At 41.8% G+C, this 60,948-nt stretch overlaps 2 protein-coding genes and 1 non-coding gene across 8 annotated transcripts in view; all 3 read right to left on the bottom strand.

The window, feature by feature from the left end:
• Positions 1 to 4,187: 4,187 nt before the first annotated feature.
• On the bottom strand, positions 4,188 to 20,985 carry MLNR (motilin receptor). The gene is made up of 7 exons (XM_060193366.1): positions 20,124 to 20,985; positions 18,803 to 19,137; positions 18,279 to 18,363; positions 17,316 to 17,380; positions 12,940 to 13,023; positions 4,581 to 4,682; positions 4,188 to 4,277 (listed from the first exon to the last, which is right to left on the bottom strand). Exons 1-7 carry the CDS (start codon positions 20,983 to 20,985, stop codon positions 4,188 to 4,190), a joined length of 1,623 nt encoding a protein of 540 aa, XP_060049349.1.
• Positions 20,986 to 40,158: 19,173 nt separating this feature from the next.
• LOC132539638 (U6 spliceosomal RNA) lies at positions 40,159 to 40,266 on the bottom strand. Its single transcript, XR_009550973.1, has one exon. It is a non-coding gene; the product is annotated as a U6 spliceosomal RNA (small nuclear RNA).
• Positions 40,267 to 49,685: 9,419 nt separating this feature from the next.
• The window catches only part of FNDC3A (fibronectin type III domain containing 3A), a 135,760-nt gene continuing 124,497 nt past the window's right edge, over positions 49,686 to 60,948 (bottom strand). For all 6 annotated transcript variants that reach the window (XM_060194856.1, XM_060194855.1, XM_060194861.1 and 3 more), the window contains 3 exons: positions 59,847 to 60,013; positions 57,500 to 57,627; positions 49,686 to 52,304 (listed from right to left, as the gene is read on the bottom strand). In XM_060194856.1, the coding sequence (XP_060050839.1) occupies positions 51,990 to 52,304; positions 57,500 to 57,627; positions 59,847 to 60,013 (610 nt within the window). In that variant the 3' untranslated portion in view covers positions 49,686 to 51,989. The remainder of the gene's footprint in view (positions 52,305 to 57,499; positions 57,628 to 59,846; positions 60,014 to 60,948) is intronic.

Below are 60,948 nucleotides of genomic sequence, written 5' to 3'. Positions count from 1 at the left end.
TGGTAGCCTAGGGAGCCTAGGGTCGGGAGAAAGAGATAACCTCGAGGTCAAAAAGACCTCCTCCCCTTCCCTGCACCTGGGGACCATAGATAACTACTGTTGTAAAACTGACATTGTGTAGCTGAACCCTGTCACATAGTCTGTAATCTGAAATGTATATATATCCTAGTAGGACTTGGGTACGGGGTCGATTACCAGAGAGCTGGTGTGGCAGCCCCTCGGTAACTTGACCCTAGCTGGCTAGAATAAAGGCTCATTGCTTTTACATCACCCCAGTCTCTTGGTGCTTCCTTAGATTTGCAGTCCAACATTATTATCCTCAAAGATTGACCACTCCTTGGTAGATTAGTGACAGGGACATTAGTGGGGGACATTCTACTTATTAAGCACATTAAGACATGGCCACTGAGGAAAGATAGAAATAGGTTGTGTGTATGGATTGACCTGCCAACAGAGGAGCAATTACAAAAGCCAGACCTTTCACCTTCTGTACCCCCAAAAAGAATTTTGCTCCATAACCCCAGAGGGGGAGAGATGTTAGGGGAAGATGGGCCAGAGGGGCTCTGAACTCCAGTTCCATCCGGACCCAGAGAGTGATGAAGAAAAAAGGAAAGATATTCAGAAGTAGTAATAGGTGTAGGAAAGGAAGAGCAGGCAGGACCATAAAAAGTGGGGGAAATATAGACAAACAGATATAGAAATAATAGTCAATCCATATCTGTTACCTTGGGAGAACCACTGAAGCTTCCAATGGAGGGAATGAGGACACAGAACTCTGGTGGTGGGAATGGTGTGGAATTGTGCTCCTGTTATTTGGTAGTTAAAAAAAATAATTCATTATTTATTTTTTATTGCCACCAGGGTTATTACGGGATCTCGATGGCTGCAGTAGGAATCCACATCTCCTGATGGCTATTTTTTCCTTTTTTTTTTTTTTAACCTTTCTATTTTATTTTTATTTGACAGGACAGATAGAGACATTGAAAGGGGCAGGGGAGATACAGAGGGAGAGAGAAAGACACTTGCAAACCTGCTTCTCTGCTACTGAAGTGCCCACCCTGCAGGTTGGGGAGTGAAGATTCTCAAACCTGGATTATTGTGCATGGTGATAATGTGTACCACTGCCCAGCCCCCTTATTTTGTAATTTTGTAAATAAATAATAATAGTAATACATTAAGAGCCAAGACAGTGGCTATGAGAAAGATAGGGGGAAGTGACATATGGCTCTGAAAAAGGAGAAGTACCTATCTTCCCCTCCCCTCTCAATTTCTGTTTCTACCCAATGATAAATAAATACAATTTTAAAAAAGTGTACCAGATGATGCTGAAAAGTTTTACACAAAGATTGGACTAATCTTTGTAACTCTATCTCCCTAGTAATTCATGTGTTGTCAAACAAAATAGTTTTTCTCTATTTGTCACAAAAGGGTATCTTTTTGTTGTTTTTTTTTACTTTTACTTAGGTTGAACGTTTGTTGATTGGCTATTTGATGAGCATTTAAGTTGCTTCCACTTTTTGGCTACTATGAATAATGCAGCTATGAACATAGGGGTGCATATGTCCCTTTGAATTAGTGTTTGAGTGTCTATTGGATAAATGCTTACATTGTACCAACCACGACAGTTCTGTGAAATCCATTCCCTCACCCCACCCCCACACAGTAACCACATTGATTCTCACAAATCTTACAGTTTGGCCACTTTAAAAAAATATATTTTATTTATTAATGAAAAATATAGGAGAGGATAGAAAAAGAACCAGCCATCTCTCTGGTACATGGGGGTTGAACTTTGGACCTCATGCTTGAGAGTCCAGTACTTTATCCACTCACTGTGCCACCTCCTGGACCACTAGTTTGGCCACATTTTATTTGCATGTTACGTGTTTCAGTTACTTGTATTCCACATATAAGCAAAAATATTCACTCCAGATAATTTCTAAATGTTTGTTTGAGAGAGAGGGAGAGAGAAGGAGAAGGCGTAGGAGAGAGGAGGAATAGGAGGAGGAGGAGAGGAGGCGGAGGAGAGGGAAAAGGAAAGGAGGAAGAGGAGGAGGGAACCGGAGCATCCCTTTGGCATATACAATACTGGGCTTGGAACTCAGAGCCTCACACTTGATAGTCTAACACTTTATCCCTTGGCCACCAGATAATTTTTTCATCTGCTTATTGGTTTACAGTGTAACTGGGTGTAGCACTGCCTGCTCCCCCCCCACCATAGATCAAATTTTCATATGTCCATGAATCTGTTTCTAGGTTCTGTTTTATTGCATTATTATACTCCCCCAAATCATTATTTTCTTCAAGAATACTTTAGCTATTCTTTTTAAATATGTATTTTATTTATTTATTTAGTATTGCAGGTGGGGAGCCGGGGTTTTGAACCGAGATCCTTAAGCCGGTCCTTGCTCTTCGTGCCATGTACTTAACCCGCTACACTACCACCTGGCCTCCTACTTTAACTATTCTTTTTTTAAAATTAATTTATTTATTTAAGAAAGGAGACATTAACAAAATAATAGGATGGGGGCTACTTTAACTATTCTTGACCTTCTATTCATCTATATAGACTCTAGACTTTCACAGTTATCAAGTAAGTCCAGAAGAATATTGATCAGAAAGACTGAATTTATAGATCAATTTGATATATATGTATATAATTTCCTTTTTTTTACATTTTAGTCAATTTATTTATTTTCCCTTTTGTTGCCCTTTTTATTGTTGTTGTAGTTATTATTGCTATTGATGTATTCATTGTTGGATAGGTCAGAGAGAAATGGAGAAGGGGAAGACAGAGAGGGGGAGAGAAAGATAGACACCTGCAGACCTGCTTCACTGCTTGTGAAGTGACTCCCCTACAGGTGGGGAGCCAGGGGGCTTGAACCAGGATCATTTTGCTGGTCCTTGTGCTTAGCGCCACCTGCGCATAACACGCTGTTACCGACCGACTCCCTTTAAATAAAATTTTATTGCTTTACAATACTATAAAAACTGAGCATAGGAGAAATAGCTCATGTGGATAGTGCATTTCTTTACCATGTGCACGACCCAGGTTATCAAGCTTGACCTCTTACACTCTCTCCCTTCTCTGCCTCTGTTTCTACCCTTAAAAAAATGGAGCTTTACACGTCTTTAAGTTTGAAGATTCTCTGGATCACTCTGCACATGCCACCCAAATTCCAGTGCCATCACACTATTTTTAAAAAGTTTCTTTTAAAAATAATTTTATTGGTTTATTAGGTAGAGATAGAAAGAAATTGAAAGAGGAGGAGATAAAGAGGGAGAAAGCTATCTGCAGCACTGTTCTACCGATTGTGAAGTTTCCCCCATGCAGCTGGGTGCCGAGGCTTGAACCCAGATCCTTGAGTATTATAACACATGCTCTCAACTGTGGGCACCATGGCCAGGGCCACCTCCCCCCTTTCCTGTGTCACTATTAAAATGATCACCTCAGCTCAACTCTTCTCTTTCCCCTCAGGTTACCACCATATATTTTACAAAGTATAGGAGTTTGAGGGCCTGGCAGTGAGTGGCACACCTGGTTAAGTGCACATAGGATTAAGTGCAAGGACCAGTGAAATGATCTGGGTTTGAGTCCCAGGCTTCCCATCTGCAAGTGGAAGTTTCACAAGCTATCTGCAGGTGTCTATCTGTCTTCCCATTCTCCTCAATTTCTCTGTCATATCCCCCCCCCCCCAAAAAAAAAAGGTCAGCAGGAGTGGTGGATTTGTAATGCCAGTACCCAGCACCAGCAGCTCGAGGCAAAAACAAGCAGGTCTTAATTTTTTTATCTTTATTTATTGGATAGAGACAGTCAGAAATTGAGAGGGTAGGGGGAGATAGAGAGGGAGAGAGACAGAGAGACCTGCAGCCCTGCTTCACCACTTGCAAATCCCCCTGCAGGTGGGGGACAGGTGCTCGAACTAGAGTCCTTGTACATTGTAACATGTGCTCAGCTAGGTGCACCACCACCCGAGCCTGAGATGCAAATCTTTTTTAATTAGTCTTTTCCACATGAACTTGCAGCACATTATCCAAGTGAGCTATTTCTCCAGCTCTCCAGTCTTTTTTTTTTTTAATATACCATTTTTAATGGGTATAGGGTGATATCTCTTTGTAGTTTTGATTTCCATTTTGCTACTAATAAGAGAAACTGAGTATTTTTTTTTAATAAGTCTAATGTCATTTCAGGCAAGGATGTGTCCATAAACATAGCTCTGGATCCAGAAATTAAGACTTTCTAAACAGTTTTTGGAACTGTTTAGTTCCTGGCTACACTGAAACCCAAAGGAAGCAAAGAGAAGCCTGAAACACAATCCACATGTCCTTTCTGTGACATTGGCTTTGTTACAGAGGGAGGTGCTGCCTAAGAGAAATGACTTCTCAGACTTTCCATATATTGTCCCAAATGTTATCCTCAGAAAAGTAAACTTGGTGCCACTTAGATTAATGTGCTACAAAACAAAACTATCCAGAAACTCTGAAGCGTCTATGCTCTTGCCAGGTGGGAAGGACTGGCAAGCCCATTTCCTGTTTTGTGCTGGGGTCTGTCCCCCTAGGGGTAGGGTGGGCAGATTTACCTGGTACCACAGTCTATATCCAACCCCCTTCTGGGACCCCATTAGTGTGGTGCCCTCTGACTGGGTTTGAGTTTCTGAGTTAGGAATTCCTAAAGAAATTGCCTAGTTAGACACATTAGAAACGAGCAGAGGGGATGCATCCCGTTGAGCATACACATTACCATGTTCAAGGATTCAGATTCAAGCCCCTGCTCCCCACCTGCAGGAGGGAAGCTGCATGAATGGTGAAGCAGTGCTGCAAGTGTTGCTCTCTCTCCCTCTCTCCTTCCCCTCTCAATTTCTCTGTGTGTGTGTGGGGGGGGGGGGAGAGTATGAACTCAAGAGGCAGCCAGGCAGTTGGAACTTTATACCATTTTGAGCTAAAGAAAGGGATCCAGGCAGCAGCTTCAAAATGGGGGAGGAAGACAATTCACAAGAATAGCAAAGGCAGGATAAACAAATGTTTGTCCTGCCATACAGAGACCTATACCAAAGGGGAAAACATTTTTTCTGGTATTATGTCTCTTTCAGCTATAAGCTCTATTTCTTATTTCTTTTAGGCCATTGAGGGAGAGATTTCTGAAAAGGAAGAAAGGCTTTTTTTTTTTTTTCTTTTTGAGACTGCTGAGTTTTGATTGCCTTCAATCCAAAATAGTCCACATGGCAACAGGGGATGGTTTGTTCTTAACACCTTCAATTTCTTTTTTTAATTTTTAAAAATTTTAAAAAAATATTTATTTTCCCTTTTGTTGCCCTTTTTTATTGTTGTAGTTATCGTCATTGTTGTTATTGGTATCGTCGTGATAGGACAGAGAGAAATGGAGAGAGGAGGGGGAGAGAAAAATAGACACCTGCAGACCTGCTTCACTGCCTGCGAAGCGACTCCTCTGTAGGTGGGGAGCCGGGGTCTCGAACACCCTCAATTACCTGGTTAACTTTACTAGGTAAAGTAACTTACCTCAGAAAAGCTGGTTAACTTTATTCAGGCTTATTAAATAATTTGGTGTTTAATTTTCCAGTTATATTATAAAACTATTTTTTTTATCAGTTACTACATAGTGACCTCTCCTCTTACAGGTATTTAAGTTGTCATTGTTTCAGTTGGTTGTATGTTTTCACTTGAAAAAAAAAAATCTATGGCCAGAAACTGGTATTCCTCAAGAGTATTAAATGAAAGTACCATTTGACAAATTCTTGATTTTATCCTAGCAGCATCTTATAGACAATGCATTGAAAAAACAAGTAATCATTATTTTATCATTTTCTTTTAAATTTAATTTTACTACTGTTAATTATTATTGGATAGAGATAGAAAGGAGAGGGGAATAGAGAAGGAAAGAGACAGACATCTACTGCCCTGCATCACCTCTGGTGAGGCTTCCCCATGCAAGTGGGGACCAGGGGCTTGAACCCAGGACCTTGCGCACTGTAATGTGTGTGCTTAACCAGGTGCACCATCACCTGATCCCTGTTTTATAATTTTTATTAGTGTGGGATAACTTGTCTCATTGGCCTTATAAGAAAAAAGCCATAGGGGGGCCAGATGGTGGCACACTTGGTTGAGCGCACGTTACTATGCGCAAGGACACTGGTTTGAGCCCCTAGCCCCCACCTCCAGGGGCAAAGCTTTGCAAGTGGTGAAGCAGTGTCACACCCTCTCTATCACCTCCTTCTCTCTTGTTTTCTGGCTTTTTGTATCCAATAAATAAAGATAATTAAAAAAATTAAAAAGAAAAAGCCATAGGAAAAAAGGAAAAAAACAAAGACGAGTCTACAACCACATCACCCTGAGTGCACTCTAGCTGGCAGTACTCAGAAGTTAAGCAGGGTCAGGCCTCGTTACTACTTGGAGGAAAGAACCACATGACACTCAGTATTGCTTGCTGTAAAGATTGTTGTTGGGAACATGGCTTTCTGGCTTACAGGATGCTACCTTGGAATATGTTCAGCATAAATCCTTGAGTTTCCTATAAATCAGAAACTTCCTGGGAGTCGGGCTGTAGCGCAGCGGGTTAAGCGCAGGTGGCGCAAAGCACAAGGACTGGCATAAGGATCCCGGTTCGAGCCCCGGCTCCCCACCTGCAGGGGAGTCACTTCACAGGCGGTGAAGCAGGTCTGCAGGTGTCTGTCTTTCTCTCCTCCTCTCTGTCTTCCCCTCCTCTCTCCATTTCTCTCTGTCCTATCCAACAACGACGACAACAATAATAATAACTACAACAATAAAACAACAAGGGCAACAAAAGGGAATAAATAAAATAAAATAAAATATTAAAAAAAAAAATTCAGAAACTTCCTGATCAGACACCTGGTATGAATTGTATGTTCTCACTTTCTCACTGCTATAATCTATTTTACCTACATCAAATTTTACATAATTTCTATTTTATCTACACGTTATTTTTGTATTATTTTGAGACATTTTAGTAACTGGCTTAGGAATTCTTTTAGCCATTCACATATATTTAAATAAAGACAACGTAGGGGGGGACGTGGTGCACTGAGTTAAGCGCACATACTACCGAGTGCAAGAACCTGTGTAAGAATCCCGGTTTGAGTCACCATCTCCCAACCTGCAGGGGGGCCACTTCACAAGTGGTGAAGCAGGTCTGCAGGTGTTGGTCTCTTTCCCTTTCTATCTCTCCTTTCCCTCTCACTTTCTTTCTGTCCTATCCAATGAAAATGAATAACTGGCCGCCAGGAGCAGTGGATTCATAGTTCAGGCAGCAAGCCCCAGCGATAACCCTGGCGGCAAAAAAAGAAACGTTGCTAAGGCTTCATTCTTCTGGGTTGACATAGATATATATAGTGCCGTGGTGATCAGGATTGAACCTGGGTCTCTTGTATTTATTTAACAACCCTATTCTAATCTCTGTGTTCTATTTAGTATTTGACACTGTGACCCCCCCATCCTTGAAATTTTCTCTTTTTTAATTGTATCATTATCACCCTCCAACCCCAACCCCCCATTTTCTTCATTTCTTCTACTTGGTTCAGTAACTTTTTAAAAATATTTATTTATTTTTCCTTTTGTTGCCTTTGTTTTTTTTTTGTTGTTGTTGTAATTATTATTATTGTTGTTATTGATGTCGTCGTTGTTGGATAAGACAGAGAGAAATGGAGAGGGGGAGAGAGGGGGAGATAAAGATAGACACCTGCAGACCTGCTTCACCACCTGTGAAGTGACTCTCCTGCAGGTGGGGAGCCGGGGCTCAAACCGGGATCCTTATGCCAGTCCTTGAGCTTTGTGCCATGTGTGCTTAACCCACTGCACTACTGCCCGACTCCTGGTTCAGTAACTTCTATAAGCACCAACATCATTAGCTTATGTCTTTAAACCTCTGTAAGCATCTCCTTGACAAAATCATCTATTTTTTTTCCCACTTAAAATCAGTGGTTTTCAAAGTGGGATCTCAGACTAGTAACAGTATTGTGTAGAATCTAGACAGAAATACATATTTTCAGGCCCAAACCCAAATATAAAGAATCAGAAGTTCTGGGAAGACCTGGCAAACTGTGATTATAAGCCCTTCAGGTGACCAGGAAGAGACTCAATGAAGAGAATGTGAGGCACTGGGTCCATTCCCTGATACTACATATACCAGAGCAGAAACAGTGCTCTCTTCTCTTGATGATTAAACAAGTATTTATAAAATCAGTCCTTGAGGCATTTCTGATGCAAGCTCAATCTTGCAAACATCTTGATTCCCTGTCATCATAATTAGACCTGGTTTTACCCAAAATTTCTACTAGTATTTCAAACAGGAATATCACACTCACACATACACACACACACACACACACACACACACGCAGCTCTTGGATATATATATATTTACCTTACTATTAGGTAGTTTACCTTACTGTTGGGGATTTAGCTCAAGAAGTCTGGAAAATGCAACAGTAGACCATTTCCTGTTGAATGGCTTCATTTGAAACAAAGTAGTCAAAATAAATTTATTATAATTCCCTATTAACCATTTGTACTTTTGACAGCACATTTTTTTCAAATAACACTAATGTTCTCCTAGTTATATAGGTTTAAAATATTGGAATTCTAACTTTCGCTTCTCCCATATCCCTTTATACAGTCATGATAGTGTTGAAAGAACAGAGTCCTGAAATGACTTTCAAGCAAGGATGGGGAACCTTTTTTCTACCAAGGAACATTTGGATATTTATAACACACTTACAGGCCCTAAAAAGCTATCATTTTAAGATTAGCACTTAATGTTGTTATGAAAGAAGCTCCTAGATTTATTGAGTTTTGAGTCCCACCAATAGTTGTATTGGCAGGATGAGATCAAAATTGATTTCCTGAGGTTGGTCATCCCCCACTCCTGCTTTTTAAGGGTTAACTAAGCAACTGCTATTGCTAATCACAGTCAGGCCTCAGCAGGGGGTTGTGGAGACTAGACCAGCTACATAAAGACAGAAGTCCCAGCTATCAAGCAGGCAGCTCCAGGGTTATTCACAGAAAGCCAGGGTCAGGGAACCAGGGATAGATTCCAAGGCTCCAAGAAGACCACCCTCCACTCAGAGGGAATTGAGGAAAAACGTGAGGAACTAAAACCTAGGCATTAAAGTAAAGGAAATACAGAACATGTTGTTGAAGAGCCTGGTTACTAAAATGGGTGGTCAGAGCCAGGGCTTAACCTGATGTGCAGGTGGCAAAACCGCTGGTGGGTAGGGAGAGGTGAAGGTTGCTGAAGGACTGAGGTTATTGAGTCACAGTAATGAAGTTCTGCTGAAACATAAATGACTGTCATATGGAACTGTGGTTAATATTCGGGGGTGCCAGCAGGCCAGGCAGCTTCGCGGCGGTGAACAGAGACTCGAGGACACACAGCTGAGCTGAGAAGCTGCAGTTTAATCTTTATTCACAAGTGGGCAAATCACCACACCACGTGCTTCCCCATCATTCTCCTCCAGCGGCTGCTCCTGGGACTCTGGCCCTCCTTAGCATAGGGGGCGGGGAGAAAGAGTGGCACGAAACTAGCAGGGGCCAAACCAAATCTCTCAGAGGTAGGGGGAAGGGGACCAAACAAATACGAAGAATACCAACATATTCCCCCTTCTTTTTTTTTTTTAACTAAATGACCACAGTATCAGGGGTGTGGGGTGAACAGAAACCTATATTGTACAGGCATTTTCAAAAAAAGAAACTGGCACAAACATGGAGAAACATATAAGTGAGTAACAAGAACCAGTGTGCTGCCAAGGGAAGGCCTGAGGGGGGCATTTTTGCCTCTGTGGGCAAAACTTTATCAGCTAAAAAAAACATTTCCTCCCTCTGGGGGCTTCTTTTGCCTCTGGGGGCTGTTACTTGCCTCGATGGGCATTTCTAGCATGGGGGGAGGGTGAGGCCTAGAGTCTCAAGGCAGCTGGCTACAGTCAGTCTTTGAGAAACCCAGCAGCATAAAGGGAAGCTCCTAGTTTTGTGCAAAGTGTCCGAGGTGTACCAGTGAGTCTGATAGAAGTGTGAGTCCAAAGCAGATGTCCACCCAAGAATTGCCAAGGGGTGAATTGTTGTATGTCTGTCTCGATGGGGAATGTCAGCCATCGGAATTCTGCTTTTCTGTAGAGAAATTGACAGCTGCAATTCACTTACTTATGAAACAAAACTTGTAGCAGGTTAGAAGTTTACCACAATTGATAACTCTATTACAATTGGAAGTCCCTTCCAGCACGAATACAAGGCTATTTAAAGTTCAAACAATAAAATGTGGAAAGGCAGACATGAACCATAGAAAGAAAAAAGCCTCAGGCATGAGAATTATTAGCATAACCATAGCACAATCTAACGTTTATAATTGAGAAGGAATTTGAGACTTTTACATATCAACAACGTCTTTTTAACCTTTTGTTATACCCATTGAAGATGGAGACACACCCTAGGTGTGCGCAGGTTTTTTTTTAGACCAACTTAGTTAAAATATATTGATTGTTAACTAATTTTTACCTCAGACTCTAAATGTAAGTTAATTTTATCTTTATGAGAATTACGTTGAAAACCTTTTTCATTTAACTTTGTCTGGTAAGAATACAACCTTAAAGTTATATTCTTAACCTTAAAGTTAATGTTACCAAACTTTAAACACACACATACACATGGTCTTCAATACACAAGGAGAGAAACTTTTGTTACGAAGACATGTCATTTCAAACACGAATTCAGATCTATACTGTCTTAGCTGTTCGGGGAGTGCGTTGTCCAGCAGTGGCCTCTTGGGCAACTTCAGCTTTAGGAATTGTAGGTTGCGATCTCTGCACGAATCTCTGCGTATTCTAGCTCGTCTGCCTTCAGACCCAAGCTGAGGATCTCAGGGGGCCCAGTTTCAGCAGGGAGCCCAGAGTCTCCGGGTGGTCCGGGATCTGCCCAGACTTCATAGCAGGAGGGCAGGCGGGCCAGCCGTGCAGAAGGTGCGGGCCGAGGTGCCCTGGGGTGGTGCCTGTCCGCCATGTCTGCTGCCCTGCTCCCGCGGCCGAGCAGCGTGGGGGGGGAGTCTGTGCCTAATGCCGCGCTAAGTGGTGGAAAGCCTGCATGCAGGCTGGCGTTGGGCTCTTGCGGGCTGGCGTTGGGTGGAAACCACAGAGTGGTCCAGAGATAAATGTTCCAGAAACAGCGAAACAGTCTTGTGAAGAAAGGGCAGAGGCCTTTGGCGATCTCTTCACAAGCAGAAGAGAAGGCCATAGTGCATAGGTAGCCAAATTGTCTTCAGTTATCTGAGAGATGAGCAGGTCCAGTCCACGTGGGGCGCCATATGTCATTAATATTCGTGGGCACCAGCAGGCCGGGCAGCTTTGCGTCGGTGAACAGAGACTCGAGGACACAGGGCTGAGCTGAGAAGCTGCAGTTTAATCTTTATTCACGAGTGGGCAAATCACCACACCATGTGCTTCCCCATCATTCTCCTCCAGCGGCTGCTCCTGGGACTCTGGCCCTCCTTAGCATAGGGGGCGGGGAGAAAGAGGGGCATGAAACTAGCAGGGGCCAAACCAAATCTCTCAGAGGTAGGGGGAAGGGGACCAAACCAACATGAAGAATACCAACATGAAACCACAACCCAAGTTCACTTGTATTAGCTTTGTTTTCTATCTTTGCACCTTTTTATCCTGATGTGGGGGGGGGGGGGGGATGGAGTGAAAAAGGAATTGATTTCTGTAAAGGAGATCCGATTGGTGGCTCCTGATCTTCTCTACATGTTAGAATCACATGGGCAGCTTTAAGAACTGGATCCAAGACTGGATCCAAGACTCAGCCATTGGGATGCAGTTTGTCTCTATCAAACCTGTATAAAGTTTTAAATGCAGATGTGTTGATTCCAAAGTTTTGGGGGAGAGTCTGAAAAAACTTTTCAGGGTTGTAAAGATAGCATAATACATATACAATGCTTAAAGTTCTGAGGTCCCAGGTTCAGTCCCAGACACCACCATAAGCCAGAGCTGAGCAGTATTCTCTCTGGCAAAAGGGCGGGGGGGGGGGGTGCAAATCTTGATTTAAAAGGTGATGCTAATGCTATTGTGTGAATCACATTTTTTTTTTTTTTTTGCCTCCAGGGTTATTGCTGGGGCTTGGTGTTGGCACTGGGAATCCACTGCTCCTGGAGGCCATTATTTTTCCACTGTTGTTGCTGTTATTGTTGTTGCTGCTGAATAGGACAGAGAGAAATCGAGAGAGAAGGGGAAGACAGAGAGGAGGGAGAGAAAGACACCTGCAGACCTGCTTCACTGCTTGTGAAGTGATTCCCCCACTGCAGTTTGGGAGTCAGGGACTCGAACCAGGATCCTTTGCACTATGTGCTCTTAACCTGATGGCGCTACTGCCCAGCCTCCGTGAATCTTTTTTTTTTTTTTTTTTTGCCTCCAGAGTTATTGCTGAGGCTCAGTGACTGCACCATGAATCCACTGCTCCTGGAGGCCATTTTCCCCCCTTTTGTTGCCCTTGTTCTTGTAGCTTTGTTGTGGTTATTGTTGTTGTTGATGTCGTTTGTTGTTGGATAGAACAGAGAGGAAATGGAGAGAGGAGGGAAAGACAGAGAGGGGGAGAGAAAGATAGACACCTACAGACCTGCTTCACCACCTGTGAAGTGACTCCCCTGAAGGTGGGGAGCCGGGGGGCTTGAACTGAATTCCTTAGGCCAGTCCTTGCGTTTTGCACCACTTTTAAGAAGAGATTTTTGTGAAGGAGACAGTCACTAGAATGTTCCTTCGGTGCTAGCAGTGCTGGAAATGGAACCACTGAATTATCTAGTTGCTTGCTGAATGCATTTTCTGTAGCTACAGTCTACAGTAGAGGTTCTCAGAGGGTGGTCCGCAGAACAGTGGACTCACCCAGAAACATAAGAAAAAAGCAAATCTTCTAGCCCCACCTGAGACTCACCTCATCAGGAACTTTAGGGTGGAGCCAACCTCCAGGTGATTTTGAAGGCAAACTCACCAGAGAATTCAAGTAAGGAATAGAAAGCTGGAGGGGAATTAAGACCAAAATAAGAGACCAGTTTTACCTCTCTGTTCCAGTTGTGAATAGTTATACAAGAGTCTTCCCATTTTTTTGAAAGTGTGTCTCATCACTCAGTCTGCTACAAAAGACTTATATTAGCACCTGTTTTTTTGCTGATGGGGATAGTGCCAGGTGTTTTATTTTGTGGCAGCCCTTGTAGAAAAGTGGGTGAGGTAAAGCAGCCAGGCAGATTGTGGTGTTTCAAGCCCTCACATAAGCCATGGCAGTCCAGGAAGCTGGCTCTTGACGGTGGAAGAAGGCAGAAAGCAGGAATAGATGTCAGTGAACTGTCTATTTTGATGGATTCAGACCAAGATGAAATGTAGCCAGAAGACCATTTTTCGTTTTCCTATATTTGCTCTCCTGCACATCCCTCCATCTCAGCCTTGGATGATGGATGATGGATGATGGAGCCTAACACCCGATTAATCATCTTTCCCCATCAGTGTGCTACTGCCTCAGGATCCTGGTGAGTACACACATTGCTGTGAAGGCACCATTTTCTTTCTGGTTTTGCAAAATATGTATCATTTGAGCTTTTGTAGATTATTTGGTGTGGTCCGGTCAGTTGTTTTGTTCTCTGAATGCTAAAAATTTTGATCTCAAAATACTCACCTAAACTAATAGCAGTTGCTTTTGACCTTTACTCTATTTCAGTTAGGAAAGCTGTGCTTTTTGAATGTGTGTGGGGAGAATGCTCAGAGGCTGACCAGGGCCTGTGTGATATCTATTTCTTTTTTTTTCTTTTCTTTTTTCTTTATTTATTTCCTTTTGTTGCCCTTGTTGCTTTTATTGTTGTAGTTATTATTGATGTTGTTGTTGTTGGATAGGACAGAGAGAAATGGAGAGAGGAGGGGAAGACAGAGAGGGGGAGAGAAAGACAGACACCTGCAGACCTGCTTCACCGCCTGTGAAGCGACTCCCCTGCAGGTGGGGATCCGGGGGCTTGAACCAGGATCCTTACTCTGGTCCTTGCGCTTAGCTCCACCTGGAGTGGAACTAGCATTTTATTTTATTTTTTATTGCTACTAGGGTTATTTCTGGGGCTTGGTGCAAGCACTACAAATCTACCACTCCCCGTGACCATTTGTTTTTCCTTTTTTATTCTATTTGATAGGGTAGAGAGAAGTTGAGAGAAGGAGGAAAGGAAAAAAAAAAAAGACACCTGAAGGCCTGCTTCATCGCTTGTGAAGCATTGCCCCCTGCAGATGGAAAACAGGGCCTTGAACCTGGGTCCTTGCACATTGCGTGTGCCCAACTGGATGTGCCACCACTTGGCCCTTGGACCAGCATTTTAGAAGAAACCACACAGCAGGGGCTGGGTGGTAGTGCACCTGGTTAAGCGCACACATTACAGTGCACAAGGACCAGGGTTTGAGCCTCCAGTCCCACATGCAGGGGGAGAGCTTTGCAAGTGGTGAAGCAGGTTCTGCAGGTGTCTGTCTCACTCTCTATCGCCCCCTTCCCTCTTGATTTCTGGCTTCCTCTATCCAATAATTAAAGATAAAAAATAAAAGAAAAAGAAACCACACAGCATCTGTAAGAGATGACTTTCAAGTGTTCTATCTCAGATACCTCTTGGAGAAGGAAGGGTGAAGGGATGAATCCCATGCCCACACCTGGGGCTCTCTCAGATGCAAGGAAAATGTAATATAAACAGTTTTCTAGAGTCTGAGAGAGAAAACACATAGGTCTTACTTCTTTATATAAAATATTATACTAGAAATACTAGGTCTTTTTTTTTTTTTTGCCTCCAGAATTATTGCTGGAGCTCAGTGCTTGCACTACAAATCCACTGCTCCTGGCAGCCATTTTTTTCTATTTTTTTGATAGGACAGAGAGAAAATGAGATAGGAGGGAAGATAAGGAGAGAAAGAGAGACACCTGCAGACCTGCTTCACTGTTTATGAAGTGACCCCCCCCCCTACAGGTGGGGAGGTGGGGAGCTGGGGGCTGGAACCAAGATCCTTGCTGGGTTCTTGTGCTTAGTACTATGTGTGCCTAACCTGTGAGCCACCGTCTGACAACCCCCCCCCCCCCCCCAGTAAATAGTCTTAGCAATGGCCTTCCATAGGGGAAAAGCCACTTCTCTCTATTAAGAAAAGAGCCTTGTGAGGACAGTGGCAGCAACTCCAGCATGTTCCTACATAGTGCTGCCAAGTAGAGGAGTGGCTGTGGCACAAGCTTGGCACTTCTTCTGTGAGAACCCTGTGACAGTGTCCCAGGATTCATGAAGTTTAATAAAAGTTTTGGAGAGCGATGTGTGGGGGAATTGATTCGGAGATAAAATAAGTCAAGGAAATTCTAAGTGAATCCACAACTTCTCAGAACCTCTGAGAAGATATTTTGTGCTGTGATTCTTGTAGGGGGTAGATATGCATTGTTTCCTATTATATTTGACCACAGAGTATCCTCCCCCCACCCCCATAATCTGAATACAGAGTGACTGCTTCTATGAGCTAGGAGTAAAATGGTCTGGAGAAATATCTTTACTGTTCTGTCAGTTGAACTGAGGGCCAGGAAGTTAGGCTAGGGTAGCTCAAGTGTACTTGCAGGTGGCATCGTATTTAGCTAATAAAATGGAAAAGCAACAACTGTTTGAATGTTGAAGAGACCCTTGTTAATGCATTCACCATTTGTAGTTTACAACTGAACAAGTTGTGGTCTGTTCACCTTCAGAGGGCACTATTTATAAACACAGTGGTGTAAATGAAGCTCTTTGGAGTTGGACCAGCAAGTTCATGGCTGGGAGTATGGATCAACCTGCCAACACCCATGTTCATCGGGGAAGCAATTACAGAAGCCAGACTTTCCACTTCTGCACCCCATAATGTCCCTTGGTCCATACTCCCAGAGGGATAAAGAATAGGAAAGCTACCGGGAGGGGATGGGATACAGAGTTCTGGTGGTGGGAATTGTGTAGAAATGCACCCTTCTTATCCTATAATCTTGGCAATATTTACATTTTATATAAAAAAAGACCAAGATTGGAGGATGAGAGTGTTTTTCAGAAACCTTCTGTTTCTTTTTAACACAGAAATCACACTATGGTATCGAAATAGTTCAAAAGGTACCACCCCTAACTATTCTGTTTTGGCAAGTTGATTATTTTGAGTTAATGGCAATTGACAGGCAGATTAAAGAAGAGAATTCCAATCTCCCTTTACTTTCTAAAAGCGTGTGAGAGATGATTTCCTGATGCCAGAAGGAAAAACAAATTTTTTAATCTTCCAAAGCAGAGCTGAGATGAGAAATAAATTCATAAAAGCTTATTATAAACGGCTTTTATCTTTATTTAGCCTTATAAACATTCCATAGTTATCATTTGTTCAACTGACTAGAAAAGTTTATGCTGAATGACTTTTTTAAAAAAAAATTTCATTAATTTTATTATTCATTTTACATAGAAATTGAGAAGGATGGGGGAGGGAGACAGAGACTTCTTTTTTTTAAATTTATTTATTTATTCATGAGAGACATAGGAGAGAAAGAACCAGACATCACTCGGGTACATGTGCTGCTGGGGATTGAACTTGGGCCCTCATGGTTGAGAATCCAATGTTTTGTCCAGTGCACCACCTCCCAGACCATGCCTAATGACTTTTAAGAGTCTTTATTTTTCTGTGAAGATGTGTATGTATATACAGCAATAAAATTTTAATGCTTTTCTATTGCCTGAAAAAACAAGTTCATTTTTTTTGTATTTATTTATTTTCCCTTTTGTTGCCCTTGTTGTTGTAGTTATTATTGTTGTTGTTATTGATATCATTGTTGTTAGATAGGACAGAGAGAAATGGAGAGGAGGGGAAGACACGGGGAGAGAAAGATAGACACCTGCAGACGTGCTTCACCGCCTGTGGAGGGACTTCCCTGCAGGTGGGGAGCCGGGGCTCTAACCAGGATCCTTACTTGGGTCCTTGTGTTTCGCGCCATATGTGCTTAACCCACTGTGCTAACACCTGACTCCCGTTTTTTTTTTTTAATAGGACAAAGATACATTGATAGGGCAGTGGGAGATAGAGAGAGACATCTGCAGCACTGGTTCATCATTTGTGAAGCTTCCCTTCTGCATTTGGGGACCAGAGGCCTGCACTTGGGTCCTTGCACATGGTGTACTCAGCCAAGTACACCACCTCCCTGTACCAAGTTCATGCCTTAAACTGCAAAAGGAAGTTTTAGAATTGTTGGTCAAAAGTCAAGCACTTCTCTTTCCCCTTTGACTAAATCTGTGGACTTGTGTTTTTCAGCTAGAGTACCTTTGCAGCGTAGGCATGGGGAGAGATCTTAAAGGCTGGAGTTGAAACTTGTTCCCCTCCAGTTCCTGTTCAGAAAAGTGCAAGACTCAATTCCATCAATCCTGGTAAAACAGAAATGACATTTGGCATGTTTCTCATCATGCTTAACATGTTAAACATCTTTACAAATGTCAACTTCTTGAGAAGCCAAGTGACAGCTTTGTACCTGAGGCACAGGTGACCAGGTTGGCTCGTTTATGGCCAGTGGCACTGGGCAAAACCCTTAAATAGTCTCAGGGAGACCTAGATTGCTACCCACTTGTTTGTATGCTATAAGTCTAAAGGGGAGCATTCTGCTAAACTTTATTATTTGCTCTGGGCCAGGAAAGATAAGAGGTTTAATACCTGAACATTGGAGTCTACCAAGAATCTTTTCACTTCTAAAATATTTTGCTTCCATGTATAGGCATTAAACAAAGTTTCTGGGGGTCTGGCAGTAGTGCAGCGGGTTAAGCGCATATGGCACAAAGCACAAGGACTGGTGTAAGCATCCCGGTTCGAGGCCCTGGCTCCCCACCTGCATGGGAATCACTTCACAGGCGGTGAAGCAGGTCTTCAGGTGTCTTTTTTTCTCCCTCTCTGTCTTCCCTTCCTCTCTCCATTTTCTCTCTGTCCTATCCAACAATGAACTACATCAACAATAACAATAATAACCACAACAAGGACAACAAAAGGGGGAAAAATGGCCTCCAGGAGCAGTGGATTCATGGTGCAGGCACTGAGCCCCAGCAATAACCCTGGAGGCAATAAATAAATAAATAAATAAATAAATAAATAAGTTTCTTTTTCCTCCCTTATTTCCCTTTTTTATCCCCTCCCCTCCAGGCTTTACTGCTCTAAGTTGACCTTTTCAGACAGAGACAGAGGGGGAGTGAGACTATAACATTGAAGCTTCCTCCAGTACAGTAAGGACCAGGTTCAAACCTGGGTGTTGTCTTGCCAACCCTATATAAATTCTTGGATCAAAACTCTTATCATCCTGGATTCCTTGTGTTAGTATCATATTAAGCTAAGACACAAAAACAAAATACAACTCTAATCTTAGAAGGAATGTGTCTTATGGCAGTACCTCTGTGTCATTTACTAATTGTAAAACCATATATCTACAGACTAGGAGAATGAAGACTTAGAGCCTCCCCTGAGTATATGATGTGATGTGAGATTTCATGAAATTAAAATGAATGCCCCTGAGGAGGTACATGCATGGGAGGAAATTCAGGAAGATTCAGGAAAGATTCAGGAAATTCAGGAAATGGTTACATTTCATACTGGGCTTTAAAAAATGGGAAACAGTGCTGACAAAATTGCTGTCCAAATTGCAAAATGTTAACTACTACTTGTGTTCTTCTTGAAGACATCCATCCTTATTTCCCAGCTCACCCCCTTGAAGTCCTTCCCTATAGACTTGTTTTCTCTGAAACCCCAGAGCTGTGGGAGGAGGCAGCCACTCTGGCTGTGCTGGTGGCAGCTGTCTTCAAATTAGTGCTGATCGTGGAGCTGGCAGTGCCTCCTCCCGGGCCCCCTTCTGAGGTCCGGCTTCTGCAGACACCTCCCTGTCTGGACCCTCGAGAAAGCAACAGTCTCCAGGCTGCTGCTCTGTACTTCTTTGAAATAAGATTGTAGAGAATCGGGTTGATGGAGGCACTCAGGTAGAAAAGTTGCAAAGCCACGATGTTAAAATACTGAGAGAAGTACATCGTCCCCCAGTCTTCTGTATTGATATAAATGATTCTGCCGACATGGAAAGGCAACCAGCAAACTATAAATGTCAGAACCACTACCACTGCAAAACAAGACACAGGCACTGGAATTAGCTAAAGCCATCCACAACCAAATAGGTTCCCCAAGAAACTATTTGAACTAAGACATAGTAACAAGACAAAATAGGCAAAACTCTTCCCTTGCCAGCTTCTCTATCCCAGAAAGACTGCAGGGTTGCAGACAACATTGCTACTGAAGACTGTTTTCTCAGCTCATATATATGCTTTAAAAAATGGGACATAATCCAGAAGGGGTAGCCTCTGCTCCCAAGCTGTCCTGGCAGGTTTCTTTCCACAAACCCTCTTTAAGAGACTTGTTTTGTTTTTTGTTGAAAGGAATTCTGGAATAGGTCTGTACAGTCTTTGTGACGTAGACATGGTTCACTTTAGCCTTCAGGACAGCCTCACAGTAAGAAAAAAAAGTTATGTATAAAGATTAAAAAAAACAGAGACAACCGGTTTTCAAGACTGTGAGAGAACTATGGTTATCTGTGGGGGGTGGGAATGGTGACACAGACCTTTGGTGACAGGGATGGAAAAAAAAAATAGAGACAGGCAGACATAGTGAGTCTACAGCACTGAACGCTTCCGTATGGTGGGGACCAGGCTTGAATTTGGAACCTGCACATGGCAAAACAGTTCACTGTTCAAATGAGCTATTTTGCCAACCCAAGCCAAAAAATAGTTGTTTGTTACCTACCAGCTCCTTTCAGGTGTGCTGTAAGACACAACAGAGCACCTAACAGAAACAGATGGCTAACTACCTTGAATCAACCCAGCTCAGTGTTACAGCAGCTTCGGCAAATCACTGCCCATTAGTGGACCACCATTTAGTGGCACCCCTGGAGCCACCTAGAGCTGGCAGAGGGGAAGTAGGTTTTGTCTGCTTGTATTTTTGTTTTTCCTCCTCTGGAAGGAAGCTGGAAGACCATGTAGCTACAGGAGGTGCCACCAAAGGCTGGAGAAGCAGGGGAAAGGGACCAGTTTGGGACAGAGATGGCCCACTTACACAAGACGCGGATGGTCTGTCGGTGGCCCTTCTCCCGTCCTGGGGCCGCGGGGCCTTGCAGGGGTCCCCTGCTCCTCCACAGCTGCCTCCCTATAAGCCCATACAGGACGCTGAGGCACAGGAAGGGCAGGAAGAAATAGGCAGTGGTGACCCACAGCATGACCCGCAGCGCGCCCAGCTGCGCCCGGCTGGGCCGGCACTCGCGGCTGAACAGCACGGCCGCCTGGCGCCCCGACGGCGGGGAGGGCTTGGCTCCGGGTGGCGGTGGGGAGAAACTCAGGGAGCTGTTGAGGTCCAGGGCCTCGGGCAAGCCCAGGTCCTGCTCAACGTCCACCAGGAAGAAGAAGGGCAGTGCGGAGAGCAGAGCCACGGCCCAGAGCGCTGCCAGCAGTACCCGCACACGGCGCCGGGTGACCAAGACGCGGGCATGCAGCGGGCGGCAGATGGCGAGGTAACGCTCCACGCACAGCGCCGTCATGTGCAGCAGCGTGGCATAGGTGCAGCCCTCGCCCAGGTAAAGTGACAGGCGGCACAACAGCAGCCCGAACACCCAGGGCCGCGAGCGCCACAGGCGGTACAGGTCGAAGGGAAGCCCGAGCAGGATGAGCAGGTCCGACACGGCCATGCTGCCCAGGTACAGGTTGGTGGTGGTCCGCATGTCCCGGTAGCACCAGATCAGCAGCACCGTTACCACGTTGCCGCTCACCCCGACGGCGAACAGGCCCAGGCAGACTGCGGTGACGGGTGCCAACACCCCCAGGGGGAAGGACGAGCAGCGGCGTTCATCGCAAGGCAGCTGGGGGGCCCAGGGTGGCTCTGCAGGGCCAAGCGACCCCTCACTGTGGTTCCAGGGGCTGCCCATGGGCACTCCGTGTGGGGTGTAGACCAGACGCACGCACACCCGCGGGGCCTCTGCACCCCTGCACCTCAGCTAGTGAAGCGCGTCTCTGGCTGGTGCGCAGTAGGTACAGCCCCATCGCCCAGCCCCAGTCCTCCGCTAGGCTGCAGCGCGCAAACGCAAACTCAGGCAGCTCGGTGGGTCAGCTTGGAGGCTGCAGGGTGAGAGCAGTCCCCGCCCCTTTCCAGTACTATGGTGGTAACCCAGGTTGCTTCCCTTTGTGGGAGCCCTGACATGCAGGGGAAGCAGTTAAAAATAAATCAAATTAGTCAGAAGTACTTTTAAAAAAGGCTGGTGATGGTGGTATGGATCGACCACGTCCATCGGAGAAGCAATTACAGAAGCCAGACCTTCCACCTTCTGCACCTCAGAAAGAATTTTGGTTCATGCTCCCAGAGGGAGAGAAGAAATGTTAGGGGAAGATGACTCTGAACTCCAACTCCACCAGGACCCGGAGAGAGAAGAGGAGAAAAGGAAGAACATTTGGAAGTAGTGATGTGTATGGGTGTGACTTAGGAAGAGAAGGCAGGACAATGGGGGGGAGGGGGACAAATACATATATACATATATACATATATACATATATACATATATACATATATACATATATACATATATACATATATACATATATACATATATACATATATACATATATACATATATACATATATACATATATACATATATACATATATACATATATACATAGTCAACTCATCTGTGACTTTGGGAGAACTAATGCAGTTTCCAGTGGGGACTCAGAACTCTAGTGGTGGAAATAATGTGGAATTAGAGCCATCAGCCCATAATTTTGTAAGTCAATATTAAATCGCCACCAAAATAAAAATTAAAAAGCCAGTGAAATAGTTCACTTGGCTACGACATTGCTTTGCTATGTGTGTGACTTAGATTTGAACCTGGCTCCCACTGCATTGAAGGAAGTTTCTGTGATGTGGCCTCTTTCACTCTTTGTCTCTTAAAAAACAAACAAACAAACAAACAAAAAAACACAGTGAGTTTCATCACTGTGGTTGGTGGAACACTCTTGGGGTCTAATGCAAACTGTTATATGGGACCCAGCATACCCAAGGTAAGGCAGCCAGAATACTAAATGATAGAATGTTTAGACTAGAACCTTTAAAGTCACTCCTAGGTTCTAGCTGTCTGGATATGGAATTGGTCCAGCCTTGCTTTGCTTAGTTCTCTTCAGATTTCTTCACTCCTTCCCCTTCATAGGGAAAATGTAATTGCTTCTCTAGTTTATCTGTTCTTCCCCTGAGCTCTCACTTGCTGGGTGGAAGGAGGACATTAATCCTGTAGCCTAAGTCAAGCCCAGTTCATTTGCAAGAACCAGAGTCCTCCTGGGTGCTTGGTTCTGTTGACTGACATGCTTATCCTCTTACACAGGATTCTCTCCTCCCTACCTTTACCTAGGTGTCCAGGCATATGGGAAGTGGAGTTAGGTTGCTTTAAGGTCTATAAGAAGCCTGAAAGGAGAGGGAGTACCTAGCTTCATACTAGTTCCTGGGGTGCCCAGACAGAATTTGCCAGACCCCCTTCCTTGTTCAGTGTTGCATTCCCAGCTGGCCAGGAGGTGCTCTGCAAACTCCAGGGGCAGAGAGAGGTTCATTGCATGCGTGTGTGTGTGTGTGTGTGTGTGTGTGTGTGTGTGTCTTCTTTCTTTCTTTCCTAGAGATAGGCAGACAGAGTGAAAGAGACCACAGCACTGAAGCTTCCTTCAATGCAGTGGAATCTGGGCTCATACATAGGTCATGCAAATGGTAAAGCAGTGCACTATCCAAGTAAGTTATTTTGCTGCCCCTTTTGACTTTTTCTTTTTCTTTTTTTGCCACCAGGGTTATCACTGCAGTTTGGTGCCAGCAGTAGGAATCCATCACTCCCACTGGCCATTTCCCCCCTTTTTTTCTTTCTATTTTTATTGAGTAGACAGGGAAAATAAGAGGGGAGGTGGTGGTAGGGAGAGAGAAAAAAATGGATTAATCACTCATGCAGCTTCCCTTCTGCAGGTGGGGAGTGGGGGCTCAAACCTGGGTCCTTGCACATGGTAACCCTTTTGACTTTCATTTATTTTATTCTATTTTTATTTTTATCATGGTTATCTCTGGGACTTGGTGCTTACAAGATGAATCTACCACTCCTGGAGGCCATTTTCCCCTCCTTTTTTCTTTTTAATTTTTGATAGGACAAAGAATAATGTCGGGGGGAGATAAAGGAGGAGAGAGAAAGAAAGACACCTGTAGCACTGCTTCACAGCTCATGAAATTTCCCCCTGCTGGTAGGACCAGGGACTTGAATCCTCAAGTATGGCAACGTGTACACTCAACATGGTATACTACTGCATGACTCTTGATTTTTTTTTTTTTTTACTTAAATGAATTTCTTGAGGGTACCTTTACCTCCCCAAAGTTGTCACTGGCAGAGGGGAAGTAGGTTTTGTCTGCTTGTATTTTTGTTTTCCCTCCTCTGGAAGGAAGCTGGAAGACCATGTAGCTACAGGAGGTGCCACCAAAGGCTGGAGAAGCAGGGGAAAGGGACCAGTTTGGGACAGAGATGGCGCCACTTACACAAGACGCGGATGGTCTGTCGGTGGCCCTTCTCCCGTCCTGGGGCCGCGGGGCCTTGCAGGGGTCCCCTGCTCCTCCACAGCTGCCTCCCTATAAGCCCATACAGGACGCTGAGGCACAGGAAGGGCAGGAAGAAATAGGCAGTGGTGACCCACAGCATGACCCGCAGTGCACCCAGCTTTTTTTCCATTCTGCTGGTGAGATATTCATCCTTACGCCCCTTCCTCCCTTCCCCACCCACTTGGGTGGCTTTGAGAAAGGCTCACTAGGTCTCAGGTAGAACCCAGGAACATGGAGTTCATGTGTGCAGGCTATATCCTCTCCAACTATCCTTACTTCTTTTCCTACACTCAGAATCTTCCTGTCTCTGACAGTCTCTTGAGTATATTTTCCAACTGACTCACTAGTTAATTTAACTATTTGTTTTCTTTTTTAAAAGTATGTATTTATTTTGTCTTGAGACAGAAATTAAGAGAGAAGGGAGAGAAAGGGAGAGAAACACCTGCAGCACTGCTTTACCGCTCATAAATGTGGGGAGTGGGGCCTTGAACCTAGGTCCTCATGTAACTTGTACTTTACTGGGTAGCCTACCACCCAGCTCCTTGTTTGTTTTCTGCCATCCTCATCTCCCATCATCATTTTCACCAGACGGCAGGATTTTCATTTGCTGTGTGCTTTCTCCCCAGTAGAGGGATTTATACCTGGTATAAACTGAGAACTTGAGAGCATTTGTCTACTTGGGGGACGAAGTATTAGCAGTAGTAATAGTGTGTGCATGTGTGTGGGGTGGTGGTGGTGGTGGTGAGGGTGAGTCTTGGTACTTTTTCTTTATAATATGCCTCAGTAACAATGGCTCTGATTATATTGAGTGTGCAGAAAATGTTCACTGACATTCTAGTTCGCAGCAGGCTGTTTCTTTTCTTTTCTTTTCTTTTATTTATAAAATGGAAACACTGAGAAGACCATAAGATAAGAGGGGTACAGTTCCCACCACCAGAGCTCCATATCCCATCCCCTCCCCTGATAGCTTTCCTATTCTTTAACCCTCTGGGAGTATGGACCCAGGGTCATTATGGGGTACAGAAGGTAGAAGGTCTGACTTCTGTAATTGCTTTCCCGCTGAACATGGGCATTGCCAGGTTGATCCATACTCCCAGAGCAGGCTGTTTCTACAGTGTGACCTTTCGGCTGAAACATGGCTCCTTTGTCAGTGCCTCACAGCTTGGCCTTTGGCAGTCTGGGATGTCTTTTATAAACTAAAGCTGGTGTCTGCTGTGTGCAAGGAGCTCTTCAAGTGTTTGAATAGGCTAACTCATTCCATTTCCAAGAGCTTTATAGCACGGGTCTTTTCACTGTGTCTACTGGATAGGTAAGAAGACCAAAGCACAGACAGACTAAAGTTGTGCAGGCAGTGTCAGTTCTTCACCACTGTGCCATGTAGCCCCTGCCCTGTAGTTCACAGCACTACCAACCTTGGGGAGATTGGTATGACCTGGGTTTTGCTAGGAGATTTTTGTCTCCCAGCTTGTAATATGGAAATCAGAGTTTTTTTTAATTGTTTAAGTCTTATTATCTTTATTTATTTATTGAATAGAGACAGCCAGAAATCACAGGGAAAATAAATAAGTAACTGTATAATAGTGTAAGTTTCAGGTGGGCATCATTATAAATCAAAGTCTGTATATACTGTATTAAGGTCACTGAACATTTTTTATATTAATTTATTTTCCCTTTTTATATTTATTTATTTTCCCTTTTGTTGCCCTTGTTTAACATTGTTGTAGTTATTGATGTCGTTATTGTTGGATAGGACATAGAGAAGTGGAGAGAGGAGGGGAAGATAGAGGGGGAGAGAAAGACAGATACCTGCAGACCTGCTTCACCACTTGTGAAGTGATTCCTCTGCAGGTGGGGAGCCTGGGGCTTGAACTGGGATCCTTACGCTGGTCCTTGTGCTTTGCTCCACGTGCGCTTAACCTGCTGTGCCACTGCCCAACTCCCAACATCTTTCTTTTTAAAAAACTAATTTATAACTACAACAATAAAAAGACAACAAGGGCAACAAAAGGGAAAATAAATAAATAAAATTTAAAACAATTAAAAAAAACTTTAAAAAAACAAAAAACTAATTTATACCAGAGCTCAGCTCTGGCTTATAGTGGTGTTAGGCTTCTGGTGCCTCAGGCATGAAAGTCTTTTTGCACAACCATTATACTATAATATCTCCCTACCCCTCCTAAAAATCCATTTCTATTCTTCACCATATTATTGACATCTTTTTACTCAACTTTTCCCATTTCCTTCTCTCTTCCCTTCTGGCAACTATTAATTTGGTCTTATAGCCTACAAGTTTATTTTTTAAATTAATTAGCTAATTAATTTTATCGTTGTTGGGGTCTCACTGCTCTGAATCAATCAAGGACACAGAGAAAGAAAGGGAAAGATACTGTGGGGGCTGGGTTTGAACCTGGATTGTGCATACAAGTTTAGTTTTCAATTAAAACATTTTTTTTTTTTTGTCATTACTGCTCTGGGTCAACTTTCTTCAGGCATAGAGGGAGAAAAGAGGAGGGAGAAACACCTTAGCACCAAAGCTTTCCCCAGTGCCATAGTAATCCTATGTGTTGTGCTGAGGCTCAAACATGGCCCTCACCCATGGCAAAGCAGGCATCCTCCCAAGTGAGTTATCTTGCTCACCTCCTAAGTGTTTTTTTTTTTTTTTTTTGCCTCCAGGGTTATTGCTGGGACTCAGTGCCTGCATCATGAATCCACTGCTCCTGGAGGCCATTTTTTCCCCCTTTCGTTGCCCTTGTTGTTGTAGCCTTGTTGTGCTTATTATTGTTGTTGTTGATGTCGTTCGTTGTTGGATAGGACAGAGAGGAAATGGAGAGAGGAGGGGAAGACAGAAAGGGGGAGAGAAAGACACCTGCAGACCTGCTTCACCTCCCTGAAGCTACTCCCCTGCAGGTTGGGGGCGGAGCTTGAACTGGATTCCTTAGGCCTGTCCTTGGGCTTTACACCACGTATGCTTAACCTGCTGCACTACCCACACATGAATCACTTTAAAAAAAAATTTATTATTATTTATTCCCTTTTGTTGCCCTTGTTGTATTGTTGTAGTTATGATTGATGTCGTCGTTGTTGGATAGGAGAGAAAGGGAGAGAGGAGGGGAAGACAGAGAGAGGGAGAGAAAGATAGACACCTGCAGACCTGCTTCACCACTTGTGAAACAACTCCCCTGCAGGTGGGGAGCTGGGGGCTTGAACCAGGATCGTTTTATCCACAAGGCTGGTTCTTGCGCTTTGCGCCACGTGTGCTTAACCTGCTGTGCTACTGCCCGACTCCCCCATGAATCACTTTTAAGAAGAGATTTTTTGTGAAGGAGACAGTCATTAGAATGCTCCTTCGGTGCTAGCAGTGCTGGAAATGAAACCACTGAATCATCTAGTTGCTTGCTGAACACATTTTCTGTAGCTACAGTCTACAGTAGAGGCTCTCAGAGGGTGGTCCGCAGATCAGTGGACTCACCCAGAAACATGAGAAAAAAGCAAATCTTCTAGCCCCACCTGAGACTCAACTCTTCAGGAACTTTAGGATGGAGCCAATCTCCAGGTGATTTTGATGGCAAACTCCTAGAGGCCATTTTTTTTCCCTTTTGTTGCCTTTGTTGTTGTAGCCTTGTTGTGGTTATTAGTGTTGTTGTCGTTTGTTGTTGGGTAGGACAAGGAGAAATGGAGAGAGGAGGGGAAGACAGGGAGAGAAAGACAGACACCTGCAGACCTGCTTCATGGCCTGTGAAGCGACTCCCCTGCAGGTGAGGAGGGGCTCGAACCGGGAACCTTGCTCCAGTCCTTGCGCTTTGCGCCATGTGCGTTTAACCCCTTGCGCTACTGCCCAACCCCCTCACCTCCTAAGTTTTAAGTTTTTTTTTAATTTTTTTTTTTAGATTTATTTATTTTATGAGAGACCATACCTTTGATCTGTTCAGACATATGCTGTGCTGGGGATCAAATGCAAATCTATAACTACCAGTCCTGCACTCCACCCACTGAGCTGCCTTCCAGGCCACTGGAATTCTTACTGATTTTCATGCATTTATTTGCTTTGTTTCTCATGTACCACATGTAAGTAACATCTTAAGTGTGTCTTATGATGTCTCCAACTGATTTATTTTATTAAGCATGTTCTAGGTTCATTGGTGTTGTTGAAAATGTCAAGATTTCGTCTTTTAATTTTTTAGATGGAGACAGAGAAAGGATATATATATATATATATATATAAAGAGAGACTGCAGCATATAAAGAGAGACTGCAGCATAGAATCTTCCTTCAGTATGACGGGTGCCAGGCTCAAACCTGGATTCTACATACATTAAAGCAGCACTCTATTCACACTATCCAACCGAACAATCTTGCCAGCTTGATTTCATTCTTTTGTTTATAGTTGAGTAATATTTCACATCTTCTTCCTCCAATCATCTGCCTACAAACAATGCAGGTCATTTTAGTTATTTTAATGCTGCAGTAAATGCAATGGTGCTTATATCTCTAGGATATCAGAATCACATGGAATTTCTGATTTTCATTTTAAAGAAATACTCACATTTATTTCCATAATGGCGACACTCATTTATATTTCCGTCAGTAGTGTACATGAGTCCCCTTGATCCACACCACCAACAGTTGTTTCTTGTCTTTTGGATAATAACCATTCTCATAGGTTTGAATTAACATCTCACTGTGATTTTGACTTACACTTGCCTAATAACAAGAGATGATTAACATCTTTCACATTTATGCCACATGTATATCTTCTTTGAAAATTGTCTGGTCAGACAGTTTGCCCCCTTTTTTCAAATTACTTGTTTTGAGTTTTATGAGGTCTTTATATACCTTGGATATAAACCTATTGGCAGATATATTTGCTAATACCTCTTATGCAGTAGGATGTCTTTTCACTTATTTATTGGATAGAAACAAATGGAGATGGGGGAGTCGGGCAGTAGCGCAGTGGTTAAGCGCAGGTGGTGCAAAGCACAAAGACCAGCAGCGTAAGGATCCCAGTTGGAGCCCCTGGCTCCCCACCTGCAGGGGAGTCGCTTCACAAGTGGTGAATCAGCAGGTCTGCAGGTGTCTATCTTTCTCTCCCCCTCTCTGTCTTCCCCTCTTCTCTCCATTTCTCTCTGTCCTATCCAACATCAATAACAACAACAATAATAACTACAACAACAATGAAAAACAACAAGGGCAACAAAAGGAAAAGTAAATAAATATAAAAAAATAAAAATAAGAAACAAATGGAGATGGAAGAGGAAGATAAGGAAGAGAGAGAGACAACTGCAGCACTGCTTGACCGCTCATGAAGCTTCCCCCTGTAGGTGGGGAGTGAGGGGTTGAACCTGGGTCCTTGTGCATGGTAATGGTGTGCTCAACCAGGTGTTCCATCACCCAGTCTGGTGTGTATTTTCATTTTGATGATAGTTCCTTTCCCTGTGAAGGCCTATTTATCTTGCCTTTACTTCCCATTAGATTTGAGTCTTTAGTCAGATGTCTAAGACAATATTGTGGAGCATTATCACTTATTTTCTTCTATTTATTTTTTCACAATGTCAAGTCTTATATCCAACTTGTTAATCTATTTTGAATTAATTTTTGTGAATGGTTAGCTAGGTAGTAATTTGATTTCATTAGTGTGTGTGAGAGAAAGAGCTTATTTCTGTGCCCCGATTCTGTTTTCATTGTTCTGTGTCCATTTTTATTTCTAATACATGGCTGCTGTGATTATCATTGCTTTGGAGTAGAGCCTAAAGTCAGGCAATGTAATACCTTAATTTTTCTTCTTTTTATTCCCCTCCTCAGAATTGTTTTTGTCATGTAGAGTCTTATGAATCCAAATAAAATTTATGATTTTTTTTGGTTCTAGAGTTGTGAAGCATGCCAATGTGATTTTGATAGGCAATGATTGCGTTGACATTTTAATAGTGTTAATAATTTCTTCAATTTGGGGCCCAAGTGGTGGCATACCAGGTTGAGTGCATAACTGCAGTGTGTAAGGGCCAGGGTTTAAGCCCATGCTACCCATTTGCAGAAGGAAATTTTCATAAGTGGTGAAGCAAGTTTGTAGGTGTCTTAAGAAGAGGGGGAAGGGAAGGGAGGGAGGGAAGGAGGCAGGGAGAGAGAGAGAGAAAAAAAGAGAGAGAGAGAGACACTTGCAGCACTTCTTGTGAAGCTTCTTCCTTGCAGATGGGAACTGGCGGCTTGAACCCAATTCCTTGTGCATGGTAATGTGCCTCCTCAACCAGGTGCGCCACTGTCCAGCCTCTTTTGTGTTTATTCAATTGCACATAAGACATCATCCAATAATTTTTCCTCCTTACTTATTTCATTCAGCATGGTGTCTTTCAATTCCATCCATGTTGAAGCAAAAGGCAAAATGTTCTTTTTTTTTTTTTCTTATACAAATGGAATACCGAGCAGTTATTCCTGTTTTCTTCTGTGTATTTTTTGTTTCTTGGTCTTCTATCTAGCTTTTCATTTCATGTGGAGTTGGTTTATTTTATTGCCACCAGGGAGATTGCTGGGGCTCTGTGCAAGCACTATAGATCCATTGTTTCCAGCAGCTATTTTTCCCTTTTTTAAAATTTCTGTTTTATTTGATAGGACAGAAAGAAATTGACATGGAAGGGAGAGAGAAAGAGAGACACCTGCAGACCTGCTTTACCACTTGTGAAGCATGTCTCCTGCAGGTGGGAATCAGAGGCTCAAACCCAGGGCCTTGTGCATGCTCAACCAGGTGCACCATCGCTGGCCTTCTTGGAGTTAACTTTTTTTTTAAATTGGGGAATTAATGTTTTACATTCAGCAGTAAATACAATAGTTTGTACATGCATAACATTCCCCAGTTTCCCTTATAACAATACAACCCCCACTAGGTTCTCTGTCATCCTTCTTGGACCTGTATTCTCCCCACTAACCCACCCCCAACCCAGAGTCTTTTACTTTGGTGCGATACAGGAGTTGACTTTTGTTCATGATGAAATACAGCTATACAGTTTCATTCTTTTGCAAGTAGTTAAGCAGTTTCCCCAACATTGTATATTGATTTTTTTTTCTTCTTCTCTTGGCTCCTTTGTCAGAAAATGTCCATATGTTAAGGGCTTATTCCTGGGCTCTCAATTCTATTCTATTGATCTGTTTTGTCTATTTTACCACAGAGCTTTGGTTGCTATAGCCATTAAATCAGGAAGCCTCCTCCTCCTCCTCCTCCTCCTCTTCCTCCTCCTCCTCTTCTTCTTCTTCTTTAGAACTGGTTCATGATTCTGTTTCTTTCATGGTTCTATACATATTTCTGCAATTTTCTGTGAATTCCTTTAAAGTCATTGAGATTTTATGAGAATTTCATTGACTCTACATATTGCTTAGAGTAGGATTGTCATTTTAACCATGTTAATTCTTCCATTGAAAGAGCATAGAGTATCTTTCCATTTCCTGGTATCCACTGTTATTTCCACCAGCAGTGACTTAATAGTTTTTTATGTAAAAGTCTTTTACCTCCTTTATTAAATTTATTCCTAGATACCTAATTTTATTGTTGTCTTTCAGCAGGCTTCCTTGCTTCAGGTCAACTTTTTCAGATATGCGTAGAGATAGAAAGACAAAAGGATACACACAGCATTGAAATTCCCTTCAATGTAGTGAGGGGTGAGCTTGAACTTGGACTGCAAACATAGCAATGCAGATGCACTAACCAAGTGTTCTATTTTGCCAGCCTGACACCTAATTATTTTGATGCTATTCACTTTATTTTTAGAAAATTTTTAATCTATTAACACAAGATACAGAGGCTGAGAAGGAAAGAAAGGAGAGAGAACCAGAGCATCACTATGGCATATGTGATTTCTGGACACTGAACTTGGAACATGATACCTGCAAGTCCAACACTCTGTGCTATCTCCCAGACTTCTTGATGCTATTGTATTTATTTTTCCACTTTTATGAGTGATTTAAAATTGTTCTACAAAATTATCAGATTATAATTTAGGTGGTGGCACATCTGGTTAAGCACACACATTAGAGAACCCAGGTTCAAGCCCCTGGTCCCCACCACAGCGGGGAAGCTTCACAAGTGGTGAAGCAGGGCTGCAGGTATCTCTTTCCCTCTCTTTCCTGCCCCTCTCAATTTATCTATAAAGTAATAAATAAATAATTTTTTAAAATTAAAAGTGAAACAAAATTAACATGTTACAGAGAAGGGCAATGTTGGGTAGTTGCCATCTCCCCCTGGCTTCTTCTTATCCATATGCCTATATAGGGATTTACTGATCCAAAGGTTTGGTCTATTTACATAAATCACTTTTACATAAAGCACTCCAGGGCATTGGTGGTTCAGTTATAGGATTCTCGCCTGTTCTGCCCCCTCCTTGTCACACTCTGATTTTCACCAGTCACTTTTCTCTCCACCCTCTCTATATCACATCCTGTTTCCACCCTACTTGGAGAGTATAAAAACAGCTGCTCTTCTGATTAAAAAAACTTGGAAATTGCTTTCCGGCTCCGAGAGTTCCAGAGTGTATCTCCTGCGGAAGTTGGTGCAGCACGAGTTCCTGATCCCTCTCCCACACAGCAGCCTAGATCAGCTCCAGTTGAGTGATCTCCAACCCAGAGAGCACTAGCTCGGGAAGAAGTACCCTCAGGCTATCCCGGCATCTGGCGCCCGAACAGGGACCCGTAAGCAGCAGATTTACAAGAAGACATCTTAGATAAGTACACACCTTTTGGGTATCTGCAATATTGTGTTAAGGCACTGTGATTTTTTTTCTTTCTTATTGTTTTCCGGAGATCTTTCCACCATGGAAAATCTTTTCCAAATCCTGCATTCTTTTTCCAGTATACAATTTTTATATATCTGGGACATTTTTCTCGGGGCTTCACCTTATATCCTGTTGATCATCATAGCAGCTTTTAAGGGATATATAGGTCAACCTCTCAAAAGGCTTAAGGACCTAGAGGCTGAGGTCAAAGAGATAAAGGAAGTAATCATAGAACTTAACCAGCACCTTAAAAACAAGAAGAAGCAAAGGCCTGTCGTGATCTTGACCCACCCTAGTTCCTCTGCATCTTGCCCTGAGGCCCCTATTTTGGCATCTTGCCCTGAGGCCCCTATTTTGGCAGACACGTGTCCGAATTCTCCTTTGGACTCCACAGCCACTTCTTCGGCCACCCCCATTTTGGCAGAAACGTGTCCGGAACCTCCTGCTGCCTCCACGGCTGCTTCTTCACCCCACCCTGTTTTGATAGACACATGTCCGAAATCTCCTGTAGCCTCCAAAACCACTTCTTCGGCCACTTGTCCAGAAGCTTCCACTTCGATGACTCCTCCTACCGCTACACACTTAGAGCAAGTCCACACATTTCCGGTCATTGTTGCCCCCAATAGACAAAAACCTCAGGCCTGGTATCCATATTCCGCCACAGATCTGAAGGAACTACGCCAGGCTATCAAAGATGACGGTGTTCATGCCCCATGGACCAGGTCCATTTTACAAGGCCTGCTTCAGAACCTTAATACCCCTCAAGATTGGAGAGATGTGACTCGTGCTACGCTCCCAGGCCCCCTCTTCCTGCAATGGGAGGCATTCTTTCGTGACGAATGTTTACAACAATCGCGGAAAAATATTCAAAATCAGCCAGAGGGTAATTTTGATGCATTGTTTGGAACAGGCCAATTAGAAACAGGGATTCAACAGGCGGAAGCCAAGTTTCCAGCGGGGTATTTTGATCAAGTACGCCTGTGTGCATTAAAAGCATGGGAGCGATTAACACCAACCCATGGGAGCAGCCTCAGCCCCCATTCTCTCCCTGCAACAAGAACCTGATGAATCCCTCGCTAAATTCATTGCCAGGGTCCAGTCGAGTTTGGAAAGGAAGATTTATAATCCTGACGCTCGTTTTCTCCTTCTGCGATCCATAGTCTGGGATGGAATGCTTCCGCATTTTCGACAGGCCTGTATCACTCTTAAAAACGAACACCCAGATACTTGGATTCTAGCTACACAGGATCTCAGATCAAGCTCTTTTCAAGGACCTATGTTACAGGCCTATGCAGCTACCTTACATAAGCAAAATGGAGCTTGCTTTCAGTGCGGTCGCCAAGGGCATTGGCGTAACCAATGTCCAGAAAATAGACCGCGACCCCGCCTCCAGTCAGGGCGACCCCACCTCCAATCAGGGCAACCCCGCCTCCAGACAGGGAATCAGAGACCACGAATGCCTTGTCCCAGATGCCAGAAAGGATTTCACTGGAGGAGAGATTGTTGGTCAAGGTTCCATAGGAACGGCACGCCTCTGCCAAATGTAAACAGGGATTTAAACTAGGTATGGGGCTTCCCTTAGCCCCGCCCCCAAGAGGGAAGGAAGCAGGTCGCCCGCTTGGTGCTGTGCCCTTCTTCCACAAACAGAAGCCCAGCTTGGGACCCAATCCATCACTACACCCACCACGCCAAGTAACAATAACAGAGGGTGAGCAGAAGGAGGAACCCGCGGTATGTGGGAACTTCCAGCATAGAAATAACCGGCTGGAGCAAGAGAACAGCTCGAATTCAGAGCCTGAGATTTTATGGACCACCTCTGTTTTAGAAAGGGGTCACCCAACTATGACAGTAAAGATTGGTAATATTCCTTTTAAATGTTTGATTGACACGGGAGCAGATAAGACAATATTAAGACAAGCAGAGGTTCCCCAGAGTTGGGAACTCCTCCCAGGACCACGCTTACATGGTGTTGGAGGATTGACTCAGGCATTCCGCACACGAGATTCCCTTGTGTGGGAAGATCCAGAAGGGACTACCGGACGCTTTCAGCCTTTAATAGCTGATATAAGCACCAATTTATTGGGAAGAGACTTGCTGGAATCTTTAGATGTAGTGATATCCTCAGACACCTCTGCAGGACACCACACTCACTCCTGTGAGACTGCTAGACCCAACCAGCACCCCCAATACTAACTGCCACTGTTCGTAACAGAACTCCCCGCTTAGATTGGCTTTCTAATGAGCCTGTCTGGGTGGAACAGTGGCCTTTGCCTAGGGAGAAGCTAGAAATTTTTAAAAAACTCGTCCAAGAGCAGTTATCTTTGGGACACATTCGTCATTCTCGGAGCCCATGGAATACTCCAGTCTTTGTAATTAAAAAGCGCTCAGGAAAATGGCGCCTCCTCCAAGATCTTCGTGCAGTTAATAAAACCATGCAGGTTTGGGGCTCCCCCCAAAGGGGTTTGCCTCTTGCTTCTGCAATTCCCACAGGAATTCCAATCATAGCTATTGATATACAGGATTGTTTTTTCTCTATTCCCTTACACCCACAAGATTGTAAACGTTTTGCTTTCTCTGTTCCTTCTATTAATAATGCCAGCCCTGCCGATAGATTTGAATGGGTGGTACTGCCCCAGGGCATGGCTAATAGTCCTACTATTTGTCAAGAGGTTGTTAAATCTGCCCTTTTCCCATATATTCATAAGGGCCTTAAGGTTTTTCATTATATGGATGACGTGTTAATATGGGGAGAATTAGATACAGATCTCTCCGCCCTACGTGATTTTCTAATCCCTGCCTTAAAGAGAAGTGGACTTAATGTAGCTCCTGAGAAGATACAGCTAATCCCTCCAATATCTTTCTTAGGCTCAGAGATTTCCCTAACGCAGATTCGTCCTTTAAAACCTTGTGTTACTTTTCCTTCTAATCTCACTCTTGCTTCTTTACAAAGTTTTCTTGGAAATTTGAATTGGCTTAGGCAGTATCTTTATCTGCCTACGAGCTGCCTGCAACCACTGTTCGATCTGTTAAAAGGAAACAAACAGCCCTCCTCAAAGCATATGTTAACCCCCGAAGCCTCCTTGGCTCTGGAAAAAGTTAACCAGGCTCTCCAGGACATGCACCTCGTTCGATTCTCCCCCTCCTCTCCAGTAAATCTTCTAATCTTTAACTCCACCCCCACGGTAGTGGGGGCATTGTGGCAGAAACATGGCGTTCTCGAATGGCTTCATACACCAGTAGGTGGAGCTCCAAGACTCCTTACCGAGATTGATGCCTTAGCATTTATGGTTCGCCAAGGAAGAAACAGATCGGTTCAGGTCTTAGGAAGGGAACCAGATTCAATCATTCTTCCCTTTTCTCTCACTGATACAGAATGGCTCATACGCCACCATTCTCGTTTTGCCATAAGTTTAATGGGTTTTCCAGGACAATTAGATAATCATTTTCCCTCTAATAATTTGATAGCTTCTTTACCGCTGTTGCCTCTACTAGTACCTAAACTTTTCTCTCGAGATCCCATCCCCTCTGCTCCTACAGTGTTCACTGATGGTGGAAAAAAGGGAGCTGCTGCCCTTATATATTATCCAGACCAGCAATACCCCAAACCTCTCTTTACTGAACTTCCTGATAATTCCCCTCAGTACAAAGAACTTTATGCTGTTTTCCTTGCATTAAAAGCTGTACTAGAATCCTTCAACCTTTTTTATGACAGTGTGTATACTGTTAACTTACTTCCATGGCTTGCTCGATCTTATGTAAGAATTGATGACAACCCACTTTCTCCTCTTTTAATTCAAATTGCCTCTATGCTCTGTTCTCGAACCCATCCACTGTATGTTCAGCACCTACGTTCCCACAGCCCTCTTCCTGGTCCCCTGTCCGAAGGGAATGCTGCAGCTGACCGCCTTGCCTCCACAGGAATTCTCCTAGCCTCTGTCTCTAATCCTGCTGACTTTCATTCCCTAACCCATGTTAATCTTAAAGGTCTTCGAGCTCGATTTCCTGATATTCCTCTGCCACAGTTAAAACGTATTCTTGCTACATGTTCCTCCTGTGCAGGTCTAATCAAAACACCTGCTATTCAGACTCTAGGGGTTAATCCTCGAGGTTTAAAAGCCAACGCTCTTTGGCAAATTGATGTTACCCACATACCTAACTTTGGCAAACAAAAATATGTGTTCGTCTCAATTGATACCTTCTCTAAGTTTATGTGGGCTACAGCTCAAACTGGAGAAAACTCAAAAAAGCTTATAAGCCATATGCTCTCCTGTTTTGCTGTAATGGGCTTACCTCTTCAACTTAAAACGGATAATGGACCTGCTTTTACCAGCAAACAATTTAAAGATTTTTGTTCCCTCTGGAACATTACTCATACTACAGGCATTCCGTATAATCCACAGGGACAAGGCATTGTTGAGAGGGCCCATCAAACTCTTAAGGCTCAATTAAATAAAAAAAGGGGAAATGTACCCCCCTAATATCCAGCTGGCAAAAGCCTTAACTACATTAAATCTCTTTAATATTTACAAAAACTCAGACCAACCTCCTATAATTCTTCATTGGCAAACACCACCCACCCTCCCAGCTATTAAAGTCAAATGGAAAGACCCACTTGATAAAATTTGGAAAGGACCTGACCCCCTGTTGACTATGGGGAGGGGTTTCGCATGTATTTTTCCACAAAATTACTCCAAGCCTGTTTGGGTTCCTGCCCGCCATGTCCGGCAATACCCACATGATGGCGCTGATATCCCTGAAGAACAAGAAACACTGCAAGAAGACTGGCTGCAAGAGGACTGGCTACAGGATGCACCCCAGGATCCATAATACAGCATGGCAGAATCAAAAAACAAAAACAAAAACAAAAACAATCTGATTCACAGAACTCTTCCCCCCCCCCCGAATGAATGTCTTATGCTATGACTGGCCAGTTGTGTTTTGTGAGTGAGTGAAAAAAAAAAAATTGAGTGAGTTGAGCGACCAAAATTTTTGTATGACCCATTGTGCTCAGAGTACTCTGAAAGTTAACTGACTTTATATCAAACGGCTGGACGCAGCCATGGTTTCTGGAGACGTCCAGAAACAGTCCAAAAATTGTTCATTCCCCCTTTTGATTTCTTTTTTAAGTCTTGATATCAATATGAAATGTTTAGTCTTAAACTGTGTGAGTAAAGATGGTTCAACTATGACAGTAGTTCTAAATTCACATTTGAAATGATATATCTTATTTACAAGTTTTTCTCCTCCTGTGTGTTATAAACTATATGTTTAATATGCGTGTTTCAAGTTTGGTAAACATTAACTTGACAGTTAAATCGTAACTTCGAAGTTACATTTTTACGAGAAGAGGTAAAATCAATTCATTTAAGTAACTGAGTGTTTAAGGTAAAACTCTAAATATTCAATGTGACAATTCATCATCTCCTAAGTTAAACTACAAATTCTCTATACAGGACATTTTTGGAGGGCCCCCAAAAATGTCCTGTAAGCTATCTTGTGGAAATTAATCCACAACAAATTTGGCATCAATCTGATATTGTAAATGTATCAAAAAAAATTGTCACTAAAATGTGTTAACTCTAGTAACCTGAGTTTGCTTAAAAACCCAATGTAAAAATAGTTAAGAATCAATATATGTAACTTAAATTCGGTATGAAAACTTTGCTATATAAAGACTGCTACATGAGGTCACGTAAGATGACCTTTACACAAAATTATAAAGATACCTAAACCAGTTATAATCATTGAGTTATCAATTGTAGTAAACTTCTAATTTGTTACAAAGTTTTTTCATAAGTAATTGACTACAGCTATGACAAGCCTTCGCATAAAGAAGCATCTGCTCATATAGAATCCCCAGAAATCCATCTTGGACCCCTGACCTCTGACATCACCCACAATTACAGCCATCCCCCGAAACCCATGATGTGACCTGACACGATCTGGAGAACCTGATTCACAGACTCCAAAGGACAAGACTTTCCTACTGCCTTTCTCTCAACCATCGGTGTCTGCTCTTCCTGCTTCTGTTTCGCCCATCATGTTTTGGCGGTTCCAGGTCACTCTCTACAGAGAAGAAAAGTTCCGGTGGCCGTCCTCCTCCATCAAGATAGACGTGTGGCATTTATTTCCTGGCCGTTGACATTGGACTGATGCTTCTATAGAACTTGCTGGACACTCCTTTTATACTCCTGGACTTCTTGAAGAATGACTGTAGCAGTTCATAGAACTTACCGCCAGCTGACTCAGGATTTTGCAATGCCAGATCACCCCTCTAGCCCCTCGGCTTATCAGGCCCCCACTCCTCCACCCATCAGGCTCACTCTGTCTCTTGCTACTCTTACTTATCCCTCCCTGTCTTGTGCTAGTTCTTTTTGAAGACACTTACACACTATCATTCTGCTTTCTTCCCAACAGGTTTCCGTTCACCCCTACACTGCTATTCCCCTGACAGAGATGAAGCCTTTTACAGACATTGACCCAGTTATATATGGCCATTAAGTAAGAGGAAGATGTTGGGGAATTGTGAGGATATGGTTGAGCTTGGAAGGGCTTGAGCCTGAGGGGTGTGTCAATCCTGTTAGTCTCTCTCTCCACGGAGAGGTTGAGCAAGGAGGGACAGTAGAACCCCAAAAAAGGTGTGCCTCTTATCAGTCTCCCTGCCTCACAAAGTGCCCCACACTCCTGATACTATGGCAAAAAGTTAAAAAGAAAGGGGGAGATGTTGGGTAGTTGCCATCTCCCCCTGGCTTCTTCTTATCCATATGCCTATATAGGGATTTGCTGATCCAAAGGTTTGGTCTATTTACATAAATCACTTTTACATAAAGCACTCCAGGGCATTGGTGGTTCAGTTATAGGATTCTCGCCTGTTCCGCCCCCTCCTTGTCACACTCTGATTTTCACCAGTCACTTTTCTCTCCACCCTCTCTATATCACATCCTGTTTCCACCCTACTTGGAGAGTATAAAAACAGCTGCTCTTCTGATTAAAAAAACTTGGAAATTGCTTTCCGGCTCCGAGAGTTCCAGAGTGTATCTCCTGCGGAAGTTGGTGCAGCACGAGTTCCTGATCCCTCTCCCACACAGCAGCCTAGATCAGCTCCAGTTGAGTGATCTCCAACCCAGAGAGCACTAGCTCGGGAAGAAGTACCCTCAGGCTATCCCGGCAGGGCAAGTTAGATACGATTTTTGTTTAATATTTTATTTATTTACTCCCTTTTGTTGCCCTTGTTGTTTTATTGTTGTAGTTATTATTGTTGTTGTTGTTAGATAGGACAGAGAAAAATGGAGAGAGGAGGGGAAGACAGAGAGGGGGAGAGAAAGACAGATACCTGTAGTCCTGCTTCACTGCTTGTGAAGTGACCCCCCCTGTAGGCGGGAACCTAGGGGCTCAACCCAGGATCCTTACTCTGGTCCTTGTGTTTTGCCTCACCTGCGTTTAACCCACTGTGCTACCGCCCAACTCCCATGATTTTATTATTATTATTTTAATTTATTTATTCCCTTTGTTGTTATATTGTTGTAGTTATTGTTATCATTTTTGGATAGCACAGAGAGAAATGGAGAGAGGAGGGAAAGACAGAGAGGGAGAGAGACACCTGCAGACCTGCTTCACCACTTGTAAAGCGACTCCCCTGCAGGTGGGGAGCCAGGGGGCTCGAACTGGGATCCTTATGCCAGTCCTTGAACTTTGCGACACCTATGCTTCACCCACTGCACTACCTCCTGACTCCCCCTTATTATTTTTCTAATATGAAATGCTTCATGTGTCATCCCTGTGCAGAGGTCATGCTAATCTTCTCTGTACCATTCCAATTCTAGTATACGTGCTGCTGAGGTGAGTGTTAGAATGTTATTTTAAATGAGATTGACTACTTCTCTTAGTTCATTGCTTGAATTAAAAAGTGAAATCAGTTGTTACATATTAAACTGTAACCTGGACTGGATTGGGGAGATAGCATTAATAGTTATACAAAATAGTTTCATACCTGAGGCTCTGAGGTCCTAAGGTCAATCCAGAGTACCACAATATGGCAGAGCTGAGCAGTGCTCTAGTGTCTGTCTGCCTATCTCTCTTATTAAAATAAATAATTGTAACCTGATACTTTACTATACTGACTTGCTGCTCCTAAGAATTTTTCAATTTTTTTTTTTTTTTTACCAGAACACTGCTCAGCTCTAGCTTATGGCGATGCAGGGGATGGAACCTGGGACCAGTCATAATGGAGAGAGGGATCTATTCGAGGTCTAGGCCCATTATGTCTGTGTGGGAATCCCAGGACTCCCCGATTAGGGCCCCAGGTGATGGGGTGGCCTGATAGTGACTAAAGAGTCATCATCAAAGTATGCCAGTCTCTTACCCTTATTCAACTTTTGCAGTCCTTACTTTGATAAGGTGAGCTTTGGAGTGACTAAGGGAAGTGTAATAGGAAGTAGGTGAGGAGGGTATCTAGGTCTAAGTAGACACTATTTCTTTATGAACTTCATGGTGTCTTTTTAGGTCTTTCTGCTTGCTTCATTTATTGACTCAATGCAGACTATTGTGCACTTTTGCCTTCAGGTATATATTTTGCTATAATTTATGGATACATGTGTACATATCCCATGGGACCCGGTCTATATCTAGGTTCTGGGCTTTGTTAGGAAGTGAACCACCCAAAATGGAATTAGAGAATCCTATGAGAAAGGAAAGGTCTCACCCAAATAATGAGGCTAAAGAGTTGACATTCCATACCTGACATCTCTAGACACAGTCCGAAGTGGAGCATGCTGAGGTGGTACTCATTGCATTGATTAGGTTAGGATCAGCATATGCAATATCATTTGGTATGAATTGAGAAAAGCATGCAGGAAAGTGAGCCCCACCCTAGAGGTTGCAGGACTGTGGGAGATATGGGCTTTACAGAGAAAGTGGGAGGTTCCTGCTGTCTTAGGGTTTTTTTTCTTTTATTTAAGAAAGCATTAATTAACAAAACCATAGGGTAGGAGGGGTACAACTCCACACAATTCCCACCACCCAATCTCCATATCCCACCCCCTCCCCTGATAGCTTTCCCACTCTCTATCCCTCTGGGAACATGGACCCAGGGTCATTGTGGGTTGTAGAAGGTGGAAGGTCTGGCTTCTGTAATTGCTTCCCCACTGAACATGGGCGTTGACTGGTGGGTCCATACTCCCAGTCTGCCTCTCTCTTTCCCTAGTAGGGTGGGTCTCTGGGGAAGCGGAGCTCCAGGACACATTGGTGGGGTCTTCAGTCTAGGGAAGCCTGGCTGGCATCCTGATGACATCTGGAACCTGGTGACTGAAAAGAGAGTTAACATACAAAGCCAAACAAATTGTTGAGCAATCATGGACCCAAAACTTGGAATAGTGGAGAGGAAGTGTTAGGGGGATACTCACTGCATACTCTAGTGTATTTCTGCTTTCAGGTATATATTTTGCACTAGTTTATGGATACGTGTGAACATATGCTCTCTCTCACACAACCTGGTCTATATCTAGGTTTTGGGACTTTGTTAGAAAGTGAACCACCTGGGATGGAATTAGAGTATACTATGAAAGGAAAGGTCTCACCCAAGTAATGAAGCTGAAGGGTTGTCATTCCACACGTGAAGTCTCTGGATACAGTCTGAAGTGAAGCATGTTGAGGTGGCAATCGTTGTGTTGATTAGGTTCTGATCGGCAGATGCAGTATTATTTGATATGGATTGGGAGAGGCATACGGGAAAGTGGGCCCTATCCAAGGGTTCCAGGACTGGGGGAAGTAGAGGCTCTATAGTGGAGATGTGAGGTTCCTGCTGTCTTAGGGTTCAAAAAGACAATCGATAGTTAATGTTATTATCACATTATCTGGTAATTGGGTTAACTTTGAAAAGTCCTTTTGTTAGGGTTTGCTGTACAGTACCCAGTATCTTGTATATAGCTGTGCTATTGGTTGCTTCTGATCTACTTGGTCTAGGCTTTTGAGAGAGTCTGCATATTAAATACACAGCCTATATATTAAAAAGATTCAGTCTGTGTTTTAAAAAACTTCGAGACATAAGATTAATTTTCCCCCTCTCATATTAATTAACTACTGATTTATATGTCTACATTTTACTAGGAGTGTACATAAACATCATTCCCACCACCAAAAGACTGTGACCCATCCCTACCACCCACTCCCACCCCCCACTGTCCCAGGAAGCTGCATGTCTACCCCTCACCACAGGGTTTTTACTTTGGTGCCCTACTTACAATTTGGTGAGGTTCTGCTTTTAGTTTCCCTTTCAGATCTTCTTAGTCAACTTCTGTTGATGAGTGGGATCATCCCATACTCATCTTTATCTTTCTGAATTAGCTCACTTAACATAATTCCTTCTAGGTCTGTCCAAGATGGGTCAGAGAAGGTGGGTTCATTGTTCTTGATAGCTGCATAGTATTCCATTGTGTATATATACCACAGCTTTCTCAGCCACTCATCTGTTGTTGGGCACCTGGGTTGCTTCCAGGTTTTAGCTATTATGAATTGTGCTGCTATGAACATAGGAGTACACACCTCTTTTTGGTTGGGTGTTATGGAGTCCTTGGGGTATAACCCCAGGAGAGGAATTACTGGATCATATGGAAGGTCCATGTCTAGCCTTCTGAGAGTTTTCCAGACTGCTCTCCACAGAGGCTGTACCAATTTACATTCCCACCAGCAATGTAAAAGGGTTCCTCTGTCCCCACAACCTCTCCAGCATTTGTTGCTGCTGTCCTTTTTGATGTATGTCATTCTTACAGGAGTGAGGTGGTATCTTAGTGTTGTCTTAATTTGCATTTCTCTGACAATCAGTGACCTAGAGTAGTTTTTTCATATGTTTGTTAGCCTTTTGGATCTCCTCTGGAGTGAATGTTCTGTTCATATCCTCTGCCCATTTTTGGATGGGGTCATTTGCTTTTTTGGTGCTTGTCTTAGGGTTTTAAGAAGGCAATAGTTATTGCTATAATCAAATTATTTGGAAATTGGATTAACTTTGAAAATCCCATTGTTAAGATTTGATGTATCATACACAACACCACCACAATTTATGTTCTTTGACATTATTTATATATTGTTGTGTCTTATAAAGTGACGCCACTGGTTGCTTCTTTTCTCCCTGGTCTAAGCTTTTAGGAGAGTCAACATTTCAACGAACAAGTCATTATTAGAAATGTGTGAACAATTTGAGATCAGTGTTAAAATTCAATCTGATTACAGACTGAATTTATTTATTGGACAGAGGCAGCCATAAATCGAGAGGGAAAGGAGTGATAGAGAGGGAGAGAGACAGACACAGAGAGCACTGCTTCACCACTTACAAAGCTTTTCCTCAGCAGGTGAGGACCAGGGGTTCAAACCTGGGTTCTTGTGCATTGTAACATATTGTTCAACCAGGTGTGCCACTACCTGGCCCAAATAATTATACTTTTATAGAGGATATATATTTTTTTCTTTCTTTTTTTTTTTTTTTTTGCCTCCAGGGTTATTGGTGGGGCTAGCAAATCCACTGGTCCTGGAAGCTATTTTTTTCTCTTTTTTTAAATTTATTTTTTTTCCCTTCTGTTGCCCTTTTTTTTTTTATTGTTGTTGCAGTTGTTGTTGTTATTGACATCGTCGTCGTTCGATAGGACAGAGAGAAATGGAGAGAGGAGGGGAAGATAGAGAGGGGGAGAGAAAGACAGACACCTGTAGACCTGCTTCACTGCCTGTGAAGCGACTCCCCTACAGGAGGGGAGCAGGGGGTTTGAACCGGGATCCTTACTCCGGTCCTTGCGCTTCGTGCTATGTGCGTTTAGCCCACTGTGCTACCGTCTGACTCCCTCTTTCCCCCCCTTTTGTTGCCCTTGTTCTTTTATTGCTGTTGTGGTTGTTATTGTTATTGATGTTGTTGATGTTGGATAGGACAGAGAGAAATCAAAAGAGGAGGGGAAGGCAGAGAGGGAGAAAGATAGACATCTATAGACCTGCTTCACCACTGGTGAAGTGACCCCACTGCAGGTGGGAGCTGGGGGCTTGAGCGGGGTTCCTTATGCTGGTCCTTGTGCTTGGTGCCATGTGTGCTTAACCCGCTACACTATCGCCTGACCCTCCAGAGGATATTTTGTATTCCTTAGCTGCTATAGCAGGGACTGCCAAAACTGTGTTGACTAATGATGGTGAGGGTAAATGTCCATGTTTTGTTGCTGGTCTCAGAGGGCAAGCTTCCAGTTTTTTTCACCATTAAATATGATGTTGACAGTGGGCTTGGTGGTGCACATATAACAATTAAGTGCACATAACAATGCTTAAGGACCCTGTTTGAGCCCTCCCTCCCCACTTGCAAGAGGGATACTTCACAAGTGGACAAGTAGTTCTTCAGGTGTCTTTCTACCTCTTTATCTCCCTCCTCCTCTCTCAATTTCTCTGTCTTATCCAAGGGAAAAAAAAGAAGAAAAAAGAAAAAGTTGGCCACTGGAAGTGGTGGATTTGTAGTGCTGGCACTAAGCTCCAGCAGTAACCCTGGCAATTTAAAAAAAAGTATAAATATATGTTAGTTGTGTGTCGCAAATGGCTTATACTTCATTGAGGTTTATTTCTCTTATGTCAATTTTTGAAAACTTTTTATATCATTAATTGGTGTTGAATCCTGTCAAAAGTTTTCTCTGCACTGATTAATATAATCATGCAATTTTTATCTTTTGTTGATGTGGTGAATTATCACATTGATTTGTGTATGTCGATCCACTCTTGCATTTCAGGAGTAAATTGCACTTGGTCAATATATGCAGTTCTTGTAATATTGGGTGAGGTTTGTTGAGATTTAGCTAACGATTTTAGTATATTTGTTCATCAGAATATTAGCCTGGTGTGTGTGTGTGTGTGTGTGTGTGTGTGTGTGTGTGTGTGTGATCTCAGTATGCCTTTGGTGTTAAGGTAATATGGGTTTCATAAAAAAAAAAAAATATTTGGGAGGGGTATGGGTGGTGGCGCACCAGGTTAAGTGCACACAGTAGGAAGTGTGAGGACCAAATCTTCAAAGACAGTCTATTACTATTCATTTCAAAGTCTTCCAAAAAAGCAAAAAATTAAAACAATGAAATCCTCATATATATTTTCCTCCAGGGTTATTGCTTGGGCTCGGTGCCTGCACTATGAATCCACTGCTCCTGTGGCCATTTTTTTGGAGGGAAAAATAGAGATGGTGAGAGAAAGATAGACACCTGTAGATCTGCAACCCTGCCCCCCGCAGGTGGGGATCGTGGGGCTTTAATGGGAATCCTTATGCAGGTCCTTGCACTTCATACTATGTGTGCTTAATCCAGTGTGCCACTGCCCGACTCCCTTATTTTGTATTTTTCAATTTTACTTATTCTCTAATTTTTATTTTCCTCCTGTACTAACTTTGGGTTTCACTTGTTCTTTATCTAGTTCCTTTAGTTGTTATGGTAGATCCATTTAACTTTTTTCATAGAACTGCACTTTTCTTTTTAAATATTTATTTATTCCCTTTTTGTTGCCCTTGTTTTATTGTTGTAGTTATTATTATTGATGTCATTGTTGGGTAGGACAGAGAGAAATGTAGAAAGTAGGGGAAGACAGAGAGAGTAAGAGAAAGACAGACACCTGCAGACCTGCTTCACTGCTTGTGAAGCGACTCCCCTGCAGGTGGGCAGCTGGGGGCTCGAACTGGGATCCTTATGCCGGTCTTTGCGCTTTGCGCTTAACCCGATGTGCTACCGCCTGAATCCCCCATTTTAATTTTTTTTTTATGTTTCCTAACATGGGTTTGTATTGCTATGAACCTACCCCTTAGCATTATTTTTGCTGTAGCCCATATTGTAATAAGTTATGTCTTCATTTTCATTTATTTCTAGGAATTAAAAAAAATTCTCTTTTTCTTCTTTATCCAATAATTAACTTTTTCAGCAGTACATTGTTAAGTTTCCATATGTTTCAGGTTTTTTTCCAGCCTTTTTGTTTTCTAGTTTAATTCCAATGTAAGCTGAAAATATATTTCATGTGATTTCAATTTTCCCAAAATTTGTGTCTCAACATATGGTCTATCCTTGAGAATGTTGCCTGTGCTCTAGAGAATAAAGTGGTTGTGGCTATTGTGTTGGGAGTTTTCCTTGCAGTTGTTGTGGGGGAAAGGATAGGTGTTGGAGGAGTGATGAACTGTGGAGACTGGCTGAAATAAATGTTTGAAAGTTACACAGCTCATGGAGGATGTCCTCCCTTTACCTGGACCTTTCAAGACCTCAGGTTCAGGAACATGCTCAACAAGACAGTCTCACTTTCCCAGATTGTGCACCTGAGCAGTTTTCACTCTATTTTTCTTCCTTGGAGGGTTAGGAACAGATCTACAGTTTTTTTTTCTTTTTCTTTTTTTTAAATATTTATTCCCTTTTGTTGCTCTTTTTTAATTGTTGTAGTCGTTGGAGAGGACAGAGAGAAATGGAGAGAGGAAGGGAAGACAGGGGGAGAGAAAGATAGACACCTGCAGACCTGCTTCACCACCTGCGAAGCAACTCCCCTGCAGGTGGGGAGCCGGGGGCTCCAACCGGGATCTTTGCGCCCGACTGCCAGACCAACAGTTTCTATATGACTGTAGTTTTTGGCTGACATTTTTCTTGTTCATGCCAGGGCTTTACTGGTCTGGCTGTATTTTTATTTTAGGTAGAAATGAGCAAGACAGAAGCAGAAGCATACACATTGTAGTTTCTTTTCATCAGAGCAATATACTGTGAACTCCAACAGAAGGTGCCTTATTTTTTCTCTGTGTTATCAACATTTGTTTACTGTTTCTTTTTCTTTCTTTGTTTCTTTCTTTCTTTTTTTTTTTTTTTGCCTTTTTGGCCAAGGAGGGTGAATGTTTTCTTATATAATTGATCTTGTATGTCTCTTATATGTGAGATGAGACTCAGTATATTGCCATATATTTGAGTTCTTTGTATTTTCTTGTCTGTGAACTGCCTTTATCCTTTGCATATTTATATATTGGGTTATGGGTCATTTTGCTTCCCTATTTCAGAACACATCTTGTTTTCTTATATTAGAGATTAGATTAGCCTTTTTCTAAATTATGATTTGCAGTACTTTTCCATGGCTTGCAATTGCTTGTTATTCTTCAAAAGATCTATTTTATTTATGACATAGGAGAGAGTGAGCATCACATGAGAGAGGGACAGACAGATACAGAGAGAGAGAGATGGAGAGAGAGAAAGAGAGAGGAGCTTGAACACTATACTGGTACATGCAGTATTGGTGTTTGAACCTGGATCCTCTGTCCTGAAAGTTCTATGCTCTATCAGTTGATATTGCATGAACACACTATTTTTTATTATCTTTATTTATTATTGGATAGAGACAGCCAGAAATCGAGAGGGTACGGGAGATAGAGAAGAAGAGAAACAGAAACCTACATCACTGCATCACCACTCGCGAAGCTTTCCCCCTGCAGGTGAGGACCTTAGGCTTGAACCTGAGTCCATGTGCATTGTAACATGTGCGCTTAACCAGGTGTGCCACCATCCGGCCTCTACACACTTTTTTTTTTTCCCTCCAGGGTTATTGCTGGGCTCGATGCCTGCACCACACCACGAATCTACCGCTCCTGGAGGCCATTTTTTTTTCCCCTTTTTGTTGCCCTTGTTGTTGTAGCCTCGTTGTGGTTATTATTATTGCCATTGTTGATGTTGTTCGTTGTTGGATAGGACAGAGAGAAATGGAGAGAGGAGGGGAAGACAGAGGGGGAAAGATAGACACCTGCAGACCTGCTTCACCGCCCGTGAAGCGACACCCCTGCAGGTGGTGGTGGGGGGGAGCTTGAACTGGATTCCTTAGGCCGGTCCCTGCGCTTTGTGCCACATGCGCTTAACCCACTGAGCCACCACCTGACCTCCTACACACTATTTTTAAAGAAGATATTTAAAAAATAATTTTATTGGAGGGACTAGTGGTTTATAGTACAGTTGTTAGCACACGGGTACATTTTCACACGTGCTCTATTCATGGGCTCTGTTCTATATCTATGTTCTCTGGCTTTGTTAGGAACTCCATCACCTAAAATGGAATTAAGGAGTCCTATGAGCCAGGAAGGGTCTCACCAGAGTAATGGAGCCAAAGGTTTGACATCCCATGCCTGGCATCTCTGGACATAGTCTGAAGTGAAACATGGCGAGGTGGCATTGGTTGCATTGCTTTGATTGAGATCAGCAGATGCAGTATCAAATGGTATGGATTGAGTGAAGCGTGAAAGAAAATGAGCCATACCTCAGAACTTCCAGGATTGGGAGAAATAGGGATTTTATAGAGAATGGGGAAGATTCCTGCTGTCTTAGTGTTTAAGAAGGCAATAATTATTATACCCAAATTATTTGGGAATTTGGTTTATTTTGAAAATCCCATGGTTAGGATTTAATTCCATATAAGACATTACCATGATTTATGTCTAATACTATTTACAAGTAACTGTCTTATGTACTGACAGACCAGTTACTTCTGGTCTACCTGGTCTAAGATTATAGGTGATTTAATATTTCAAAGAGAAAAGTCATTTTTAGAAATGTATTAACAATTTAAGTCTATTGTTAAAATTCAATCAGTTTACCAATTTGAAACCCTTAAATGCTTATATTGAACAAATATATACTCAGAACTGGGGTCTATGCATCAAAAAGTTTGAAAAATTTAATCTATTTTCCCTCTCATACTTATTAGTTATTTGTAAGTCTATAAGTTAATAGGAGTGTATATTAACACCATTCCTGCTACCAAAGATCTGTGTCCCTACTCCCACCCCCCAATAGTGAAGCTGAAAATCTAACCTCCCTCTCCCCTCAGAGTTTTTTTTTTTTTTTTTTTACTTTGGTTCAATACTCCAAACTCAGACAATTTGTGCTTTACATTTCCTTTTCCATTTTTTTGGATCCGTTGTCAACTGCAGATGTGGCAATTAAAGTTGATTTCAAAAGAGCAGCATATCCTGAATGCTGTCTGTGGGACTGAAACTGTGAGGGATGAGTGAGAGAATATTCATCTTTCTGGAACATAGATCTTTCAGGTATGAGATGAACTTCTTGCCATGGTCTAAGTGAGAAAGCAGCTAGGATGGCACTGCCAGAAGCCTTTTGGTCCCTGGAGGTATGAGGAAATGGTTGAAGAATGCAGGCAAGGATAGAGATATATAAATAGGAAGTTACTTCACACACATCTGCATTCTTTATATATGCAAAGAAGGCAAGATAACTAATGAGATGCAAAAAATCAAATCACTAGGATAAAACTTCTAATTTCATTCTTTAATATACTGACTTTATCTTCTCAAATATGGATAATCTCATGTTAAAGATTTGAATACTGTTGGGAAAATTGACATAAGTTCATAATACAAGAGGGGAGAGCGTAACATTTCATTTTCTAAAAGGCAGGAAATAAATGTATATGAATACAGTAAACATCTCAAAAAAAGAATGATACAACTTTTATTTACCATGGACTTTAAAGATAATTTTGCTAGATATGTATTTTTATGAGACTGTATTTATTATCCATATGAAGTTCAACTTTATACAATTTTAAGATATGTTTGGTAGTGTATAATTTTTAAAAAGTTTAGAGTTTTTGGAATGTACAGTATATGAGGTAAAATCAAGATTACATTAAAAATTGTTTTCTCTGCATTAGTTTTGCAGTGAGACTCAAAATGGCAAATAGACTATTAAATGACATTTACTATCAAAAATAGGAATTCATTTGAGTTACTATGAAAAACATAAGCCACTGTAACTGCCACAGTAGCACATTTACCATTTTAGACATTCAACTATATAGAAATCTCTGGGCTATTACACTCAAACTCATTTGTGTTGCCAAATATGGCAATTTAAAGATATGTCTAGAAAACAATCGCAATCACTGTTGTTTTGGGGGAAGTTATCAGCCTGTACATGAGATTAAATAAAATGTAAACATATAGTATTTTATAGTGACAGGTCATTCTTATCACTTGGAAAGACCATGTTTATCTGTTTCTTTTTTGAACAAAGGTTAATGTTTTTCCTACAGCATAGATCATTTGACATAAAACAATTACAATACATGCCCATTCTAATATAAGAGAAATACTCGAGTTCTTCAAAGCACAAAACATATGTTCTCTTTTCAAAGACTGACAGAAGTGCTTAATAATCAATCACTAAGATGCTAACCTCATCAACTAAAAATTAGTGATTCACTATCCTAAAATTCAAATAATAAATTAAGAAGGCTAGTTACAAGTGTTTTACAGATAACAGATGTGATAAAACAAGAATTTCAGATAGTTTCATTACAAAGTGTATTATTACTGGCAGTCATTGACATCTATGCAAGATGCACAATGTGATACTTGACAAAATTCAATATGATCATTCAATAACTCACAAATGCAAGCTCACAAAACACTAATGGATTATGTGAATTGCAAAGTGCTCTAATGCAACATTAACCACATGCAATCAACAATTTGGAACAGTATCCAAAACAGACACTACATTAAACATTAGTTTTCAAGAAAAGAAAGCAGCTTGAAGTTTACTGGTGCAAATTAATTTTGTCTCAGATTTGGTGTCTCAAACAAAAATGTTAGGTTTGATTATGAATTCTGATGGTGACGGCAGTAGCTATAGGAGAAGCAGCAAACTTATGGGAGTTCTTCAACATTAGCCTAAACCAGGTGTAACGAGTGAGAGTGTGTATTTTTGTACTTGATATGCATAATTTATATATTGTCATCTATGTATGGGGATGTTATGATACACATACATATAAAGGCTCACAAAACAAACTTTGAAATTCAGAGTTGATTATGAAAGACTTTCTTCATTCCTTTTCATGTTCTTAAGATCTGAAGAGGTAATTTTGAGTAAACATCAAAATAGTCTTAGACCAAGTAAACTGTCTGTGCTTTCTTTGTAGGTGACTTATCTGTGAACTCATGAATACTTTTAATGAAGAACTCCACATTTATCAAATAAACTTTCCCCCCCATGTATATTTTTCATCCAGTTTTTGTTTGCCAAGTTCCTCCAGTTATTCATCATAATCCAACTTACCAAATAATTAAGACAAATGAGGAGGTAGAAATATAGCACTAGATTGCTTTCACAGCATCAGACTTTAACCTTTTTATATAGCATGTTAGTGTAAGTTTTAATCATTCTGAATTTTTCACTTGGTGGTATACAGATATAGTAAAACAAACAGATCAGGTTATCACTGTCACACTCATGCTGACTGGTCAAATTATCAATCATATACTGTTGCCTCTTAGAAAGTTTTGTTTTATAAGAAGGCATGTCAAGAAAGAAAAAAAGAAAAAAAAAAGTCCCAACTGAAAAGATAAAAAATTGCTATTTCTGTGGCTTGCATTTAAATAGGGTGCCAGCCTCTATCTAACAACATAAGCACTGAAAATGGCAAAAAATGATGTGCTATATACTCAATGCCAGTGCTAAATGCCACTGTTTTCATAAAAGCAATACAGAAATAATTTTAGTACATGACAAAATAAATGCGATACAGTATTAAAAATAAAGTCATAGCTTCACTTGATTACAAAGTACTGAATAATAAAGGCAATCAAAATGGAAAAGAAAGCAAACAACACAAGGATGACTGCCGCACACTGCTCGTCACTGAGTGCCCGCCGGGTCCTTGTACTTTCCACAGTGTCTCTGTTGGTGCTGGCTGGTGGCTCAGTCCTCTGAGAGATGAAAAACACTGTGGTGCTGTAGGGACCCACTAAGTCCTGATGTCCCACAGGGTCTTGGCACTGGCGAATGGCACACACACGAAAACGATACTCACAGTTCAGCTGAAAGCTTGAATACCGAAAGGAAGAGTCGGGACCTTTGTAAATCTGTTAGTAGATGTTAGAGAAAGAATTATGTATAAAGACTGGGCAGAAAGTCTGTTAAAATTGGCTAGTTTTAGGATTGTTTTTGATGTGAAAGTTAATGAGTGCCACAATGTTTGTCTCTGAAATGATGTTTTAGACAACATTGGGTGCATTCAGGATGGTATGATTGTAGACAAATGACATTAAAAAAAAACTCTCCATTAAACTCACCTGTTGTTTATGGGCAAGAGGAATGTGAAGATATGAATATGAGCTCTAGTCTCATGAGTATATAAACCAGTTTAGGTGTGAAAATGTATCCCCAGAATAGCTAAAGAATAAAACCAATTCATAGACATTTTCCTGATTTCCTCAAATTTAAGAAGTCAAATTTTTGTGAAATCATTTCATGAAAGGGGAACAGTATCCAGTCTTGCTCCTTCATTATGTATCTGTATAACTATTGATAGTTTCTGTACAGCTTTAAGCATATCTTCTGAGTAAAGTAAGGGGAATTTTCTAAATCACTGTATGAACTGTAGTGATAACTTACTTAGAAATTATGGAATAGGATTAAAAACCCACCTCTTCTGTCTATCCAAGTAGGAGGGAAATATCAAGAACAGAATTCCACAAACTTTTAGCAATGTCCTAATGATTAAGAGGGTAAGGATTGAAAATGGCTAGGCTGGCAAAATAGCTCCCTTGGATAGTGTGCTGTTTTTTCATGCATATAGCCAGGTTCAAGTACAGCCCTCACTGTATTGAGAACTCTGTGCTGTGTGGTGTCTTTTTACTCGTTCTCTACCTTTAAAAAAGAAAACAAAATTGCTGATTCCTGGGTTCAACCTCTGTACAACTTCACTATGTGTGTGATCTCAGGCCAAGTAATAACTTTAGTTTCTTTTTTTCTAATGCCAGAGCACTACTCAGCTCTGGCTTATGGTAGTGTGGGGGATTGAACATGGGACTTCGGAGCCTCAGGCATGAGAATCTCTTTGCATAACCATTATGCTATCTATCCCTTTCCACCTTAGTAAAATGATTTTCATAGCAGTTACCTTATATGGTAACCATGTGAACTAACCATACTTTTAAAGCACACACACAGTGAATGTTTAATATCTGTAAGCTGTTGTTTCCACTAATAAGAATACCCAGGCTTCCCAGCCAAGTTCTCTCCAGATGTGTGGTAGGTTATCAGTCAGATCATCTAAAACCCAGGTGAGCCATTTTTTACACAATTTCAGCTGCCTCAGTTGTGTATGTGCTGTAAATTCAAATCTTTGTATTTTTGCTTTGCTTCCAAGGGCCAAGTAAGATCCTTGCCTCATTTTGGAGTCTTCAGCATGTAACAGGTATTTACTGTTTGCCACTAAATTAGTGAATTACCAACTATACGTAATTCAAAATGCCTATCAGGACATACTCAGAAGATACAAAAGGATCATTTTACTGAAAATAAAAGTATGCCTAAAGATGTATCAAAGGAAATATGGTGAATTTACATTAGTTTTGAGGATCAGATAATTTTTAAAATCATCCCCATCAAGTGGGAATGCAGCAAGGGTTGGAGTCTGGCAATAGTAAGAGGACTTACTTAAGCCAGAAAGTTGTGCCAGAAAGTACTAAATACTTTATACATAAGGCTAGATTAACAACAAAAAAAAAAAGAAAGAAAAAACGTATTGTCTTATGAATATCATGAGTAATGTTTATTTTTGTCCTTAAACTTTTCTTTCCATTTGTCTCCAAACAAGCATGGTGATATTAGGAACCTTAGGAAGACAGTATTTTCAGGAGTTTGTTGCTATAGGAGTGAATGCCCACTTGTTTATTTTACCTTTCCATAGAATATATCACATTTGAAAGTTAATTTTCAGTATTACACAATATAATCAAGCACATAAAACAGCTTAACAGAAGTCTGAGTGCCATAGAGTATAATTATGCAAACCTAGATCATATGGTATTGCCTATTAGGACCACACGTGTGGTCTATCATTGATCAAACTGTTAAGGGGCATGTGGCTGTAAGATGACCCTTCTGTAATTCATGAATATACTACTGTAAATTATCAATATAGGGACAGTAAAACCTCTCATAAACAAGTGAATAGGGAGTCGGGCTGTAGCGCAGCGGGTTAAGCACATGTAGCACGAAGTGCAAGGACCGGCATTAAGGATCCCAGTTTGAGTCCCTGGCTCCCCACCTGCAGGGGAGTCACTTCTCAGGCAGTGAAGCAGGTGTCTTTCTCTCCTCTCTCTGTCCTAAATAAATATGAATGTAGACCATAGAGCACTTGTTTCTTTTAAAAATTAATTTATATTACTAAATTATTTATTCCCTACTGCAGGTGGGGACCAGTGTCCTTGGGCACTATATCACCACCCAGAGGATTTGTTTCTATCATTCTATTCTTATGCAGGGAGTTGCTAAATTAACTTGGAACTTTAAAAGCAATTCTTTAATGTGTCTAAGAACCTCATAAAAATTGAAAAAAGCCAGTACTGTGGGTTTCACTCCCCAACATTCAGGTCTGCAGGTCACTCTGAGGAGCTCTGCCTTTGAGAATCTAAATTCTGAATTTGTACAGAATACAACTCCCACTAACAACTTTCCCACACCAAGCTTATATATCAGTAGAAGCTGGCCTCACTTAAATGCCAGGACAATCACTGGTTAGGGGATGCTTTTACTTGACTGTGAATAAGGAAGAGTTAGTTCCCATTGCTAAGGGCAGCTATTCAAGACTGAGAAAAACCTTGTCCTTTGTGCCTTCATTGAGCTTGATCAACCTATACTCAAGCTTGCCCTCCTTCTCCCTAAGATAACTTAAACTTGGTGGCTTTCCAAGTGTAGATAGATGGTCCCTCATGATTGCTCAACAATTTGTTTGGCTTTGTATGTTAACTCTTTTCAGTCACCAGGTTCCAGGTGTCATCAGGATACCGGCCAGGCTTCCCTGGATTGAAGACCCCACCAATGTGTCCTGGAGCTCAGCTTCCCCAGAGACCCACCCTACTAGGGAAAGAGAGAGGCAGGCTGGGAGTATGGACCGACCAGTCAACGCCCATGTTCAGCGGGGAAGCAATTATAGAAGCCAGACCTTCTACCTTCTGCAACCCACAATGACCCTGGGTCCATGCTCCCAGAGGGATAGAGAATGGGAAAGCTACTGGGGAGGGGGTGGGATATGGAGATTGGGCGGTGGGAATTGTGTGGAGCTGTACCCCTCCTACTCTATGGTTTTGTTAATTAATCCTTTCTTAAATAAAAAAAAAAAAAGAAAAAAAAGATGGTCCCTCAATTTAGTATTTTTTTCTTTTTGACTTTATAATGGTGTGAAAGCAGTACTTCAAGTTAGAACATTCATTCCCGAACTCACTTTCAGTAAGATTACATGATATTCAGTACTTAATTATAAAAGTAGGATTAGCTATAGGGTTAGGTAGGTATGTTGAATGTATTTTCCATTTAGGCCATTTTTTAACTTGTGAGTTTATTTTGAGATATAAGTTCACTGTAAGTGGAGGAAGATCTATACTTGCAGCAATGTAATTTTTTAAAAAATATTTGTTGCCCTTGTTTTATTGTTGTAGTTAATGTTGGATAGGACACAGAGGGGGAGAGAAAGACAGACACCTGCAGACCTGCTTCACTGCCTGTGAAGCGACTCCCCTGCAGGTGGGGAGCTGGGGGCTCGAACCCAGATCCTTATGCCGGTCCTTGTGCTTTGCACCACATGTGCTTAACTTGCTGCGCTACCATCCAACTCCCAATGAGTTTTAATAGAACAGTCTCAAGGAGGGACTGACCTGCTCTGAGAATGGTACTAATGTCCTCCCCCTCTCCCCACGACCCCCTGGTATTTTAAAGTCAGCAAACATTTGATTTTTGGTATAAATTTTCTCTCCTAAATTGTCTTTTTTTCCTTAATGCCATTAAGGACAGTTACCTGTGCATTTGGAAAGTAATAGTAATGACAGGGTTGAGTTTTTTAGAATTAGCATCATTCTATGTGGTGGTCTAAGCTTATTAAAATTTATATACTGTTCAAATGTGGGATCCCTATTTCCTTTGCCCATTATTAACAATTACATTTCTTTTAATTTTGCTTCCTTCTTGGGAGGAAAGCTGCTTATCTGTAAATTATATTCAAATTTTATTATGTCAATTTGCAGATGACTTAATAAAGAAAAACAATCATATGCCAAACCTAATTTGACTCTTTAGGGATTTTTTAAAATTTCAGTTAAGAAATTATATTTCCATACTTAGTAAAACCTGAAAGAAATATTTCATAATTATAAAGCATAAGGCTTAAAAAAAACGAATCTTAAAGACCATCAAAAAAGTTGACAGCAAAAAGAAAAGTCAGAAGAAATCCATAAAGATGTGATTTTTATTAAAAACTAAGAACTGCCTCTCTGCTTCTAAACCTGTCCTACTCTAGCCAAAAATGGTATGAAACCACAGTTTGGCCTGTCATGCTCCTATGTGATTTCTGTACCACTTATAATGGGGGTTATACAGTTTAATTACCTGACTTCACCTACTAATCTTTTCCTGTACTCCACCTCAGCCACACGGCCCTTCCCGTAGCTTACTAAATTTTGTAAGTATGCTTCAGGATCTGTACATCAATCTACTCTTTCTGGTCTTGTTCAAATGTCAACTATTTAGTAGAAAATAGAATTAGCTATTCCTCTCCCCAGTATTTCTTCATCCTTTGAGAATTTTTAATTTTCTTTCACTGCACTTCTCTGTATCTGACAAACTTAATGTGTACTTGACCAATGAATAACTAATCTGTTTATCTGTAACTTATGGCCTGAAGATTTGCAATCTTGAAGTACTTTTCAGATATTAAATTTGAACCATAGTATTGAACAAATGTTTCTGAATTAGGTAACAATCTGGGAGTCGGGCGGTAACGCAGCAGGTTAAGTGCACGAGGCGCAAAGCAAGGACCGGAGTAAGGATCCCGGTTCGAGCCCCCGGCTCCCCACCTACAGGGGAGTAACTTCACAGGCAGTGAAGCAGGTCTGCAGGTGTCTACCTTTCTCTCCCTCTCTGTCCTATCCAACATCAACAATAAAAAACAAGGGCAACAAAAGGAAAAATAAATATTTTATAAAAGGTAACAATCTTAACATTAAAAAAAATTAAAATGGTAAAATATGTATTTACAATATTTTATCTTGGTACATACCTGTTTGAATTCTGAATCTTTTCCCACCATAACTTGCAGACTGTAAATAACTGGATCACCTTTCATTGGCTGTAAACATTCCCATGTAATTTCACAAATGTGATCATTTATTTTTTCTATTTTGGGGGCTGGGGAGAAAAAAAAAACCTGCTTAGCTTTCTTTTTAACTTGGAATTATCACACATAGACTTGCTTACACCAAAACAAGTTTACACTCAGTTGTAAATGTGAAATAAGCATCAGTTTAATTCTATTAGCTCCAGGCCATTTTACCTACAGGTGCTATTAATCTGTCAAAGTGCTATATAGTTCAGTAAATTAACAGAGGTATAGCAGTTTCAAAATAACTACTGTGGTAATTCTAGGAGTGTAACTAGAAATATCCTAAGACTATAAGATAAAATAATCTTGGTTGCTTGACAGCATAAGACTGACTTAACAATGGGGCTAAAATCTGTAATCTTCTGAAGGCTAAGAGACTAAAGTCAGAATGTAATTCAGTAAACCTCATATTATCAGACTACTGAAAAACAGTCTTGCTAACTATAGATGTTTGATACATGATTGAGAACATTTTACTCTAAGTTTGTGTAAGAAACTCCTAGTGTTTTTAACTAAATGTATACACAATTCTTGTCAGTCAATTATTATAAAATAAGAATCTCCCTGAGTGGGCCTGGGGTGTGGCACAAAGATCCCGGCTCCCCACAAGTGGTGAAGCAGGTCTGCAGGTGTCTGTCTCCCCTCTGTCCTATTCAACAACAATGAAAAATAGATGGCTGCCAGCAGCAGTGGATTCATAGTGCAGGCATCGAACCCCAGTTGCCATGGGGGCAAAAAAACCAAAACTCTCTGAAATTTATTTTAAATATGTAAATCACAAGATCTTTTGGCTTCCCAGTGCATATAAAAGTTACATGTATACCAGTCTATTAAGTGTGCAACAACACTCTCTAAAGAGGTGGCGCAGTGGATAAAGCATTAGACTCTCAAGCATGAGGTCCAAGTTTGATTCCAGGCAGCACATGCAGCAGAGTGATGTCTGGTTCTTTCTCTCTTCCTGCCTTTTTAAAAAAAATCTTTATTTATTTTCTGGATAAAGACAGAAATTGAGAGGGAAGGGGGTGATAGAGAGGGAAAGAGGCAGAAAGGTACCTGTAGCACTGCTTCACCACTTGTAAAGCTTTCCCCCCGCAGGTGGGGGCCAGGGACTCGAACCTGGGTCCTTGAGCACTGTAACATGTGCACTCAACCAGGTGCGCCACCACCTGGACCCCTCTTCCTGCCTTTCTAATAAAAAAATCCCTTTTCTTTTTTAAAAAAGAAAATGTACGCACATTAATTAAAAACATCTTACGGGGGGGGGGGGCACAGTATATATATTACCATGTGCAAGAACCCAGGTTTGAGCCTCTGTTCCCCAAGCGGTGAAGCAGGTGTCTATTTTCAAAAAAAAAAAGGAAAAAAGTGACCACCAGGAGTGGTGGATTCATAGTGCATTGAGCCCCAGCGATAATCCTAGTGGTAATGAAAAAAAAAAAATTAAAAAAGTTGTTGATAAAATTGCTATCACTGATGCCTTCAGTGACTCATTTTTTTTTTTTTTTGCCAATGAGGTGTGTGTATGTTAATCTGATATTCAATTGATCTGATTCACTAAGATCCAAATTAATCACAGCAATGATTCAAAACAACCAATTTGTTAAAAACTTGTTTTAAATTGCAAACAACCTTTATAAAAAAAAAATCAACCTACATCTGTTACTTTTTGTAGTGGCAAAAACTAGTATGTGTGCCTGATAAAATTGTTTATTATTGAGTGAATGTCCTAGTAGGTGGGCTTGTTTATAATTTTTTTCTTGTCTTTAAATTTCTGATATATATTGAATGATACATTTCACTACAGTAAATAATGCACTTCATGAAAATGCTTTTAACATTATTATTATTATTTTTTCTTTTCCTCCTTCAGGGTTATTGCTGGGCTCGGTGCCTGCACCATGAATCCACCGCTCCTGGAGGCCATTTTCCCCCCCTTTTGTTGCCCTTGTTGTAGCTTTGTTGTGGTTATTATTATTGCCCTTGGCACAATTCGTTGTTGGATAGGACAGAGAGAAATGGAGAGAGGAGGGGAAGACAGAAAAGGGGAGAGAAAGATAGACACCTGCAGAACCTGCTTCACCGCCTGTGAAGTGACTCCCCTGCAGGTGGGGAGCCGGGGGCTCGAACCGGGATCCTTACGCCAGTCCCTGCGCTTTGCGCCACATGTGCTTAACCCACTGCGCCACCGCCCGACCCCCTGCTTTTAACATTATTAAAGAGAATAACTTGAAGATGTGTAACATACCTTTCAAGGCAGCTGGGACAGATTTTGGAGTAGTGAAAATATACTCTTGGGAGAGAGGACCTTCCCCAGCTTCATTACAAGCTTGAATACAGAACTTATAGGATGTTGATTCATTAAGTCTTTGTACTTTGTATGTATGACATGGTCCTCTGTACAAGGATACAAACCTAAAATGAAAATAACTCATTATAAATACACTTTGGCTACTGTATGAAAACAAAGTACAGTTGGGCCATTAATTAGGAATATGAAGTCACTGCAATGAAATTATTAGAAACAAAGTCACTCCTATGTAATGGATTATGTTGTGCCATTCCAAATTCTGTGCTATTATTTTTGATAAACATAAAAGTGGGACACCTGCAGCCATTGCTCTGCCACTCATGAAACTTTCCCTCTGCAGATGGGGTGCTGACCTTGAATGCAGAACATTGTGCATAGTAATGTATGTGCTACCACCTGGTCCCTCCAAATTGTGCCTTTTTAAAAAAATATATCTTTATTTATTTATTGGATAGAGACAGCCAGAAATTGAGAGGGAAGGGGGTGATAGGGAGAGAGACAGAGAGACACCTGCAGCCCTGCTTTACCACTGAATTTTGTATTCATACTATTTCTTCTTAGGTTTTGGGTATAGCTTTATTTCTGATTGTTGTCTTGTGTATACATTTAAAAATATCATGCATGGGTGGGGAAACAGCATAATGGTTATGCAAAAGCCTTTCAAGCCTGAGGTCCCAGGTTCAACCCCCAGCCTCCCCCCACCATAAGCCAGAAATGAGCTGTGTTCTGGTCTAAAATAATAAAGATAAATAAAAAATTAAAAAATATCATTTATAAGGAAAATTATGATATTCTAATTAGTCATAAGCGCACTCTTATCAACTATACATGACCCAGAGCTATGAGATTAAATTTCAGTTTTAATCTCCCATCTTTATCTGTGACTTGAACATTCCCCAATCTATGTCTGTCTACTGTGGTGCTGGAGCCTTGCACATTAGATTTCACTGCTTTTGGGCAAGTTTTTTTTTTTTTTTTATCTTAGCTAGGAAGAAAGGGAGGGACAGATCCCACAGTGGTAGAACATGGGCTGTGTGCA

This window comes from Erinaceus europaeus, chromosome 7, assembly GCF_950295315.1.
Source record: "Erinaceus europaeus chromosome 7, mEriEur2.1, whole genome shotgun sequence".
NCBI classification, from domain to species: domain Eukaryota; kingdom Metazoa; phylum Chordata; class Mammalia; order Eulipotyphla; family Erinaceidae; genus Erinaceus; species Erinaceus europaeus.
Note: the sequence above shows the minus strand (reverse complement) of the source record. Positions and strands in the feature narration are given on the sequence as shown.

Coding starts and splice junctions, on each gene's coding strand:
- MLNR (XM_060193366.1), bottom strand. CDS start 20,985: ATGGGCAGCCCCTGGAACCACAGTGAGGGGTCGCTTGGCCCTGCAGAG. Junction 18,364..18,802: donor CTGCCACCAGCACAGCCAGA/GTGGCTGCCTCC, acceptor TTTGTGTCTTAG/CTTAATATGATACTAACACA. Junction 4,278..4,580: donor GATATAGACTGTGGTACCAG/GTAAATCTGCCC, acceptor TTTGGGTTTCAG/TGTAGCCAGGAACTAAACAG.